Genomic DNA, 71,529 nt, shown 5'->3' with positions numbered 1-71,529 from the left:
CGAAATCCAGAATTTTCTGCTCTTCAATCTTGCCCTGGCTCAGTGGGTGATGGATTTTAATCTTTCTGCTTAAAGGGTACCAAGTGTTTGCCTGTGGGAAGGAGTCCAGAGCGGTGTCAAGGGAGAAACATAAAGTTTAATTCTTTCCAAATGATAAAATTGGGTCGATTTTTTTTCCTTCTCTACTCTCTTTTTTCCCTTTAATTTATTAAAACTTTAAGTACACATAACAAAATCAACAGTTTAAACAATAAATTTTATGATGTTTAACAAATATAACCACTGCCATAAGTAGTCTTCGTAATCCCTTGGAATAAAATATTAAATAAGCACGTTAACACCATAGGACTGGCCATTATTAGCCCAAGAATTGGTTGATTTTTTTTTTCTGCTCAGAAAGGATTATGTTACTCATTAAGACATTTTAAACATTGTGATGTTCTGTTTATACCTAAGGGAAACTTCCAGTTCCTGAATACACGGATACAAATAAACGAGATCAACACGTCCAAGGGTCAAATACAATTGGTCCTACCGACTATATACCTTTCAAGTCCTCCCCCACGTTTGTCTAGTCTGAATGATGTTTGCATGGTTTGTTTTAGAGAATCTTGATTTTATTAGTGTAGTTGAGTGGTTATTTATTTAGAACAAAATATGTGGGATCTGTTTTAGACACCATGTTTACATTCCAGCATTCAGAAAGCAACCTGTGGAAACAAAAGAGAGACAGACTCGAATGTCAAGCTTGGCGTGCACACGCGTGCGCGCGCAGACACACACACACACACACACACACACACACACACACACACACACACACACACACGGTTTCCAGACTGAACAGAGAGTAACTGCGGCATGAGATGAGGGAGAATCTATCTACAGCTTGACCTTCAAAGCCAGAGCTATAGGGAGGAAAACAGCCCTGATTAATGAAGCCTAATCTGAATGACTCTGGATGGCCAAGCAACCCTCTGCCCCAAGGCGGTTTACACAGCTTTGAGCTCAGAGCTCCAGAGAGACTCTGCTTCTAAGACTTACTTGGTTAAGAGTTTCCGTATTCCATCATTCCCTCAGCCTCTCATTTTAAATGACCCAGCTAACTGAATTCCTTCTCTGAAATGATTCTCTTGACTCTCCAGGGCTACTTAGCCGTTCCCTTGTCTATCTCTCATGTGGCCCCTGAGCTTATTACACTTTTGGAGCCATGGTCACTGAGAACATGGTGACCAGTCTGTCTTCCTTCTTGGGCTAGGATCCACCTGAGGTGGGCTGTGTCTCTTCAACCTGTACGCAGCCCTAGGGAAGAAACTACTTGTAAGTGGATGAAAAATTGATGAGTAACTATTGTCAATCAGGGCTGGGGAAGTAGTTCAGTCATAAGATGCTCACTGTGCAAGCATGAAGACCCGGGTTAGCATCCTGTGTACAAATCTAGGCACCAGCATATTCTTGGCAGCATATGTTAATAATCCTGGTGGTGTGAAGGCAAAGACAGGCAGATCATTGGAGCTCAGTAGCCAGTCTGGCCAAATGGAGTTCAGGTTCACTGAGAGACCCTGTCCCCCCAAGCAAACAAGGTGGGGAGAAGCAGAGGAAGACACCTGACATTGACCTCTGTCCTCTACACACAAATGCACACACATGCACAGACACCCACGTGCACATAAGCATGAAAACATATACTACAAACATATGCACATGCGATTGATTAGACAGTATCCCTGTTCATTCAGTTCCCTCTGTTGGTTACAGCGTGGTGTGAAGAATGCAGTAGTAAATGGAGGTGGCCTTGTCTTCCGCCTTATTCTAGTTAGTGGCTGGAGAATTCAATGATAACACACCATTGATATTTTTGAAGGATGTATTTTCCTTGATCGACAGAATCCACTTAAAATCAAGGGAGCCCATTTTCCATTGTCGCTATTTCGACATTACTGGCATTTTAAATGACTGTGAGGAAGCCACAGTTTCGATGCATTTTAATGCGTATGCACCCGTGTGCACATGCGTGCAAACGAGTCTGTATACGTGAAAGACAGAGGTGGACGTGAAGCCAGACGTTGATCTCTCCACCTTGTAGTTTAAAACCAGGCATCTCACAAAAGCTTGGCACTGACTGGCTCAACTGGACTAGATGGCCACACAACTCTGGGGAACTGCAAGGCTCCACCCAATGCTAGATTAAAGGTGCGTGCCACCACGCCTGGCTTTTACGTGGGCGCTAGGGACACAACTCAGGTCTTCATGCCTGACAGCTGAGCATTTTACCTCCTCAGCCATATCCCCAGCCTCTGGGACATTTTTATTTCTGGAGTTTTCTTATTTTAGTCACAGAGGGATGAGACCCTTAATGCTAAGCCCTTGTCTTGGGACATTTTTCCATAAATGACATTTCATTAGTCAGCTGAGTGTGACCATATAGTGGAGTCAATAAACCACATTTATAATTCTTCCTGTTCACCTTAGGACTTAAATTGTACACTTGATGATACAGTTGTGGTGTGGACTGGGCCTGGTAATGTCAGGCTTTGATCCTAGCATGTGGGAGGCAGAAGCAGGAAGATCTCTTCAAGTTCCAGACCAGCCTGGTCTACACGGTCAGGCCATTCAGCTAAATTATGAGATGTCATCTCAAAACAAGCATAAATAATAAATTAGCAGTTGGCCTGATCGATTTAACGTCCAACTTTCTCTTTAGAAACTGGGTTGATTAAATGCAAGAAAACAAAGAGAAAAAAAAAACAAAAACCAAACCTTTGACTTTCATTTACTTTCTGGTGTCTTGGTTTCCTTTACGCAGAAAGAGAGGCAGCCCGCTTATATTTTGATAACACTGTTTATCTGTGGATGGTGCAGGCAGGAGCCAGCTGTTTCCCATAAAGCTATCTTGGGAAATCACACCAGAGCTGTCCGGAGAGCACACGCTATCTGATTCCACTACTAGGGGGTAGTTCCTGCTGAAAAGCTGTAGGAGGGTTTTCTAGAGAACAGGCCAAGATGTCAAGAATGGTTAATGCTGACAGATGCCAAAGTCGATGCAAAATAAGTAAAGAAGTGGGAAACCCCTCTCTCTGAGGGAGGAAGAAGATGCTGTGGGCGCTTCAGGCTGAAGCCTTGGTCACTGGTGTTCTGAATATAACATGTTTTGTGGCAGAGGTCCTCAGACTCTGAGGTTGATGACAGGGGGGAGAAAAGAGAGACCGATGAAAGCTGTTACTTAACTAATTTCCCAATTCAAAGCATAAAGGAATTGTCCTTGAAGTCCCCAAGAGAAATAAAATGTTTTGATGATTAACATTGATAGAATCTAGACTTACCTCATGTCTGTGAGAGTCTTTCTACAATGGGTTAATTGACACGGAAGCCCTTTCTTTTTCTTTCTTTCTTTTTTTTTTCTTTTCTTTTTTCCGGAGCTGGGGATCGAACCCAGGGCCTTGCGCTTGCTAGGCAAGCGCTCACCGCTGAGCTAAATCCCCAACCCACGGAAGCCCTTTCTAAGTGTGGTGGTTCCGACCCATAGCCTGGGGTCCTGGACTGAACGTAAAGAAGAAATGGAGCTGAGAGACTGTGTTCATCTTCCTCTGCCTCCCAATAAAACTGGCCCTGCTACTGAGAAGCACACCGAACTCTCCACCCTTGAACTCTGAGGCACAATGATCCCTTCCTTCCTTAAGTTGCTTTTGTAAGGATATTTTTTAGGACAGTGAGGAGAGTGACTAATGCCTATCTCAAGCAAAGAGGCTGGATGACCCAGGGGAGAGGGTGCCCGCAGAGTGACCATGGACAGGAGAGACAGTCAAGTTTCCTGCAGCATAGGGAAGTTGATGAAAGATTTCTAGTGCTGGGGAGAAACTGTCAAACTGAGTCACACATACTCAGGACATGGGTGTTATAGACACAAGACCACTGAGACAAGGGAGAAGCTCTGAGGGACACACAAAAGGGTCAGGTCAACACCTGTCAGGTGAGAAACAGAAGCCTGTGGCTACACGCTCTCCTGTGTTGTTTCCCCTTCTCTCTGTCATGTCTGGAAGGCTCAAAATCCTGTGGGAGCAGTGTACACCTGTGGGCAGTTTTCCTGTGGCAGTCTGTGCCTGAGGGCAGTGTGTGCTTGTGGCAGTGTGTGGCTATGGTAGTATGTGCTTGAGGGCAGTGTGTGTCTATGACAGCAGTGTTTTAAATATTACAAGCTTGAAGCCAAGCCTGCTTCTTTAAGCCCCATGCCTGTTGTTTCCCCAAAAGATGGTGCAGAAAAGACACCACCACACGTTGGAAAAGACCACACGTGCTGAGTGTGTAGACAGAGTAGGAGTCCAATGCTGACTCTGAGTTTTATTCCCTCCCAAATACTTTGCTTATTCACCATCCTGGTCTTTGCTCACACCTCAGGTGAAATATCTCATATGACTGCTTCACTGGGGTCTCACAAGCTCACAGATCCACTCTGTAACCCAATGGCTCTTGCGGCATCTGAGAGAAGATCCCTCGGATAAGCACAGTGACACACGTGACAGGAGACAGGTAACTACTGTTTCCTTTGAAAGCGTATGTTCCACCTCTGAGGGCCAGTACCTCAAGGCTGGGGTCGAAGAAGAAACCAGCACAGAAACTGTTCCCCAGCTGCTCCCTCTGGCTCCCTTAGCTAGCTTTCTTAATCAGCTCAGGCCCCTGCTGAAGGGTGATTCCACCCGGTGCAAGGGGCCCATGTCCATCCACTGGCAACCAAGGAGAGCCCCATGGGTGCAGCAACGGCCCTGTCTAATCAAGGCAGCTCTTCAGTTGAAGTTTCCTCTTCCCAGGTTTTACTGCTGCGAACAGACACCATGACCAAGGCAACTCTTATAAGGACAGCATTTAATTGGGGCTGGCTTACAGGTTCAGAGGTTCAGTCCATTATCAAGGTGGGAACATGGCAGCATCCAGGCAGGCATGGTGCAGGAGAAGCTGAGAGTTCCACATCTTCATCTGAAGGCTGCTAGAATACTGGCTTCTAGGCAGCTAGGATGAAGGTCTTAAAGCCCCCATGCACAGTGACATACCCACTCCAACATGGGCACACCTTCTTATAGGGCTGAGCATACGTAAACCATCACACCAGGTGGCTCTAGGTTTGTGTCAAGTTGGCCACTGAAGCAATCAGGACACTTTACTTACTTATGCTACACATATGAGTCCAGTGTAAGGATGCTTCTAGGAATCTGGTGTTACATTGAACAGCCGGACATTACAGTCTCACCAAGTTAATATACAGAATTAATTTTCACAGTCCCACTCTCCCTCCAACAATTAGAAAACTGAAAAGGGACCAACTGTGGCTGAAGACAGCAGTCATGAAAAGGAAGATAAAGCTATTTTTTTCTAGTTTCAACTATGCCATAGTTGTACGGGGGGAGGGGCTTGTTTGTTTGTTTGTTTGTTTGTTTTCTACATGGTGAGTTCCAGGACAGCAAGGGCTGCACAGAGAAACCTTCTCTCAAAAAAGAAAAAAACCAAAAGCATATCAGATCACTGCCTTGCAGTGCTATTTATCAGGTAAACTGTATTGATGCATAAAAAGGCTTTTTTTTTTTTTTTGGTTTTGTTTTGCTTTGCTTAAATTCACTAGAAACCAAAAGCAGAACTATTACAACCTTCTCAGGCTGACATCACAACCCCCCACTCAGCATGATAAATCGTGTGTTACTGTGAAAGTCCTACATCGGGGACTCGAGGTTGATATAGAACTCTTCTCTTTATAGTTGATTGCCAGCAGAGGCCAGGGTCCAAGAGGACTAGTGGGGTAGACAACAATGGTTGAGAAATTGTTACAAGAGTTGCTTGTGACTGTGGGAGTATAAGGAGTTTGGAGTTACTGGAAATTGGGGTGAAATTGTGGGGAAAGTTTTAGAGGGTCCCCTCCCATCCTCTCAATTCAGGGTGTGGGGCTCCCTGGGGGCCACTTGGATGCTCATTTCTTTTAGTTGGCAGACAGAGTGGACCAGGGAGAGTAGGGGAAGCTGATGAGCTGCTTTGCGGTAGAGAGGGGCTAGACTTCCAGAGAGAAAGGGGCGGGGGAGACAGAGACAGAGACAGAGAAAGAGACAGAGAGACAGAGACAGAGACGGAGACAGAGAGACAGAGACAGAGACACACAGAGAGAGGTGCACATAAGTATGTGAGTGTGTAGTCAAGTATGGGCGTGGTCCTGTGAAAGCAAGCTGACTTTTAAGGCTTTATTAGTGCAGTCAGAACTCACTGCTAGACACTTCCCAGACTGTGTCCCCATCCTTCTCCTGGCTTGTCTCTTTGCTTCACATTTCCTAGCAGGAAGCCCTACACTCATGACAAAGCCCTAGCTCATCAGGGATGATTTATGAAGAATTTTAAACTGTTTACTTATTATGTGTGTGTGTGGGGGGGGAGCATGCCTACACCATGACTCATGTGTGACTGTCAGAGGTTAAGTCTGTGGGAGTCACAGTTCTCTACTTCCACCTTGTGGGTTCCAAGGATCAAACTCAGGTCCTCAGACAGCAGCAAATACCTGCTGAGCCTCAAAATCTATATTTTTATTAACTAAGGAAAGGGGAAGAAAATGGCCAACCAGTTATGAGAATTGTCACCATGGCCTGGCAGGCATGTCCAACTCTGTGACAGGAAAAGGACATCTACAAAGTTCACCCCCTGAGAATCTCACAATTGGATTTAAAAATTAAAAAAAAAATAAAACCCTCATAATGTTTTAATTGAGTTTGTGGTTTTGCGCTGGGCTGCATTTGTAGCTCTCTCTGGTCATATGATTTTAGGCTGCGAAGTGGGCACGCAGAGGAAACTTTCTAGGCGTGCTGGGGGCTGAAGAAAGGCTCAGTCTGTGTCAGGTCCGTTCACGGGAAGCTTGCTGCTGCTGTCCTCGAAAGCAAACTGCTCCAATCCACAGCAGCACGCAGAATGCCCCAGGCAGCTGGCTCTCCAAAGATGGGACAGTGGAATGGGACTTCTCAGTGCTCCTCCTAACCTCGCTGATCCCTCATATTAATTTCTATAGGGGGAAGGGTAGGCAACGAGCCAATACTGTTCAGAGAACACCAGGAGCTTCTGTCCACTTTGTCCCGTCCAGTTCTACTTTGAATAGTGAGTTACTGCAGTGGATAGGATTTCACTAGTGGAAAGCACATTTACTCTGAAACCAGAAACAGCATGGTTTGGGGGCAGGGTGAAGAAGCTGTCTGTAGGCTCCAGATACTCCCTGGAGAAATGGCTGTGGCGGTTCAGACTCTGAGCTTTAGGGCTCCACTGCTGAAGGAATCCAGGGTCTTCTTTTCACCTGGAGAAGCCCCAGCAGCACCAGAGGCAGAATGGACACGTGTGATGTCACCAGATCCCCCTCTTTAGTGAACATGGGTTGTTCCAGGGCCCAATAACACATTGTCACCCAATAGCAAATAAATGGATCCTCAGCCGAACAGAGAGTGTCCCCAGTTCAGCAAGCACCTTAGGGACAGAGCCTGGCTCTTCAGACCAGAAAGGAGACCTTCACAGCTTGGGTGGTAGGGAGGACTCACTGGCTACAATGATTCCTCCAAATCCTTAGAAAAGTTCACCTTCTAACTCCCCTCCAAGTTGTTACACTAAAACAGTTTAGGCGGTGTTTGTGGTGGGAGTGGGGTGTCTAATAATTGAGCACTAGTCTAGCATCTGGGAAGCTCTGAGCTTGAAGTCCAGCACTGAAAATAAATGTAGTATTCTTGGTTACATTTTACAGTTTTGGAGATGGGGAGGCATAGATCAAAAGTGTTTTCTGGATTAGAACTCAGTTGTAAATGCTGACTTGGCAGCCTAGATGCCTTGTGAGCAGGACTATCCAGAGGTGAAGTAGGGATGGAGGAAAACGCAGGCAGCAAGGATTACTGGCGCATGCTAAGGGCTCCCCAGATGTCAGGTGTTGATGTTATACTGACTTGGCTTTCTGATGGTTTGGGTTCTGTGAATTACTTGTTTCTTTTTGTGGTGCTGGGGATGGAATCCAGGATTTCCGGTATGCCAACCCAGCACTCTGCCTCTTGGCTTCATCCTAGCTCTTGGCCCTGCTGTTATCTCAGTAGAGACCTGCCTCTCCATTACAAGTGGATGTGGGGCCAGGCTGAGCATGCTCAGTCTGCATCTAGTCACCTGCACTTTTCTTCAAAAGAAGGAAGTTAGAAAGGGATAGAATGCTGGCATTTGGAGTTTTCCAGGGAGGGTTCCTAGCAGAGAGCTATTTTAAGGCACAAGCAGGTAGTCTTATGAAGACCAGAGGAGGTTTGTGTCTCAGAAGGGAGCCAAATCCCTGAGGATCAGCTGCTGCAGTAGAGCCCAGATAGCTTCTCAGAGATGCCAAAGCAGGGGGCCCCAACAGGCTTGATTCTATTCTCGTGACCAAAGAGAAGCCATGAGAGGACAGGGACACAGAGAGGAAAATAAGATCAGATGAGCGATTCCTGAAGCATCCAGCATCTGACAAACACTGAAGCCCCGACGATGACGTAAAGAAGTGACATTAATATTCCAAGCTAAGAGCGCAGGCACATGCTCAGGAAAATGTGTTCAACTACATTCCTGCCGAGCCTTGAGTCTGCTCAGAAGATGGTGAAGTATCATGCCCAAAGCTGGGGAGAAGGAACGGAAACTGGGAATGCTGGGGGGCAGGGGTGGGGCATGGAGTCTCTATGGGAAGGGCATGGGTATGGGGGGAGGGACATGTGGGGCAGCATGGGTGTGGGGAAGGGACAGGAGTGTGGGGGAGGGGGGCACAGAGTGGGGGAGGGTCATGGAGTAGGGGGAAAGGCGTGGGGGGCAAAGGATATTGGAGGAGGCCATGGGGTGTGGGGGAGGGCGTGGGGGCACAGGATGGGGGGGCACGGAGTATGGGGGAGGGGCATGTGGGGGGCACAAGATGTAGGGGGAGGGACACGGGGTGTGTGGGAAGGGGCGTGGGTATATGGGAGAGGGGCATGGGGTGTGTGTGGGTTGGGGGTGGTGTCCTACACTTGCTGCTTCCAGAAGTTCCTTTCACCCGGGTTGGAAGACAGAGTCTGGCAAGGGAGCCACACTCAAGGGATTTAGACAACAAAGAGTTCAAGACATTTTACCATGTAAAACCTGGACTTAAATACCTGGCCCAGGTAACTTTGTGAAGAGAATGGGTGTGATCTCTGCTTATGACAGCTAATGGACTTTCGCTATTGGATACTCACACAAGGGCACAGAGATGAGGCTGAGGTGTTGCTGCCAGGGAGCTGGTTTTTGTTTCAAAAAAACATAGACAAGGGGATTTTCACACGAGCTGCGGAGCAATCTCTCAGCTTTAAAGCCCCTCTGAGGACACCTGTCCAGGTCCTCTCCCCGCTGTAACACAAATCATGCTGCTGTGGTGCTGGCTCAGAGAACAACTCTGTCAATACAACTTACCATGCTCCCACTCTCCCTGCTGCTCAGTCTTACCAGGCTATCTCTTGGAGAGAGAAGTTGGAGAAACTTCAGAAGGCATCACCCAGAACCTGAGGCTGTCTGCCCAGTGAGCCCCCCATCATTATAGTGTAGACATCCAGGACCTGGGGCTGTCTGCCCAGTGAGCCCCATCTTTACAGTGTAGACATCTGGGACCTGAAGCTGTCTGCCCAGTGAGCCCCATCTTTACAGTGTAGACATCCGGGACCTGAGGCTGTCTGCCCAGTGAGCCCCCATCTTTACAGTGTAGACATCTGGGACCTGAAGCTGTCTGCCCAGTGAGCCCCATCTTTACAGTGTAGACATCTGGGACCTGAGGCTGTCTGCCCAGTGAGCCCCCATCTTTACAGTGTAGACATCCAGGACCTGAGGCTGTCTGCCCAGTGGGCCCCATCTTTATAGTGTAGTGTACAGCGCCTCACAGCTATGGCTCCCACTTGGGTTCTCTTCTCTTGATCCACAGGCATATCTGTGAGCTACTTTGTTTTATCCCCACTGTCCCTGTGAGGATGAGCCACCACCTAGCCAACCCTCCCTCCCCCATTTTGGAAGAAGTGGTTGCCTGGAATGTACCAAGTATAACTGTGGAAACAAAGAGCAACAAACCGTTAGGCTGTTCCTCTAGTCACTCAATGACTCAGAATTCCTACCTAAAAAACAGAAAATGAAGCTTGAGCCAGTGTCTCTGGGATTGGCCAAAATGTCTGGATATTTGGAAATACTTAGATGCTGGGTACCAAATACACCCATCCTCTCCAAACCACTGACTCAACCTTGGCAGCCAAGACATGCCAAATAGCATTTAGTCAGAGATTTCATGGGATTAAAAAGAGTCAGTGAAAGGAATTTTGCTATAAACAAAATAAGTCCAGTTGTTTGTTATGATTTTTGAACCCCCCAGGGCCAGTTAAGTTCTCAGCATGCCTTAGTTAGGTAGCCTCCCACGCCACCTGTCTGCCATTCTTTCTGAGTCTTCAGTGTAGCAGATGTGCTGGGCCCACTGAAGAGAGGAGGGCCATGGGTGAGTATGCCTGCTTTGAATTTGCATTTCCAGCAGGTGGTGAAGGCCAGGCACGGATGCACATGCTGAAGACACAGTACTGGGGCAGAGGCCGGCAGCTAACTGGCCGGCCAGCCTGGCTGCAATGCTGAGTTCTGTTTAGCTAGGAATCCTTTCTCAAGGCCAGAAGGTGGGGGAGAGATGGAGGAAGCCAACTAACATCCTGTTTTGGCCTCTGCATGCTTGTGCATGGTCATGAATGTCTACACAGACACACATACAGGCAGCACACACACACACACACACACACACACACACACACACACACACACGGGTGGGGAGACCTTGGTTCAAACCATCGTACCATCTGTAGATGAAACAAACAATAGCTTACCCCTATTAACCTGTGACATTCAACTGTGGTCACTCTAAGTTCCTAGCTCAGCTCCAAGCACACCCTGACTGAACAGTAGGTTATAGGGCAGACACCACATGGACTGGATCTCATGAGGCAGAGTCATTCAACATAAACACGTTCTGTTCTTTCTACCTCCTTGGCCACCTCAGGGTTACTAGAGCTCTGACCACCTGCTGCAGAATCCCCCTAGGCTTGATAAGACTTCTAGTTCCCTCCACAGTGACAGAAAGTTATTGGCTCTGGGTACCACTATTTCTAACACTCCTTTCTGGCCCCCACCCCACCCCCAACTGTTGAGTGTCTTAAGATTAACAGCCTCTGGACTAGAACATTAGTGAAGATTTACCACGCTCCCAGAAAGCCATTGTTTCCAGGAATTCCGTAGAGCATTTACAAAGTCTGCCAAGTGCTTCACCAAGTAGGTAGGCTTGGGTTGAGAATATGGTTTGGTGGGAGCATGCTTGTCTAGCATGTGTGAGGCTCTTGGGTTCCACTTTTGTTCGCTTGTCTGAGACAGGCTCTCACTGTGTAGTCCTGGCTGGTCTAGAACTGACTATATAGACCAGGCTGGTGGTAAAGTCACAGAGATCTGCCAGTTCCTGCCTGATGAGTGCATGCTGGTGTGGCAGGTACGCCATGTGGTACCATGCCCAGGCCTGGGTCCTTGATTAACATGTTTTTTAAAATCCTAGTTTTGTTTTAAAGATTTTTATATGGTTTGTTTTGTGTCTCGCTTGCTGTCCAACTGGGAATCTTTGTATTATTACAGTATTATATAGGTCCTGTGTGCAGTGCTTGCCTATTTCCCTGGACTATTAACAGAATTTTATTATGAACTCACCTAACTTTAATAAAAGTCCAATTACATTTGAAGGTACCTGGTCTAAAATCCAACCACTCTTAGATTTGATATGCCCAGAGGATTCATCAACCTCAGCCGTGAGGCAGGAGCTTTGGGTGGGGCAGGACTGATACTCTTGGCTACCGTGGATGCTGGGTGATACAAAGGTGAGGTCCAAGCAGCAAATGCTGGCCTATTCCTTTGGCAAGGTAGCCTGGTATTTCTGCTGAAAGGGCAAAAAAGAAGCTGGCAGAGCTTTCCGGTTCCCGGGGAGCCACTGAATTATAAGACCAGGATGTTAAGAGAACCAGTCTCACTGCCAAAGTCTGGGAGCCCCCAGGTCCTTATTAACTGGGTCCCGCAGCTGAGCAGTGATCCACAGACATTGGAGAGTGGCCACAAACGGCAATCAGATCAATCCCGTTTCATAGGAGTAAATCCTTGTAGAATTGGGCTCTTTGGAGGAGAGCAGGCAGAGCTGTGAGGTGGGAAGTGTGCTGTTTAACACAGGTTGTGATGCCTAACAGATGGGTGAGACTAAAGATCTCCAATCTACGTCCCAAAAGACGACTATACTTCAGGGAACCTGACTGTGAGGGACAGAGTTCACCTGTTCGAAGTGTAATGTTGCTTTCCCTCCCATTTAGTGGGTCCCTTACTACAGGAGCAACTACTTTATGTAGGGTTGTTGGTATGTTGGGCACTGCACTGAATGCTTTATTGTTAGCACATCACATTAACGTGACAATATGCTGTGCAATTCTATGGGGTGGTCAGGGGCATGAGCCTTTTCAGAAACAGATGAAGCCACAAGTTCCTACAGAGAGGTAACCACAGATCCCACGGGCTCAACTCTGCTTTCTCTCACTCACTGCAGCTTGCAAGAGCAGGGCTGGAGGCAACTGAGTAATTCTGTGAGTGGGGAGAGGATGAGAGATGAGACAGAGGGCTTCTGGACACTGACAAGTGTGGATCATCCAATGGCAAGTACTCTCTGGGACCAGAGAAGGTCATGTTTTCTTCTGAGTAAATAGGAAGCCATGAGAAGGGGCTCAGCAGAGAAATGTATCTTAGAGGAGGATGGAGGAGTGGGAAGAAAACAGCCACGAGGTAGTTAAATAGTCCAAATGGGAGACGATGACTTACTCCTTGTCAATAATGAGATGTGTGTGAATCACAAGCGCTACAGATAGTCCCGGGCAATCAGATACATAGTAACTCAGTCTAAGGCGGGCAATCAGATACATAGTAACTCAGTCTAAGGCGTCTAAGTAGCAAGAGGCTGGCTGGAGTTTAGACAAAGCTTATTTTAGTTTGCTCTTTGTTGTTGTTATAAAACTGTGACCAAAAGCAACTTAGGGAAACAAAGATTTGTTGCAGCATACCGGTCACCATCCATTATGAAGGAAAGTCATGGCAGAAACTCAAGGCAGGAACCTAGAGGCAGGAATTGGAGCAGAGGCCATGGAGGAACGCTGTTTACTGGCTTGGTCATCACTGCCTACAGTGCACTGGGCCCTCCCACATGAACCAGTAACTAAGGAAAAGTCCCGAACAAATTTTCCTGCAGACTAATGTAATGGAGGTAGCTTCTCAATTGAAGCTTTCTCTTCTAAAATGACAAAAACCATCACAAATACATGAAAACTAATTTTGTGATCTTCACGCTAACTCTAGTGATCTGTGGTCACTGGTAATGAGAAGAATTCCCAATATCTAAACCTGAAGGTAAAATTGTAAGAGATATCACTGTGTAAAACTTTGAACAAAAGTGGTCTGTGTGTGTGTGTGTGTGTGTGTGTGTGTGTGTGTGAGAGAGAGAGAGAGAGAGAGAGAGAGAGAGAGAGAGAGAGAGAGAGAAATATAAATGTACCATCTTTTCTCTCCAAAATTAAAAGTTCGCAGAGATTTTTTTAGGACACAGAGAAAGCAGTGAGCATTCCCATGCAAACCTCTTGGTCCTCTCTGAGGACTGACTAATGGACTAACATGAGCTGATGGCCCAACACAGGTGCCATGGGTGAAGAGAAAGGCCCCAGCCACATTAGCCAAGAGCCAGTGAGGAGGCTGCACACTGAGGCCACATTTACACAAGGAAAGCCAAGTAGAAGATTTGAGCAATTACCCCAGTAACTACAGGCTGGGGACCCAGCCAACTTGGGCAACTCGGATACAAACATGTGTGCTGGCTGCTTCCCTCGCCAGAATTACTTGATAATCACCCAACTGTCTGTTTTGCTTAGATAAAGAGAACAAGAAACAGGTCTCTGTTTGAGGCAGCAACCTCCCATGGGCCTCAGTGATGTGGGCTGAGATGATGCAGGGGTAGGTTGTCCCCAGGAGCCCACCTCCAGCTGCACAGAGGTATTAACCACAAGAAAGACAGTGGGTAGGTTCTGGGGACACTTATATGAAGGGCACTTCCCACATTTCAAAATTAAACTTGAGACAAACTAAAGAGGGGAAGCCTAAATGTGTTGTCCAGACATGGTCTTTGAGGGAATAAGGCATGCACAAGCAGCACTCGACCTGTGTGGAGCAGGGCTGGTGTGCGAGCTGGGTTTGAACAGTTGGTAAGGATATCCAGGAAAGGACAAACAGGGCAAAGAGAATAGCCTAGGGTAGGGGGACCTCTTCTTCCTCTACTGTAAGTACTAGTTTAACAAGAAATCAGAGAATCCAGTACCTATTAAGCACCAGGTACACTTCGAAGTCTTTATATACACCCTCTTGCTACATCCTGGCACATATGGAAAGAAGTATTCCTGTCATTTTTCCATTTGGATGTATAAGAACCACGGGGCAGTTTCGGGTGTGTGGCCCAGTGGTTAGACATTTGTCTAGCATGCATGAGGTCTTGGTTTCCATTCCTAGCATTATAAAGACAGGGAAAGCAGAGTGGGGAGGGAAAGAGACAAGAGGAGAGAGAAAAGGGGAGGTGGGGGAGGAGGGAAGGACACACTCAGAGTGAGAGACAGAGAAAGACAGAGAGAGACAGAAAAAGACAGAGAGGAATCTCAGGCATGTAACAGTTTACTAACTTCCCCACAGCGACAGCTTTGGGCTGTGGCAAAGCCAGGGCTTAACCTACTGATATCTGTATCTGAGCGTCTGCCACTCTCCTGGTCTCGGTTAGTCTCTAACAGAACCTCAACGAACAGCAAGACCTGGTACTTCACTAAGGCCAGAGTTGAGCTCCGAAGTCCAGCCCTAGCAGGACAAAGTCTATGACAGAGCTTTGGTACTGTGTGCTTCCATGACCTCTCACTCAGGCCAGTGCCAAGATATGTGGAAGAGGCCATGGAGCTAGCTGTGCCCTCTGGGACACATGCCCTCCACCATTGTTCACGTACAGAGCTGTTTCTTGAAAGATGAATGATGAACTGGAAGGGCTGCCCATACCCAGTCTCTCTTGGGGGAGCTTCAACCAAAGACAAAACGTGTGGTTCAGAACCATACTGGCAACAGGGCAGACCCTTTCTAGTGTGTCTGAAAGAAAGAAATGAGCTAAGAACTAACGGTGGTCCTCTAGAGACTTTACCCTGGTTCCCGGAAGTAAATATTTTGAAATTGAATTTGTAATGATGTTTCCATTTTTTTTTTTTTAAATATGGCATCACAATTCCTTTGGGCATAAGAATTTTTTTTGCAAACATTCAAAACACCCCAGTAAACTGATTAAGACTTGTTTGTTTGTTTGTTTGTTTGTTTTTTTAACCCAAATCGCAGAGGGCAGCAACACCTCCAATTGACTGAAAACTCTCTAAATTGGAGAAGCGAGTGCGTGGACAGTGAATCCATACTTTAAATTTGAACTGAGGCTGGAACAAGAGAAGGCCAAGCGTGAAGCACTCGTTGGCAGCTCATGGTCCACTGTGGGCTTAGGGACATGAAGAATAGAGCGAGCTTCGGCAGGACCAAGTGGATTGCTGATGCTCCACACTTCGTCACTGGCTTCTCCTACCACCAGCTCCACTCTCAAACTAAGGAATCAAATTTTTAAAGTCTTTTCTATTCGCTCTCTTACCGTAGCCTCATAGATGCCTTTTTGAAAAACAGCATCAAGGGAGGCTGAGTCCTCGATAACCCAGGCGTCTCACACACCTTCGAAAGGTAGACAAATATACCACAACCTGCTACATACCGCATGCGAGATACTTGCGGAAAGAAGAAGTATGGCGTGAGAATCTAAGCTCAAGCAACACCGTGCTGTCCCAGGATGTCCAAGCACCGGGCAGTGTGTGGGTTGCTTTCCCAGAATCCTCTACCAAGTGCTCACCTGGTCTGAGGGAAGGACCCGCCCCTTCCGTTCTCTGTTTCCGAACAGCCTTTCTTCTTCCTCGAATGCTGCTGCCCCTCACATGCACACGGAGAGAGACAGTCCTTCTCTCCGTTCTGCTCAGCGACCCTAACTCCCATGTTCAGTTCTATTGTTGGAGGGTGCGGTCACAATTTAGAAAGAGGAACCTCACAGCCTGCAGTCTGCCTTCCTGGGAATTTCTTATGAAATGCAAACCACTAACAATGCATGAATACATCTTCCTAAGAGCTCTGTACACCTAAGAAAACAATCTGCATAATTCTTGCATATAAAACCAAAATGTTAATAATCATGTTAATCAAAATGGGCTACATTTCCATTCCCTCATTAATTCAACAGAAAAGCATCAGAAAGATGTGGGAGCCAAGGAAGGGCTGAGGTGCAACCAGCAAAACTCACAGAATCAGGTAGCGTAGGGGGCATCAGGTAAATGAAAATCTGATTTCAAGTGAATGACTGCTCTGTGAGTCCACTCTAACCATGCATGAAGAATAACCGAGGTTTGGCGGGGGAGGGGGGCATAGAAGAGACTGCTGTGTTTAATTTTATCACCTTTGCAAGAAGCTAGTTCTCTTAAGTGCAAGTGAATAGTTCACGCTGAGTAAAGCCCATAAAATAGTTAAGAAAGTCATTTGACTGGCAGGCAAGGTCGCAGACACAGTTGATGCATTTCAAGTCTTAAAGCTCTACTTGAACACCACACCACTTCTAAATGTGATGAATGCTGTCCCCCAGAGGCTCCCGTGTTTGCACATTTGGCTCCCAGTCCGTGGACCCAGAAGTCTATAAACTTCAGAGGGGCAACCTAATGGAGAAAATGCAACAATGGAGCGTGGGGTGGGGGGATCTGGGGTTTTATGTCCTAGCCCCACTTCCTGCTTTCTCTCTACTTCCTGCATTGATGACATCATGGGATCAGCTAACTTCCTGCTCCTGCTGCTATGCTTTCCCTGTCCTGTCCTCTTTCCTCCCCACCAGGACAGACTCTATCCCTCTCAAGCTGTCAGTGAAAACAAACCCTTTCTCCCTAAAGTTGTTTTTGTTGTGGGTATTTTTAACACAGCAATCAAGGGGTAACTAATTCACTAAGGAAACATGGTGGTTACATTTTATCCATAAGAGTGTAGGTGTATCAAACCCTAGTCACAAGATGGCCTTGGTTAAACTCTGAGCTACAAAACAAAAACGAACAGTCAAGAGCTTGAAGATTTGTGGGAAGGTGGGGATTGGACAGAGACTGAAGGGAGGTGGAAGACAGGTTCTAGGTGTGAGTAGCCGGCACCCCCCTTCACGTGTGCGGACATTGTCTAAAGCAAATTTAATTAGTGAAAAGTTAGGCAAAAAGATGCCTACTACAACTGCTATTTAAAGTAGAGTAAACTGACAGCACCTGCCTAGAATGCACGAGGCCCTTAATTTGATCCTGGGCATAGAAAACGCAAAGACAAGACAGAGAGTAAAGGCAGAGAGTTAAAAGGTGGCACCCAGGGAGTAGAACTGCTTAATTCACAAGCTGCTTGCGGTTGCCCCAAGCCACAGGGGTGCAGAGTCTTCAATCTCCATGCTTATAATATAGCAGTGAGGCAAATGACCGATCTTGTGTTAACAAATGCATAGGAAGCATTCAGGGTGAGTTTCCAGGACTCAGTGTCAGATCACACTCACATCCGAATGTGAGAGGCTGTTAGCGTCTCTACACATACTGTGCTGCATGTCTCAGTACACTGGGGATGCCACAACAAAGTACAGGGTGACTTAGAAGCACCACGATGGCATTCACAGTTTGAGAGGCCAGGATGTTCAAGACCAAAACTCTAGCCCATTCAGGGTCTACCTGGGGCCCACTCTTCGTAGTTGAGCCCTACTACACATCCTCCTCTTGCAATGGCTTCCAAACCTGCGCCCCAAGGGCCTGTTTTTTGAGACAATGTTTCCTTGTGTAGCTCTGGCTGACCTGGAACTCACTCTTTAGACCAGGCTGGCCACAAACTTGGAGAACACCTCCACCCCCACCTCTGCCTCCCAAGTACTGGGATAAAAAGACGTGTACTAACATGCTCCATATCTTTTTAAATCAGCATATATATGGTGGGATGGGGAAATACCATTAATATATTTTACAATGCAACATAAATTTTAAGTATTGATTGTATGTAAAATTCTTTTTAAATATTTTGATACTGGAGATGGTTTTAGTATATAAATTTGGGAAAGATAACAGACCAGAACCTTTTATGTCTATTAAAATATTATAGATGAATATTTTACTTAAAAGACACTTATACACATTCCTTTAATAATTTGTCTCTAGATTGTGGGTAATTTAATCTTGCTACTAGAATTCAGACTTATTGGGGCATAGTCAATCCAATTGTGACACTTAGGTGGTCTGTGTAAATGCAGGAACTTAGATGCTGTTTTCATTGGTGCTGCCCTCAGTCTTGGTCAGAGAAGCTTCTTCATAACCAGCCCAAGTGCTACAAAAAGTCACTATGAAATGATCATCCCTAAATGAAACATTTGTGTCAACTGCCTCCTGGGCCAGTTAGGAAACATCTAGGGAGGCGGTGCAGAGACTGAAGGAGGTGGAGGGTGGGGAGGAAGGCTGTGAGATGCCATCTTCTGACATTGAGTGGCTAATGCACCCATGAAGTCAGTGCAGTTACAGTCGCTTGCACAAGATCAAGCCAACGTGAACAGTCAACATTCCATCAGGCAGTCCCAACTGGACTTAAAGGCTCACGAATAAGAAGAGGGGACATTGGGTTGGGGATTTAGCTCAGTGGTAGAGCGCTTTCCTAGCAAGCACAAGGCCCTGGGTTCGGTCCCCAGAACCGGAAAAAAAAAAAAAAAAAAAAAAAAAAAAAAAGAAAAAAAAAGAAGAGGGACATTAAAGGGGAGGGGACTGCTTGGTGGGGGGGGTATCCTGGGAGGAGTGGAGAGGGAAAGTTGAAGACGGGTATGATTGAGACACATTATTTACACATATTTATCAAGTGAAGGTACTCTATAAAGTAATTTTAAAAAGGCATTCTATAAAAAGGAAAAACCATGTTATATAATAGGACTTACTGTGTGTGAACATAGTACATGTTTTTTACACGTTATCCAGTGTCCCTAAACTTTGCTATTGGTTTTAGTATGTGAGTACATGTGTGTGTGTGTGTGGAGGGGACACGTGTGTAGGCAAGGACAGGGTGTCTTCTACTGTTCTCCACCTTAGGGTTTTTTTTATATTAATTCTGATTTTTGTTTGTAAGATTTATTTTATGTATATTGAGTACACTGTCATTGTCTTCAGACACACCAGAAGGTATCGGATCCCATTATAGATGGTTGAGAGCCACCACGAGGTTGCTGGGAATTGAACTCAGGGGCTTTGGAAGAACAGCCAGTGCTCTAGACTGCTGAGCTCTCTCTCCAGCCCCCACCTTAGTTTGAGACAATGTCTCCTACTGAACCTGATACTTGCTGTCTGAGCTGAGTGGAAGACCAGCAGGCTTCCAGGAGCCACATGCTTTTGCCCCTCCCGGTGCTGGAGTTATGGACTTATGTGGCCATGCCCAGCATTTACATGGTAGATAGGGATTTGAACTCAGATCTTCTTGGTTCAACAGCAACCACGCTTACCCCCTGAACCATTCCAGCTCTTTAGCCGCCGGCGACTTTGAAATTCTGCGTCCCAGTCTTCATCTCTGGAGTGACAGGGTAACAGGCATGTGCTGCCGCCCCTGGGTTTTGAACCCAGGACTTCATGCAGAGTGGACAACTCTACCAACTGAACTCGATCTCAGTTCCTGTGCCTACGCTTCCTTTAGACTCAGATTCAGATCCATTTTTCTGAAACTTTAGTTGTATAATTTCCCTTCCTTTACCTCCCGCAGTGGGCACTGTGGAGAACATTTTCTTTGCTAATATACATCCAGGAGAGTATTGCCATCGAAAAGACCCCAAACAACACAGAAGTGCTTCTTTCCCAACTGGTAAGGCCCTCGATGCCATAGCAAAATGTCTCAAGACCCCCATCTAATCTCATAATTCTACTCCAGTAATTATATACACCGTGTGCCAAGAAATGCCACAGTTATCAGCTTTCAATGCCTATAACAATTTTTTTAAAGTATGAACTATGATTCTACCTTTACAGTGTTTATTACGGGATACTCAACTACGTGTGCTTATAATTTATAATGATATGGGATTTTAAGAATGGCATTTGTGAAATGTAAGATTACTATTGTTAATGGCACCTCGTTCTACTAACAAGGCTTAAGAGCCCTGAGTCGGGCTTCCCTTGATTTGCAAGGCAAAAGTTCTTCGACCCTCCCAGCTTTGCGGTTTTAAGGGTATTAAAATGCTTTAACCGCACTGGTGTTGTATGTCTCCACCAGCAGGGTTTGAGATCTTTCTAAAACCCTTGTTTGCTCTACCTACTGGTAAAATGAATATCTTAACTCTTCTCTGCTCTCTTCATGTTACCCGGCCCCTTCCTCCCACACCAACGCTATTTCTCTGACTCCAGCTCTAACCTAGTATGTGTTATGCACACGGCTGGGCATGGCAGCTCAGACACACTTTGCTTTCAAAACTTAACCTCCTGATGACTTTTCTATGTAAAGTGCAGATGCAGCCACAGGCTCCTGTAACCCCTTATACTGTAAGTTCTTCTGTATCCATCCTCTTGTCCTTAATAATGCTTGGTGCAGGGAATATAGACCGCATCTGCTCTCAGAGCTGAAGAACTGTTGACTGCAGCTTTGAGATTTATCTTGTGTGTGTGTGTGTGTGTGTGTGTGTGTGTGTGTGGAGGGTGGGTTACAAACTCTTACAGATTCAGAGGGGAAGGGCAGTGGAGAGAAAGGCCTCACCTCTGAGCCCATCCCAGGCTAATGGCTTTGGCTGCCAATCACACACAGCTGGGGAGTTCTCTCAAGTTGCCCAGTGCTGAGCTTGGCTGATCCGCAGGAGCTCCCTTAGACATCTGGGAAAGGTAAAGCTGACATCACCGCCCTTCCCTGCCTGTGTCAGGTAGTGAGACCCAAGGAGATCAACGTCAATCTCCCAACAGCTGAGAGTGACGTTTAGCTCTGCTACTTGGACTTTGGTCAAAGGGATGGCAACCAGAACAGCAGGTTGAAGAAGGCAATCGTTCCTTGTTTCTCCCACCGGGGCTTGCAGCCTCTTGCTCAAGGCGGACTGTCCATCCAGTTACTCGGTGCCCATGTGACTGCATTCTGCCTGCATTTATGCTGAGTAGGCTGGAGCTGCAAATGCTTCCCTATTACTTCCAGTCCCCAGCCAGATGTGCATCTGCTCCGCTAAGCAAACACGCGAGCCCCAGAGTCACGCTCTCTCTACGTGGCACTGCTCACCTTTGTAATCAGAGAGGAGCATCTATTGCCTAAGCACAGGGTAAAGTCCTGAGGTTACAACTTAGAACCAAGAGTTTTGTTAGGGAGAAAGCAGTTACTTGGGAAAGCAAAACAAAAAAACAAACCCAGAGCCCTTGTTCTAGAATCTCTACTCAAACTCGAAGTCTTCTGGTTCCTTTAAAACTCTGAAGAAATATACGATTTGGCTGCATTCCACGTTTAGAGCAAGCGGGACGCTCTGACAGTCAGTCTGAAAAGCATTCTGCCTTTAAGTCCGAATTCATTTGACAAGTTAGTTTAAGAGTTATTAGCGGCCAGATGAGATGTTTTCGTGTGGGCTTGTTCTTGCTGTTAAGAATGGTCATCTACAAATAGGTTTCCCAATAAAATGTACCCATAGCCCAGGTCAAAAGAAAACAGCTTAGAAAAAAAAAAAGAAAACGGATGAAGAGCGATCTACTCGTGACGGTACACACAGAAGACAAGCGGGCTGCAGCTTTCACAAGGATGCGAAGTGTTTAATGAACTTAGGATGGTAGGCTTCGTAAACTAGAGTGTTATTTACAGCTAGAACTCCCCAAGTGCAGACACCGCCGTGGGTGTGTGCGGCATGCTACCACAGACGTGCGCTCAAGCTCGCCCGGAAAACACTGGCAAAATAAATTTCAGTTGCAAATTCACAGATACAAGCTTCAAGGTATAAAGTTGTATATGACAAAAAATACAGATAATATTTATAACAATAACTTACAGGTACAAACTAATGATAAACTACGGTTTCACAAAGGATTGTAAACGTTTTTGCACACTATCAGTCCTGCCTTTTAGGCAAAGTGCTCTTTTGATGACAAATAAGTTAATAGACACACACTGGAGCCAACTATTTCCAGACAATACAAAAAAAATTGTTTTGACTTGTTTTCTTCTTGTAAACATAAGTTTTACCAAAAAAAAAAAAAAAAACCAAAATGAAGAATTAATAAAAGTGTCTTGCAGGCCAACTCTAGGTACATACGTGGACGGCGAAAGGATGTTCGAAATGCCTTTGAGTGTTAAATAAAAAATTAACATTAATATCTTTTCAATGGTATTTTATACATAATAAATGACAGGTTTATATCCCCAATCATTTCTATCCCTGAAAGAAGGAATTAGGTATGACTTATTGGCAGTTGGGTCATTGTATGGGGTAGCAAGTGCTGGAGTCCAGGAGTTGTTGGTGAGCTACAAGACAGAAAAGAGACACAGCGGTCAGTTCCGTATGGTGACTGAGAGTGGCTTAAACACAAGAGCATGCCAAGGTCACTGCCTCAGGGTGTGGGCATCAGACTCTAGCATCGGTCACTCTCCCACCTCAATAGGGCTGCTGACCCATTCATACAGAGAGTGTACTGAGCATCCAGGGGATCCTTAAACCTCTCCATCTTTAGCAAGAGGAGGCACAAGCTTTGGGCATGGTGGTGTGCCCCATCCCTATCCCATTCATTGTCCCTCACCCTTCAGTTGAGAAAGATACATGAGCTCTATGTGAGGATGTCACCTCCTGTCTTTATGTGCAGGTATCATGGGATACACCCATGTTCCCCTTAGGAGTATTTCATTCTCCCCAAATTACAACTCATGGTCCTTCTCAACCTCAGTGTCCAAGGGTCCTGGGGTTAAAGGTGACAAACCCCAAGCTCTGCTGGCATCTAAACCCGTTTGCCTCAAATAGCACTTCAGTCTCTCAAACGACAAGCACGGTTCCAACAGCAGTGTGACCAACCATGTGGCACAATGGTATTACAAGGCTTTTAACAAAAACTTAAAACGAAATCCTGCTTTCGGCCCCGGCCGTGCTGCTTCAAATCAAAACTCCCTTTGAGAGCAACTTGGAGAGCCAGATAGGGGCTGGATTGTGAGCTGGGAAGATACCCAGGGAGTGGGAAGTTCTGAAGTCCAGTGCCAGAGAGGAGAGATGGGAAAGAGGTTTATTCCGGACAGAGATACTAACAAATGTAACTCGAGAGGAATGTCTCTCAGGCTGGGACTTTGGCAGGGCTGTGGAAAACAGAAATCAGACACACACGCGCGCGTACACACGCACACACACACACACACACACACACACACTCATTTGGGATTGCTTCACGAGGACTCTGTTTGAGGTGACTTCCTGTAGCCCAGGTTTGTGCCACAGGAAGCTACAGTCGTCTCTGGAGAAAGATCATCCATAGCCTCAGGTTATTCCTTCTCACCTAATCTCTGAAATGAAGTGCTTTTCTGTGTCTTGGTTTTTGTTTGTTTTGTTTTGGCAAGTAGTAAGATTTGGCTTGACTAAAAACAGAAGAGAAGCAACAGAGAAGAGGCAGAAAAGGCCCGGACATTGGAGCCATCAAACGTGTGAACCCCCACGTGAATGAGGGTAACCCGACTGTTCACACGAGGTCTGAGGCGTCAAGGAGATGGGTGTCAGCACGGCTGACAGTCCTCAAGCTGAGGAACACAGCAACTGAACAAGAAGCTGACGGATGAGCTGATGATCTTATAGATTCAGGGAACTTGTGAACTAGCAGATGAGCCAGACGAAAATATACTAAAAATGAAAGGTCAAAAAGCTAGAATGTAAAAAATTTTCATCGGCCTAAAATATTTTTTTTTTTGAGACAGAGTCTAACTATGTAACCTTAGCTGGCCCAGAATTCTCTACGTAGATCAGGCTACCCCTCAAACTTGGAGATCTACCTATCTATGTCCCTTCCCGAGTGGTGGGATTAAGGCCTATGCCACCACAACCAGCTAAATAATGGTTCTTTTAACGCAAGATGTCAAACAGCTTAGAAAAGCCTCTAAATGGAAGATGCTTTCAACAGGGCTGTGATCAAAGGGCTTTATGTGTAGATCACAATCAAGAGATAAAATCCGTTTTGAAAAGAGAAACCATCAGGCAAGTGGTTCAAATATATATGCAGGGATCTTCACAAGAGTTAAACAGATGTCCAAGGGGCTGGGGAAAGTTGTCTGTCATGGGGAAAAGATGCTAAACATCATGAGATGGTACTACCTGGTCACCAGACTGGCCAAGAGGAAGAAGGAACACATGCTCAGCGCTTGCGGGGACAGGAGCACCTTCAGGGCTCACATGCTGCTGGGTCAAAGGGAAAGCTGAGCTGGTGTGACCCCAGTGTGAAGCTGCTGGTCATAGGGAAAGCTGGTGTGACCCCAGTGTGAAGCTGCTGCATAGGGAAAACTGGTGTGACCCCAGTGTGAAGCTGCTGATGTGACCCCAGTGTTAAGCTGCTGGTCATAGGGAAAGCTGGTGTGACCCCAGTGTGAAGCTGCTGGTCATAGGGAAAGCTGGTGTGACCCCAGTGTGAAGCTGCTGGTGTGACCCCAGTGTGAAGCTGCTGGTGTGACCCCAGTGTGAAGCTGCTGGTCATAGAGAAAGCTGGTGTGACCACAGTGTGAAGCTGCTGGCAGAGCCTCATGAAGGGAAAGCTAGTGTGACCCCAGTGTGAAGCTGCTGGCAGAGTGTCAAGAAGCAGAGCAACTGCTCCAACTGTGCCCTCACACAAAACCCATGCATAGACCAGAGAGGTTTTAATAGGTGCCAAGGATGTACACAAGAGAATCCCCAGTAGTGTATTCCTAGAATACCAAATGGGAACACAGAAAAAGCTATCAACCATAGGATAGGCATGAAATGATCCCTCGAGTAGAGTTGTGTGTAGTAAATCAGCAAGACCGACGGCTCACACTCCAAGGAGGAAAGAGGGGGTAGAGGGAGAGAGAAAGGGGGGAGGAAGGGGGAGGGGAAGGGAGAGGAATAGGGAGATCATCAGTGTGTGGTTCACAACATGGCTCAGCTGGTAAAAGCACCGGCTGCCAAGCCAGACAGTCTGAGTTCAATCCCCAGAATCCCCAGGGGTAAAGGAGAGAACTGACACTCCTGCAAGCTGTTCTTGGAACCACCCCCCATACACACACACATGCAAACACACACACACACACACACACACACACACTCTTACACACTTGCACATACATATAAATAAATGTTAAAAAGTTTTAGAAAGAAAGAACTAAGACAACACGGCTTTTAAAGTGAAGGTGAACTTTGGCAGAAGAGAATGAAGACTGAGGGATGCATGGGGATCCAGGCTGCTGCCTCTCTCCTTCCTCTGAGCACCATTCACACAGGGTGCTCACTTTGGCAAGAGCAGCATACCTAGCATGTGTGTGTGTGTGTGTGTGTGTGTGTGTGTGTGTGCACGTGTGTGCTTTATACGTGTTAGACTTACTTCAATTAAAAAAAGAAAGCATAAATAAAAACAAGCAAGCAAACAACCCCAAGACAACACAAAGCAAAAACCTCCAGTCCAGAAAGATATCAATCTTTCTGAGCGTAGAAAAGTAAATTATTTCAACATTGATTCAGTTAAAAGCAAAGCAAAAGGGGGCTGGGGAGACGGCTCAGCAGTTAAGTGCACTGGCTGCTCTTCCAGAGGATCCAGGTTCAATCCCCAGCCCCCACATGGTGGTTCACAACCACCTGTTACTCCAGCTCCAGGAGAGATGCCCTCTTCTGGCTCCTGATGCTACTTTTATGCATGCGAGGCAGACGTACATGCAGGCAACGCCCATACACATGAAATAAAAATAAAGGAAGCCTTTTAAAAATGAAGAGAAAGAAATGAAAAATGTTGCCAGAATAAAAAAAAAACCCAATGGATGGATCTCGAGAATGCCCTCCTGAGGGAAGTAACCCAGTCCCAAAAGGACATGCACGGTATTTGTTCACTTATAAGTGGATATTAGCCATAAAATACAGGATATCCATGCTACAATCCACAGACCCAAGGAGGCTGGAGCATGGATGCTTGAGTCTAGGGGGAATGGAATGGTCATAAAAGGCATATGGACATGGACGGAGGGAACTGGGTGAGAAGGGGGAGGGGAGGGGAGTGAGAGGTCTGGGGCCAGATGTGCAGAGGGGCAGGGGTGATAGTCAGATGGCTATGATAATGGAAATCTGCAACTGACAGGAGAGGGGAGGTAGAGGGCACCTCCAGGAAGAGTCAGAGACCTGGGATAGGGGAGGCACCCAAGAATCAATGGGGGTGTCCTCAGCTGTGACTCACAGTATTGGGGATATGTAGCCTAAGGGAGCTGCCTCCTGTGGCCAGGCAGGACCCCCACCCCCACCCCACGGAGTGATAGGGACACCAACCCACCCACAAAACTTTCCACTCAAGTCTACAAGAAAAGCAGGAATGGGGGATGAAGCAGAGACTGAGGGAAATAACCCGCCTAACTTGAGACCCGTTCCCTGGACAAGCACCAATCCTTGACACTATTAATGATGGTCCGTTATGCTTGCAGACAGGAGCCTAGCATGGCTGTCCTCTGAGAGGCTGCACCCAGCAGCTGACTCAAACAGATGTAGACAACCACAGCCAGACAGTGGATGGCGCTTGGAGAGTCTTATAGAAGAATAAGAGGAAGGATTGATCGCAGGCCCCAAAGGGGATAGAAACTCCACAGGAAAACCAACAGAATCAACTAGCCTGGACCTTTGGGGGTCTCAGAGACTGAACCACCAACCAAAGAACATATACGGGCTGTACCTAGGCCTCCCCGCACATATGTAGCAGATGTGCAGCTTGGTCTTCATGTGGGGCCTGAACAATTGGAGCAGGGGCTGTCCCCAAAGCTGCTGCCTGTACGTGGGATACGTTCTTCTAGCTGGGCTGCCTTGTCTGCCTCAGTGGGAGAGGATGAAGGGGATACCCAGGAGCCCACACCCACTTAGAGGAGAAGGGGAGAGAGGGATGGGGAAGAACTGTGTGAGGGGGTAACCAGGAGGGGGCAGTGAAAGGGGGATGTAAAGTGAATAGGTAGAAAATAAAATTAAAACAAATAAAAACAAAAACCGCAAACAAACAACAACAAGCGACCTAGGCATGGTGGTACATAGTTCCAGTGCCAGTGCTGCAGAGGCAAAGATAGGCAGAAACCAAAACAAAACAAACCAAAACAAAACAAAACACCAAAGAACTGACTCATTGCTTACACACGGAGCTTTGCAGTAGGCTGTTAAACCAATAGTTGGATGTGTTTGCCGTCTGCTGTGCCTCCTTATAATGCTTTTCAGCCACTGACCAAGGCAGTCTTTGTGAATGAGGCCGATAATCAGGTTAGAGGTCACCAGCTGTGCTACCTACCGTCCATGTATGAATGCAGCGCCGTCAGCATCGTCCCGTCCTGGGGCACGTAGGCAGAATAAGCCATTTCTTCCAACATGGGTGGAGACAGCCTGGATGAGGGGACTGCTGTGACCGGGGCAGAGGAGGAGTGGTTGGGACTGACATGTTTCTTATGACGAGCCCTGCAGTTCTGAAACCACACCTGCCGGGGAGAAGAGAAGAGTGGGCGGGCAGTGAGATCGCACTGAGGCTTCTGACCAGCAGCCTGAGTCACACATCCTGAACAAGCTTCTAGAAGGCCCCAAGCCATGGGGTTGGTTCATCCATTCCCCCACCTCACAGAGACTAGGTGTGGTGGTGCTTGTCTGTAATTCAGGACCTGGGAGGAGGGGAGGGGGGAGGAGGGGGGAGAGGGAGGAGGATAGGAGAGGGAGGAGCAGGAGGAGGAGGGGGAGGGAGAGGAAGGGGAGGAGGAGGGGGCTGCTGCAGGTAGATCATAAATTCAAGGTCATTTCTGGCCCTCGCCCTGTGGAAAGCTAGAAGCCAGTCTGGGATATACACGATCTGGACTCAAAAATTTCTAAGAAGTCCACGGACTGGGATAAACATTTTAGCTCAAGTATTATTACAAGTCTCCCCCCCGCCAACTGCCGCCCAGCTAATATAGTCTCTGTTGATCTCAAGGTCTATTCTATGCTAACGAAGCATCTTTTAAAAACAGGAAAGCCCTGCGAATTCCAGAAACACATCTCCAGTTTTACTATTGGCATTCAGAAGAAGCAGAAAACAGGAAAGGTCTTTTAATCAGAACCTAAAAAGAAAGTCCTGTTGTTGTATTCTTAGACACCTGCTGGACGCCATTTCAAATCCTTGTTCACATGATTAAAGTCCCTACTGGGAACTCACAGCTTTCTACAAAATTCTTGATTGAGCCATCCCAGTCACATTTTAACCTGCTGAGTTCAAGCTCTCTTAGTAAATACACAGACTATTCCCTTAGAAGCATGCTAAGGTCAACTCTATAATAAGAACAGACTGGTCGCATTTAAGTCGCATGAACTACAAACACACCCAACTGGTAAGGCCTCACAGAAAGCAAAGTACCAACTGCTCTGTTATCCACTCTAGGGCAGAAATGAAGCCCTTCCAGACCAGTGAGGCCAGATCTGGGTACATGAGGCCTGACTGCAAGACCATATCTAAAAACTAATCTGCAGCTGAGTGAACTGTCATGAAAGGCGACCTCAGCCTACAGTTATTCTATCAAACAATGCTACCACAGGCCAGGGTGTAGCTCAAATGCAGAATGCTTGCCTGGCCTGTGCAAGACCCTGGGTATAATCCAAAACATTCACCCACACGCATGAACACACACGCATACACACACACACACATACACACACATGCATGAACACACACACATGCACACACACACGCACAAATGCATGTACACCACTTATTTGATCACCATCATTCCAAACGAGTGGTATTACAGGAGAAATGAGAAAGGAAAAGGAAATTAGAATAAGCACTTTGGCGTCTGGGTGGAACAAGCCAGGGAAAGACCTTGGGTACCATCTGGGTCCAGGTCTGGTAAGCAGGAACTCCGTGGCATGAGAGAAGAGAAAGAGGCTGCAAGGAATTTGTGAGGGGGGAAATGGTTGGCCTGATTTCAGAGACATACGCTTGTCCAGTGGGACTCCAAAAACGGAGTGCTGGCTAGCCAAGAACTCAAACCAGGGTGTTATCACTCTCAGAGGGTGTGCGAGTGACTAGGGAAAGCACAGGGGATGTTTCTAGGTGGAGACCTAGGTGTGTACCAAGGTCTCACGCTGCCTGTGATGGCAGACTCATCAGCTCTCTCACCAAAGACACCTAAAACTCCACGTGCACATTAACATTCCGATCCTAAAATACGAGCTTTAAATGCTCATCCTGGAGCTCAGGCTGACTCACGCGTGGTGACCTAAATAAATGCCCAGAGACAGCCTAGCAGATGCCTCTCTCTGGTCCTTAGTCTTTCAACGAGCAGGTATCTCTCTCAGGCCCTTATTCCTTCAGTAGGAACCACCACTCTAGAAGACCATCCCATCTCCTTTGCCAGACTCACAACAGTCATGAGTCTGAACGTCTTGCCTCCATTCCACCATGAATATACAAAGCCTGGAATTAGAAGGGATTCCCCCCCAGGCCGTGGAGTCTGAGATACCCACGGGAAACTTCACTGCCTGTGGCAGCATCAGCAGCGTGTGTGCAGCTTGACAAGAAACTCCACAGTGTGTCGGGCCAGCCCTTTCTACTCATTCTTTCACCAGGCGCGGAAGTCTGAGGATGCCGAGCCCTCACAGATTTCCCTCCTTGTCCTGACCGCCTCACTGTCATGTAGCCCTTCATGCCACACCCCTTCTAGATCTTTTAAGCACTCCATTTGGACTGACCCCTCGTTAGCTCTTTTGGTGTGAGGTGCACAGAGGACGAGAGGATGCTTCGCACGGAAACCTCTGCACATTGCAGTCACCGGAGCTTCTGGAAACCCTGTCTTTGGAGAACCTGTTAGCGTTGGTGGGAGGGAGGAAGGGGCACAAGTGCAGGGTTACTTGTTCATCTGAAACTCTTCCTGCTCCCTGGAGAGTAAGCACCTGAGGAGCAAGTGCCAAGCCTCACAAACAACACACCATGTCCTAAAAGGAAAGTGTGACCCCCCCAGTCCTAGCCAGATTTTTTTTCCTGCTGGTTATATAAATAGTGCCTTGGGTTTTTAAAAGAAACTCAGCAATTCTTTCAAATTATGTTGCACGTCTCCGGTCTCTCTATGCTGTCTTGGCTCAGGTGGTCCCCTCCTCTTTGATGCCATCCTTCTTCAGGCCCTCTGTGGTGCTGCCATGCTCCCTGCAGACACACCTCTGACCCCATACTCCCTTTTCAGACCCCTCTCCATAATTTGTACACACTACATGTTAAAGATCCACCCAATGTCAAGGAATTAGGCTTTTGGTGTGCCCCCTGTTTGTCCTTCAAGGGGTGTTCTCACAGCTATTGCCCCCACATTAGGGAGCCATCATCCCCACACTGCAGGCTAGCACAGGTAAAGGTGCCTCTGCTTCTCTGTTGCAGTCTCTAGGCTGTTTGCTTGTCTTGCTAGCAGTCAGTAGCTGCTATCATGATGCAATCAGTAAAGCCCATGTCAGGCTGTTGTTTAACAGTTTCCTCTGAGATGGAAACATATTATCTGCAGGGAAGCTCCTTAAGCGAGAAGGTAAACAATTCAAAATTGCTTCAGGAAGTCCCTGAAACTGACCAGATTCACGAGGCCCCACCTACTCCCTACCAGAGTAAACAATAAAAGCTGAGGTCACTCTCAGAAAAGCAAAGCTGCAAAGATGATTCTGAGGCCCAGAGCAGCCTGCCTGGAAGAAGCAGAAACCTGCCCACCCAGCTCCCTGCAAGGGTTTGGAACAACGAGGTACCTGGATAGGGCACTCTCCAGCCTGCTGAGCTGCCTGCAGGCTGTGCAATTTCCTCTGGGTTCCAAGCATTGTGAGCTGCCACCTGTGCTGGGCTTTGATAATGCAGCTGACTTTGAGCCATTTCTGTTCATGTAAGAAACCCCCCCAAAACTCACTGATTTCACTAAATAGGACTTGGTGGCGTCCATATGTTGTAGGCTCCTTATCTGGAGTGAGTAGACAAATGTGCTGCATCTCCCCAGGAAAAGTTTTTCCACATAAGCTTAAAACAAAAAATGACTCAGGGATTGGAGAGAAGGCTCAGTGGTTAAGAGCACTGACTGCTCTTCCAGAGGTCCTGAGTTCAATTCCCAGCAACCTACACAGTGGCTCACAACCATCTGTCATGGGATCTGATGCCCTCTTCTGGTGTGTCTGAAGACAGCGACAGTGTACTCAGGTGCATAAAACATAAATAAATAAATTTTTTAAAAACCGACTCAGGGTGAAGGTAGGAGCTGGCATCCTGAGGTTTTGTCACAAGAGAATGGCACGCACACCCAAAGCATCGGATGCAGAATTACCCATGGGGCTCTCACCTGTATGACTCGCCGGCTTAAGCCTGTCCTTTCTGCCAGTTTCTGGAGGGTCTGTGCGTCTGGGTTGTTGTCCTGAGCAAACTGTGCTTGCATAACCTGTGATTATTTTTTAAAAGACAGATGTTGGGAGAAAATAGTTAAAAGCTTGAACTTTTGCATTTTGATGGTAGAACAGATAAAGGCACACAAAGAAAATGACGCGATGTGTACTTTGGTACTTGAAAATGAATGGGGGGCTGGAGAGATGGCTCAGCGGTTAAGAACAATGGCTACTCTTCCAGAGGTCCTGAGTTCAATTCCCAGCAACCACACGATGGCTCACAACCATCTGTAAGTAATGGAATCAATCCAATGCCCTCTTCTGGTGTGCCTGAAGACAGCTACAGTGTACTCACATACATAAAATAAATAAATATGACTTAAAACAAAAAAACAAAAAGGAAAAGGAAATGAACGCAGCCAACACAGGTGGAAGAAAGGCATACTTTGTAAATTTACCCGAACTCTTCTTCCGAGAGATCTTTAAAAAACTAACCTACCAGAAGGTAAAACTGCCCCTCAGCCATGCCATTAGAGATACTACCCTTTCTCCATCCAGTCTCAGAACCCACAGACTCTGACTTTCCCTCCCTTGGCTTCCCATTTGTGAAATATCCCTGCACTGTAACTGAGCAAAATGCTCAAGCCCCACCCCAGCTATCTCTAGCCTCTGTGGGTCTGAACAACCTCAAGGGCTCTCATGTTAGTTTTTGTTGATTTACAAACAGTATTTGCTGCAGAGACGGATTACAGCGTACTGCAGTGATGTCACTGGTGTTTGTGGGGGTGGGGTGGGGCGTTTGCTCCATATGGCGCAACCTCTTGAGATCTAGAAAGGAGACCCCTCCCTTAGTCCAGGCGACAAGCAGAGTCCAGCGACTCAGAGATGACATTTTGGGTTGGTACCACTATGACAAGTGCTATGGCATGTCTACACTCATACATGGTGGGGGTAGGGGTCTTAAGCTCCTAGAAGAAAATATCGAAATGCCAATAATCATTTCTAATTAAAGGTAATACAAGTCATGGTCAAGGCTTTTGGGTTCTTGGAAGAGGGACTCCTGAGACTCATCCAGCAGTTTTGAATTTTATGACCTAAAGTCAGTCAGCTGAGGAGAGTATGAGATAAAGGTAATTGACAAAAAGTAAGGGCATTCAGGCATTCCGTAGGCTGTGCTTGTCTGTGAGCACCTGCATCCCTCACTGTGTTGGCCGCCCCACCCGTGCCCTAAGCAGTGTGAATTGGCCCTCCCTCTCCCCCAGGGAAGTGTGAACTTTGTCTTGGCCTGCTCCTGCCCATGCTGTCTTTCTGCTTCTTCTCTTGTCAGAAGAAGGCCCAACAGCTTACTTTGCAAAGTCCCTCATTCTGGAGCAGTAGAAGCTCCCAGGGGACTAGGGGAAAGCACCCTTTTGCATTACCCTCCTTGTGGGGAGGGAGACTGCATTCTCTGCTTGCCTGTAATGTGATGTGCACTTCAGAGTTGGTGACAAGGAACCCTGACAATATGAGAAAAGTCTCCAGAGCATGGAGAGAAAGACCAGAAACATTTTGAGGCTGTGAATGGCCCTTTCAGTTAAGATGCCCCTGGTTAGGTCTCTTCTAGAATCAAGTGCTCCTAGCTTCCCATCTAATGCTGCATCAATAGGTCCAGGGTAAAAGGAACATAACTTGCTCTTGTTTTAAACGTGGCAAAATGGACTCCACAAAGCCTTCTTTTTTCCCTTCTTTAATACAAGGGACTGCTTTTCTATTGAGTTGTGTTTGTGTGGGGGTGGGAGTGGGGTGTGGGAGCGACTTGGGCGTAACATTCCAAACTCAAAGACAAATGGCAAGTGAATGGGTCATGTCTTTACTTCCTCAAAAGAGGAATATTTGGGGATTCATTCCTAAGGTTCCTGATGAGCTTGTTTAAAAAGAAGAAAAGAAAAGAAAAAAAACCCTCTATATGTAAAGTTTAATCATAGAACCAACATACATTTAGTAAAGATAGTTTATTAGGGAAGGAAATGGAACTTAAGTCTACCCTGGTCATTAGGAAGTATAATATTCTGGGCTGGAGAGATGGGTCAGTGGTTAAGAGCACTGCCTGCTCTTCCAGAGGTCCTGAGTTCAATTCCCAGCAACCATATGGTGGCTCACAACCATCTGTAAGTAATGGAATCCGATGCCCTCTTGTGGTGTGCCTGAAGACAGCTACATTGTGCTCACATACATAAAAAAAATAAATCTTAAAAATAAAATATTCTAGGGAAAATAGGGCACTTTCTATTCTTTTAGTTAGTGCAAGTATGTAATCAAAGAAAGAAAGGAAGGAAAAAAGGAAGGAGAGGGAAGGAGAGAGGGACAGAAAGAGAGAAAGAGAGAAAGAGAGAAAGAAAAAAAAACAGAAAAGATGACAAAACCTTTAAATTCTATTTAGCTCCCCTACTTGGCAGATGTTTAAAGCACTGCAAATCATTCCTAGTCCTATTTGGAGCTCTTTGGGGATGATCAAGGCAAAGTTCTATGGCATCATAAAAACAAAACAAAAACAAAAATCAAAAACAAAAACAACAAAAACCCAGAAAACAAAAAACAAAAACCCAAAACAAACAAAACCCAAATCAACCAAGATTCTAAAAAGCCAGAAGTGTGTGTAGCAGCATCTGAACAATGTATCAGAAGTAGCTTCAAGGAGGAGCCAACCTTAGCATGTTTGATGCCCACATGGCTGGCTGCTGGGAGTGAACCATGGCAGGAGCAGGACTTTAAGTGTCCTCCTAATGCTTGACATACATCTGTATCCCAGTTTGACATACATCTGTATCCATGCCCCTCTGATCGGGAAACTTTTCCTCCTATGAGACTCTGAAGCGGAATTCTGGGAATTTCTTTAGTCATCCCATGTTAACACTCCTCTGTCCAAAGCAAGAACCACATGGACAGTTTTAGCTCGGTTTTCATGGGTGATTTTTCTTTATTATTATTTTGTTGAAGTCAATATTTGAATACATTCAGTTTTCTCAAAATTAAGACAATTCGACAAGGTGACTATCATACTTGTTTATCAGATGATCTGGCAAAACTACATGATTTGGGTTTTGTTTGTTTTGGGTTTCTGTTTTTTTGTTTTCTGGGTTTTTTTGTTTTCGTTTTGTTTTGTTTTTATCTGTGGCTATTCCGTCTTTCTTGTTCCTTAAAACAGCTGAGCCTTGTACCTCACTTGTTTTGACAGTCTCAGGTGTAGGATCGATGCAACTGAATGCCGACTAGATGGTGTTTTAACTTTCAGAACTCACTCTTACCAATTTTTAGTTTATGATTGGAATCATGTTCTTACGTAGCAATGCATGGTTTAAGTTTTTGTGAACATTGTAGGTTGTTATTATAAGCCTGTCTGCAAAATTCAGGATTTCTCTTCTCTGTGTTGCTGGGTTCCGATGAAGCACATGGTCTCCTGGGAGGCAAAACCACATGAAAAGCTCAGAGGTTGGGCAAGTCTGTCTGAGCCTTTTCTCTGCTATTCCTTGAGTGGCTGATTACCTCATGGGTCATTCCTGTGCCCTTGGAGAGGCTGACTACACTGAGGACTTGTTGGAATGGGTGAAGAGTTGAAGATGATATAGACAGGGCTTGGTCTGTATAAACTTCCACAAATGATCACCATACTTTTTTCTGTAATTATCTTCCCACAGGAGACTGAATAGCTAGATACCTGCCATGACTTCAAACTTCCACAGTTATAATTTTAATAAGGGATTTTCACATCCAAATTATGAAGCCTATAGTTGTCAAAGTCACGGCCAAGTCTCTGAGGAAGTTTCAGTCCGATGGTTGTCTACTAGTGATTATGTCTAACCCAGCCCACTGCTCAGACTGACTGTTGCTGCAAAGCTTGGATAAGAACTCACTTCAAACCCAGGATGTGTGTGATTTTCTCCAACACTCCAGGGAGCATCAGACCAGCAATGCTCAAGTGAAACCAAATCTCTCATTTCTCTTATTTTCCCCGTATTACTCATTAGTCAAAGACTTAATATCTAATCAATAAAAGCAATTGTGTTCTTGGAAGGCCTTTCCTTAATGGATCTAGATTTTAATACTCCGAATCTGGTCCACTGCCAAATTCTCTCAGAACATCGGTCACATCCAGGTTACCCGTCTAATCGTTCTTTAAAATACCACTCCTGAAACATTTTTACTAGAGAGGTCTGAAATGCTGGCCAGTCTCTGACTACTTAAGTGGTTTTTCCTTTATTTGTTAACAAGACACAATTGCTTTCAGTCCTGAGCCCAAGTCGATGCTAAATATAACACCACACTAAGCAGCCCCTGGAGGAGGTGCAGTAAATTATTTATCTTAACACAAAACAAATACCTCAGCCACACTGGTCTTCTAGAAAATATGATCCCCCCCCCAAAAAAAATGCCAGAAAGACACAGCATATGTCGACTTAAATCCAAAGCAGGGGGTATTTTTCTAGACAGTTTTCACAGATGAGCCAGTGCGCACACCCAGGACAGCTATGCTAAGAAGTCCCTTTACTTTCAAGGGCAGAGCCAACCTCAGCACGGAGAATGGAATTGCTGCCTCGATCCCTTTATGATTGGTGTCAACCGTGGATTCCCGTCTGTGTGGGCAGGTTCTGTTCTTCCCTAGACAAAATTTGTGCGATTCTATACATTAAACAATACATTATTTACTTAAATGACAGCACACTGGAGCCCCACAGCCCTGAGTGCTGCCTTTTTCAGCTAAGCCTCCACACAGTCATCTTCTACTGTCGTTTTATGAAACTAAAAACGTCGTCTGCCTTAGACTGATGCTCACGGAAGCCATAACAGACCAACACTGTAACCCGGTTTGACGTTAATATCAAGACCCAAAGGACACCAAACTACTGACTAGCTTCTGCACACCATGACCCTTCAAGGCAGTGAGTATACATCAACACTCATGGAGTTTGGTCTCTTAAAAATGTATAGGACAACTATTTAGGAAACAATATTCTCAGGCAGCATGGAGGTTACTTTTTAATTTTTCTTTAGGTTTGTTTTCTTTTGTGGGGAAAGGGTGTCGAAAATCACAAATGCATTGCCATGTCTACCTGGAGCTGATCGGCTGTGAAGCTGGTCCGAGCTCTTTTGGCTGGCTTTGGATGATTGACGTCTTGTTCTGTGAGAAGGGCTCCTTCCACACTAATCCCATTACCTGCATTTTGAAAACAAACCATCTAGTTGGTAACTCAGATGGGTCTATACTTCTGTACAAGCCAGCCTCCTTGCACACCTTGGCTTTTTGCAACTCATATGCCTCTTCTAAATTGGTAACTTTTTTTTCTAAAGCTTCTTGCAAATAGACTGAGAAAGACAATATTCATAGCCTTCTACACTCTGAATGAAATGCAGTAAGTTAAGAGTATATATCTAAGGCCCATCTTATGAAGGCAAACGCACAGAAAATAAAGGCTAAACCCAAACTCCAAGCTGCTGCCTCAGACTCTAGTGTGGAACTAGCACTGAGGCTACGCTTTGGCTGCAAATCAACAGCTGGAGTCCTTTACTGGCAACAATGTTAACTTTACAGCCATTGTTCCTTGTATAAAATAAAGCACTAGAATGGCGGTGAGGTGAAGTCAGTTTCGCCTCCTCTCACCATCCTGAAAGACTGAACTTGTGTTCCTCACTCACCGTTCTCCACTTCTCTCTTCAGATTGTCCAGCATGCAGTCAAAGTGCACTCTACAGAGGACCTTCTCCTCCACCAAGGCGAACTCCTCTCCCGTGGACAGTTGCCTCTTGCAAGAAAAGCAGGCAAAGCAAGCCAAGTGATACACGTTGCCCTTGGCCCTGCGGACCCAGTCAGTAGAATGGATGTGCCTCCCACAGCGGGAGCAGCGTGTCCCATACCGTCTGTACACAGGAAGGAGGCATGGTGAGGTATTTATCGGGCAGACCTCACACTAACACATCATCATGCTCTATTGGAATTTTGTAAGTAGTTACATATTTTGAAAGTGAAACAGGAATTAATTCTTCTTAATGTGAATACGGGAGGCAGCTGAGACATGCCTCGAATCTTTCTTTAAAAAGTTTTCTTCCCAGCTTTTCTTTTAAAATGCATGAAATAGTAGTTTCAATAGCCCTTTTGTTGTGTCAACTATTAAGGCATTTATAGGTTTCCTAGAGATTCCAGATGCACATTCATGCATACATATTCCAGGTTAAAAATCTCAAAGGGTAAAAATATGCTAACCCAACATAGAAACATTGGCCCGACTAAAATCCAGTTGAGGGGATGGGTCTAGCTCATGGTCAGGTGTGTACTTAATGGGGACTGGATTTAGTCCCCAGTGCCAGAAACAAAACAAACACAAAACCAAGCTGAGATGACTAGGGCTAGCAAGTAGTGTTAGCATATTTAAATATAGAATCTGTATTCCTCACCCTGAGGAAAAATTCAGAGGTTTTCCAGCCATGACAAATGGCTACTTTGCCTGCCACAGGAGGGTGGAAATGGTGCCTAAAACTTCCAGAAACATTTGTAGGCATTCTTAGCAAGATACCAGAGCAGAAGGGAATTTTTTCCACCCAGTCTTAGTGACCGGATGCCCTGTTCTCTTACCTTAGTCACTAGTGGACAAGGTTATTACGTCTGCCTGTGTCTCCCAGGGAACCATTTTAAAAAGTATTGCCAATTTAAGTGGAGCATTGAATTCTAAAATTGAATGTTAGAATAAGTTCCCCCCAAAGAAAAAAGAAAAATCGGAAAGAAAAGGATTTTTAATGACTCTAAAAAAAAAAAATAAAAAAATTCAAAAGGTGTTTATTTAAGATAAAAAAGTAAAATCAACACACTGTAAGTTGAAGAGGAAGCAATTGCTACTAATGCTAAAGAAATGGGGCAACTCTGGTGAGAACTGTACATTTTAGGTAATTTAAAGAAAAAAAAACGCTTGATTTTATAAGACAGACTGAATATTACAGAGACGCAATCTAACCTGAACACAATCGTATTCAGCGTAAATTGCTGAACGCTGGTAGAACTTTTTGAAACCCCATCGGCACTGCAGTTAGTGGACTATCTAGCAAAATTCTGACAGACAGAGTTCCACAGTGAACTTTTTCTCCCTTACGAACACAGATGAAGAGATAGGACCACATATAAAGCAATGCTTTTACGATCACTTTTAGACAACTCCCCACAAAGAACTACATCCTGGGAGACACCTGATACTTGAAAAGCCACGGGGAGATCACCGAGAGATTTGCCACATTTAGTATCTTGTACAAATACAGTCTCCTGAGCCAAAGGCAAAGAACAAGCCACAAAATCGAGGCCTGACCTCTGGCAGAGTGATTCGGTTTGTTGTATTTATGACAGTTGAATAGCTTGTTCTTTGAATAATGGCGTAGCTTGATTATAGCATCCACATGCCTGGCACCTTAGAGGTTTGTTACCAGGGATGGTTTCTCACACGATGGTTTTATTCTGCTTCACCACTGACTTTAAGCAAGAGGCACCGCTGCCCCTGAGTGTCTCATCCCTTGTTGCATATCCCAAGATTCTCTGTTTTGAATACCCCAAACTTCCATCCTCTAGTTTGGGAAAACAATCCAATATGAAGTTTTTATTTAGCCAATTCCTAAAGGACACTAACTAACACTCATTTAGTTTTTAATACAAATTACACCCCTGGCCCTCCAAATTAAAGAGTTTGATCATGGTGCTGGAAACCTCTAATCTCAGCACCTGAGCTGACCAACACGGGAGGATCACGAGTTGAGGACCAACCTCAGCTACATAGCAAGATCTGACCTAGAAAGAGATACTTTGAAATATACCATAATAACTGCCCCCGAGTAATCAAACTGTGTGCAAAAGGCCCCGTTACACAAAAGTCCCTTTAAATCACTTCTTGGGGTGTTTATTAAAAACGAGAACTTGGTGGTGTACCTGAAGTAATCGAGTTTACAGAAAATGTCTTTATCCTTAATGTAACAGCTTGTGTGCCTTCCCAGGGACGTTCTGCAGACACTGCAGGAGAGACAGCGGACATGCCAGCATAAGTCATTCACCTGCAAGGGGAAAACGAGGATGAGCGGCCAGTCCACACCACCTTCTGAGCCCCAGCCACTGATTCTGTGTGGGAGGCAAGAGAAGGGGTCAGCCCTGCCACACCACAGTGCACTCTGAATGCTTCCACCCTAGCAACACCCTTGACATGAGCATGAGTCTGGCTGTAGACTCTTCTGGGCTCCAGAAAGAAACCAGACGCCTCTAGGCCACTCACGCTTGTTTTTGTTTTTTCTAGTCTTTTGAAGGATTTGGGTTTTCTCTCATATTCTTTTTCTTTCTCCTTTCCTCTCTGAGAAAAACCTTGGGAGAGAAACGTTTATTTTAGGGGCATCTACACGGGTTCTGTTTTCGTCCTTACTCTAATCCTTTCCGTAACCTGCCAGAGTTATGGAAGTCTAGACAAACCTTTTGGCCTACAGTTTGGGCAAACAGCTATGAACTGTGTACCATCAGTAAGAACAACAGAGACAGAGGATAGATTTGCAGAACACTCACCCTAATAGAGAAGGCAGGCAATACACTTCCTGTACACATTAGAAATTCCTAAGGTAGAACCTTAAGGATGCTGCACTTCCCCACCTCCCCTAACATTCACAGCTACAAAGAACAAAGTGCCCAGGACAAGGGTGTTGGTAGCCTTAGGAATGGTGGAGCCTCTGGAGAAAGGAAGATTCCAGATTATAGGTGGTTTTAAATGCACCCAGAAAATATGTTTATTTGTACTTCAAGTAATGAGACAGGATGGTGTTTAACAAAGCAGGGCCCTCTAGATTTTAACATAGGAACAAATTACCAGCGAGGTTACCTGAAGCTTGTGCTGTCCCCCTAATGAACATGGGTGTCCAGCTGTGCTGGCCTGCTGCTGTGCAGCTCCTGAACTGTGTTGATCAGCAGACTGGGGCTAACTAGGTTTGCGCTTTCGCACTACCAGTCAGGGTGTTTTACTGATAGGGGGAAGACACAAAAGATACTCTGAAGGAAACAATGGGTTTTCTAACGAGTTATGAGCGTCTTCCCAAAGCAAAGTTTAATTTCTGATGGAAATTTAAGTTTGGGTCTTTCTTCCAAAGAACTATTTATCCACTCTATAAACATAGTTAATTGGATTAAGATAAAAATAAAAAGATATTAATCAGGTGGAATACTTCCTGGAGCAGAGAGGTCTTTTCCTTATGTTTTCCCCTAAGTTGTATCCAGTTAGTATAGAAGGTCCCCAGTTTCTACCACCTGAGAGGCCTTATTGCAACCATAGCGGGCTTGTGTTTTGTTTTCTAAAGCAAGGCTTTAAAACAGAGGCTGGGGCCTCTCTCCAACTCTACAAAAGCCAGACCTCATGCCTGGCTTGACACCTTTCCTCAAAGTTTCTTTTGAGAAAGAGAAGAGAGCTTCTTAACATTCCCAGTCCTTGCCAGGGAGTAAGGGAGGTGGAGGAGACTTGGAAAGGTTCTGGAAACCTCCCCTGAACTAGCATTAATCCAATATGGCTCTCCACACCAGGCTAGGTTAGGACAGGACTATAGAGTGGCAACACCACAGCTGACTTTTTTGTCTGAGGCTGTGTGAGCTGCCCCACCGGCTGGTGTTTTTTGTTTTTTTTTGTTTTTGTTTTGTTTTTTTTTTTCTTTTTTTTAGATTCAAAAGCTGCATCTATAGTGGATCAAATATTTGTTACCAGTGAGAAGTTTAGATTCCAACTTAGAGTAAGGAGTTAGCACTTCAACTTGGGGTAGGGATGCTGAGAATTCAAAAATGATCCTATGATGTTTTTTTTTTTGGTTCTTTTTTTTTTTCCGGAGCTGGGGACCGAACCCAGGGCCTTGCGCTTCCTAGGCAAGCGCTCTACCACTGAGCTAAATCCCCAACCCCAGATCCTATGATATTAAATTTTAGTTAACTTATAAATCCTAGTAGAATACGATTGTATGTAGAAAACTTTCCTAGGTAGACTCCTGTCCAATTACAAAAGAAAACTTTGCAGAACCACTTAGACACAATTTTTTTTTTTACTAATATAAAGACAAGCACGAGCAATTATAAAATTATACAAGGTCAATGCCAGTGTCTGTGGCTGAATTCAGACAGCACATTTTGCTGTGTAACTGTTTTCTACATCTTTGCTGTGAAATGTTAAAGTTTTCTTAAGTCGGGTTCAGAGACACTGCTCCAGATTCTGGCAGTCACTGAGAACCTCGTTCAAAACAAGAAGCTACTTTGACTGGATGGTTTTGAGCTTCATTTTCTCTGTAAGCCAAACGGGATTTTAGGAATGCAGATTTAAAGAGAAAGCCAGGTTAATTTAAAAGCTTCAAGAGTCAGATAAAAACATTAGAAAATGTTTTCACTCTTGCCTGCTTCAGTGCTTTATCTGGGCTCCAGGAAGTAATATTCCCGTTCCACCCAGAAAGCAACTTTTGAATGTTGACATTAAGTTAAAGAAACCCACTAATTCACGTTTTGATCTTTTATTCTCTGTAATTAATCCTTCTGAAAACTGAAGCTTGGGGAGGGGGTTACAGAAAGTGAACTGGTTTGCAACTAATTTGGTATATTGGAAAGCATTGTTTTACATAGTGGTTTCTTAAAAGCTATTGAAGTTGGAAATCCAATGTGTTCAGATTAAGACACAGGGGACCAAGATCCTGCCTGACATGACACGGGTAACTGCAGCTGGCCAGAATCTGAACTCCAAAATCCCTCACCCCTGTGTGAAGTATTTTAAGAGAAAGTTAAACCAAATTAAGACACTCAACTCTGAAATCACTCCGTGAAACACTTGAGCTGAGGGTTTTATATGCGCACCTAACTTTACAGCTAGATTGTTTCCCACCCAAGCCCTAGCAGGACATAACACCACTGTGCTTAGCAAGATCTGGGAGGTACCGAAATGGCTTCTAAAGCTGTATATAAACTTTTGCTTTGGGAAGGTTCCAGGTACCGGTAAATAAACCTATGACCGCGATGACGCTAACAGTCCCAAACTAAAGATCTTTAAAGGCACTTTACAGTGTTTTTTAGTTACAGAAGGAGCCGCTGCGAGGAGGAATGACACACATATGGACATGGGATTAGTCCACTTTGATAGCAGCACGGGTGTATTGGAGAGGAGGGACCAGTTTGCAGAGTAAGGGATTTTTAAGTTAAGTAAAAGTCTAGGCTTGGGAAACAAACACGAGCTAGGCATCTGCTTATGCTTCAGAACGGACGGCGCTTCCTCAAGCTCTCCCTTTGCTGCTGGTGACCAAGTCCTCCGCACACTCCAGGAGAGCCCTCATTTACATGGCAGACCCTGTCCCTAGACTGTTTCACAACAAGGAAAACCCTATATTCCTTCTCACACGTCTCGCTGCCATGGGCCTTAGAGTGGTGGACTAATATGCTAAGAGGGTCTACGGAGCCACGGTTGATACGAACTGGGACAGTTTCCCTCCCACCCCTCACGCTGACTCCGTCGGGGCTCGCCTGGCCCCCATCCTACCTTGAGGAGGTATTTGTCCACAATCTCCAGGCCGCAGCTGCTGCACACACACTTGCCTGGTGGGCACACGGAGCCCGAGGCCATGGACTGGGGCGAGGACGACGGGGAAAGCGGGGCCGAGGAGGAGCAGGAGTCCTCGTCCCCGGCTCCCTCGGGATTCACCTGCGGGAATAGCCGAGCACTGGCCTTGCACGTCCCACCTCCCCACGGGGCACCCCGAAGACTGTCCTCCGTCCCCAGCCTTCCCCATCAGCTCTGCGGGATTCCCAGACCTGTAGGACCCCTGGAACCCCGCAGCCCCGCACCCCGCCCGGCCCAGGGAGCTGAGGGGTCCCCCCTCGGACCGCCGCCCCACTCACCAGTCCTTCTTCCCCAGCGCCTTTGCGGGTCCTCCCGGCCGCCAGGGCTGCAGGCCGCCCGCACTCCTCCGACATGAGCCCGGGGCACTGCGCCGCGAGAGCGGGAAGGCAGGAAGACGCGGGTCAGGAGCCCGGGGCGAGCACGCGGCGCCCCGCAGTCCCGGCCCTAGGGGCGCTCTTGAAGGGCGCGCACGAGGGCGGCGCGTGCAACCGCGGGCACCTGAGGCCGGGCGCAGCTGGCGGGCCAGCGCGCAGCCTCCCTGGGCCGCCGCCGCCAGCGGGCGACTCGAGGACTGCGCGGCCGCCGCGCGGGGCTCGAGCCCCGCGCTCACCCCGGCGCGCCGGCCCCCGCCCCCCACCGGGGGTACCCAGCTAATAACCGGCCTCAGTGCACAAAGCGATTGCTTTCTAGACGTCAATCACCCGGGAGCAGGGAACACCCGGCTAAAGGGGGCACGGGGCGGGGGGAGAGGTGGAGTGAGAGAGAAGAAAAGATGACTGAGGAGGGGGTGGGGAGAGAAACTTGATTTCTTTAATAACCTCAATTAAAAGAGCAAGACACACACATATATTTTTAAAGGGGGGGGGCTTTTGAATAGGATAGCCCGAAAGGTGAAGAGGTTTAATCGGATACTTGAAAGCTAATTACAGTGGGATTTAAGAAGCCTGGTGTTTGTTCTGACAATTTGAATGAAAATGCTTCAGATTAAGCGGAGCCAGCAGCTCTTTGGTAAACTTGAAGCAATTAGAACCGTAAGCGATTTACACTGGTTTCTTTAAGGTGTGAATTGCCACTTAGTGCTCAGTAAGTCAACATTTTAGCTACTAAAGGATTATTTTTAACCAGTGCAAAAGCGGGACGAATAATAGAAATATCCAGCTGAATTTAATTTGTTCCATTAAAAGAAAAAAAAAAAAAACAAAAAACCAACCCTCACCCAATGCGGGTCAGAATGTTTTAGAGCATACGGACGCTCAAGTGTCCCCAAGCCCTGGCTGCACTTTCAGTTTTGTTCTGTAAACGAATCCAATCTGTCTGAGAAGTCTAGTTTGGGGCTGGTGGGTCCGCGGATTCCAGCGGCCCACACCCCTCGCGTTTCCGTCCCTTTGTCTCCTTCCCCTCTGTCTTCTGAAAGCCCCAGGTGAGCCAGCGGCCGCACGCCTGGGTACTCCCAGCGCAGCCGCTTCTGGGCCGCGTCCTCGTACACTCAAAGCATCCGGGCCGAAACTCTACCCGCCACCGTCAGGCAAACACGAAGCCAGCAGTACCCTGCCCGCGTCCAGCCGATCCCCCACCCACGCCCCCGCTCCCCAACAGTCTATGGTTCCACCATAAAATGCGAGCACCCACGGGTCTTGCCTCCGGAGTAGGTGACAGCTGGCCAGGTTCCCTCGTTAGGCTCGCCTCAAGCTGCGAAGTTTGCCCCTTTCGTATTTCCAATGAAGCTGTTCTTGTGGCCCTTTCTAAGAGCGGGCGGGCTCTGGAGGACCCAAGTCCTCAGGTCTGTCGCCGCCGGTTCTCAAGCCCCATATGTGTCTTATCCATGGCGAGAGGCAGTGTTCACTCGACACGCGACAAACGCCTAGACCCCTGATCGATCCCTGCCCCAGACTGCCGCGAACAGCGGGTCACATAGAATAAAAGCAGGACTCACATTGCCCGGTGAGCGTCTTAGGCTCCAGGCTTCGTCTCCCAAATTAGAGTGTCCATGCCTCAGGTTAAGTGAGCCCGTGGGGAGGGGACGCTGTGATTACTACCTAACGCTACTACGTAATAAAAAAAATTGTCAGGTCTGGAGATGAGGCAGTGACAGGTAGTTTCCTAACCTGGTTTAGGAGCCGGACAACTCTCTTCTCAAAGAAACTCCTATTCAACAGATCCCGCCCGGCGTAGGCTCGCTCACCTTCTCGCGGGGAACCGCCAGCTCCGGCGCGTCCTTTCCCTCCAGTTTACACACAAACATCTGATCGCTCTTCCAATACATTGCCCCGCAGGCGCTGCTCGTCACATACCAGCTCCAGAGGGTCAGAGGCTGTGGGTGTCAGCAGTGTTCCCTCCTCCGCCCCAAAACGCCAAGGAAAGCTAACAGGCAGGACAGCGATGCCACCAGTGCGTCTCGGTCCAAAGAGGACACAGTGATCGTAGCCACTGTCTGACGCACTGTTCTTAAGATTCCTCTCTCAGCCACACTGAGGCCTGTCCCTCCAGGAAAAGAGGGAAAGTTGTGTTTTCCAGAGGGAGGAACCTCACAGAGAGGAGGGGGTGCGGGGGAAAGTCTTTTCCTGGAGGGACAGCCTCACCTCCTTATGAAAAACCCGCCTTCTCTACATATTAAGATCTTTATCTGCACCAGACAACTTACTCCAAGTTCCGTGTTAAAGGTGGGGGGATTGCGGATGGCCCGTTAACTTGACTTTTTTTTTTTTTTTAAGAATATGCTTTCTGCGTCTGACTTGTCTTTAAATTCTCGCTCCCCAGCCAAAACCTAAACAAAGATTCGGGTTACATCTCTTTCAGCGGCGCACGGAGGGAAAGCGGAGGTCTCCTGGATTCCCAGGTCTTAGTTCTCCCTAAATGCGCACCACTGGTTCTTTCTCTCTCCATTTGGGACAAGTTTTCCCCGTTAAGATAATGAAGGGCCAACCGAGCGACTAGATTTGATTTGCGACTAGATTTGAAACCAAGGATACAAGAAAGACGAAAGTATGTTACGATCCGTTTTAATCTTATTGAATTCTAGACAAACGCTAGGCGTTGATAGAGGAGTTCAGGGCTCCAGCGCATTCCGGTGCTAAAGTGTGAATGCTTGAGGGTGAGTGGGGTGGAGGGGGGGGTAACTTTGATCTGGATTGGCAAGTGTGAGTTTTTTGTTTGTTTCTTTATACAGTCTCACTTCGTTTATAGAAGAAGATAAATTTTGTAAGAAGCCATTTTTTAAATGACTTTTATTTCTTATTTGTCCTTTTAGATAAGTGAAAGAAAAACGTTTGGAACTTAAGTGATATGAAAACGTCCTGGAGTCGGTTTCTCAAGCCTTGTAACAAAACCATGCTTTGTTATTTCCGTTAGACAGAAATATATGTAGTGAAACACAAACAAGGCTGTGCAATCTTACTCCCTCGTCTTATTTAGTGGAGGATTTAGAGATTTAGAGATTTAGAACGACCACGCAGACCAGCGATCAGTGGCTAGTGGAGGGGCGGGCAGCAACTACTGTGGGACGCACTTTCTCTGGCTGAAACGAGCCTGGGCCCGGTTCGGATTAAGAGTTAGGGTTTTCTTTGGTGCCCCTTTCCTCCTTAAATATCGGGGACTTTTGAACATACACCGCCTCTGATCTCCTTTTCAGCTATTATAGATACACGTTCATATGAGTACCCTCTGGCCAGCCGATGCCCATCAGGAGATCTCCGTTAAATTTGGCGTGGAATAAGAGGGGCCTTAGATTTAAGAATAGACTGTGTTCTGGCAGAGCATAGACGGGTGTAGGTTTGGACCAACTGCCCGAAAAGCTAATTAATAACGGTTGTTGTTGTTGCTGCTGCTTTTCGCCAAAAGCGAAAATCAGGAGCGGTTGAGGGAATCCACATAATAATGTATTTTCCATAAGATACTGCTCTCTCTCTCTCTCTCTCTCTCTCTCTCTCTCTCTCTGTGTGTGTGTGTGAGAGAGAGAGAGAGAATGCGAATGAGAGAGAATGAGAAAGAATGAGAGAGAAAGAGAGAGAGAGAGAGAGAGAGAGAGAGAGAGAGAGAACAGGAGAGACCGAGAAAGAACAAGAAAGAGAGAGTGAGGGAGAGACAGAGGGAAAAGGAGAGAGAATGAGAGAGAGAGAGAGAGAGAGAGAGAGAGAGAGAGAGAGAGAGAGAGAGAGAACGAACACGGAAGAGAGACCGAGAAAGAACGAGAGAGACAGAGACAGAGGAGGGAGGGAGGGGAGGGAGGAGAGAGAGAGAGAGAGAGAGAGAGAGAGAGAGAGAGAGAACGGGAGAGAGACCGAGAAAGAACAAGAAAGAGAGAATGAGAGAGAGACAGAGAGACACGGAGAGAGAATGAGAGAGAGAGACAGAGAGAGAGAGAGAGAGAGAGAAGAGAGAGAGGGAGGGAGGAGAGAGAGAGAGAGAGAGAGAGAGAGAGAGAGAGAGAGAGAGAGAGAGAGAGAGACTGGTGCGGAATGTTGGTTCCAGCAGGCCGGGTGTTGGACAGATTCCCTGGATGAGAAATCAAAACTAGAGTCTAGCTCAGAGAATTACTTACAGTCCTTTGTGCTAAGGATTGCAATGCGACTCTGAAGTTCCCTCTTCCTGCTAGCGAGAATGGTCGTTGCTGGTCATCTGGAGAGCCCAGCTCGCTAGAACTGTTTGGGGGAAATAGGGAGGGGGCGCCGTCGTGTACGCCGCTTTTCCACCCACCCTCGCCTAATCAGGCGGCTCTCAATCAGGTTTTCAACATACTAATCTTGATCTAAGAGCTCCTATTTCTGCATAAGTGGAGGGAATGATTCGTTTTAGAGGCTTCTGGGCTTAGAGAAGGAGAACGTCAGACTGGAGTCTAAAGAGCTGGTCGGGCCTGGCGTCCGTCTTGCTCCCCGGCGCCCGGAGGGACAGAGACGTTACCGGAGGTAATTGCCTGTGTCCAGCGCGCTCCCTGGGCTACCCTGTGGTAAGTGCGCTCCCTGTCCTGGGGACTGAGGCTTTAGCTTGGGGTTGGGATGGGCAGAGCGGAAAAGGAAGGCTTTCACTTGGAAAGTCAAGGCTGAGTTGCCGCCGGGTCTTGGGCCTAATGACCTTCTGACCCCGTGTACACAACTTACCTAAAAATGTTTAGTTTCTACTTGCCTGGCAGGCAAACTAGAGCTTGCTGATCCTTGGATTGGGCAGAGAAAAAGCTCGCCCTCTGCTCTTTCCACGTTAAGTGTTTGAGGTCAATTTACAAACATGTTCTTAAAAAATCAGAATGAGAGTTTTTAGCCCCCCCCCACCTATCCCAACTGTGATCAATTTTGAACGAAACACAGTAAAAATGTATGTATATATATTATCTTGCTTGTCTGTAGGTGGGAAAATAAATCGGCCGTGCCTTGCTGGTGCCTTCCCATTGGACTGAAATTTCTAGAAGCCACTGTTCATCAAATGAAAGCCAGAAAGGAAGACCCACTAGGAGGTCGGCCAACACTCTGGATTCCCTGGCTCTGTCCAAGGAATGAATGGAGTAGGAAAGAAAACTACGTCTGGTCCGGGGCTCTGCGGCTCTCATGCAAGCTCGGAGGCTCTAAGTGCGTCCCGCTAAAACCCTGGGGTGGGGTGCAGGAAAGGGTCCTGCCAGGCCTTGGTCCAGGACTGGAGAAAGAGAGCACCCGGATCTACCTGACATCCAGAGCTTCCTCCTTGGCGAAGAGCTGCCTAATTGGACGGTAAGCTGCTGCGAAATTTGCGGTCTTCTAATATCCCTTTTCCTCCTCCTTGGCAGTTCCTATCAAAGCCATAAAACCAGTATTTTCACACCCGGCTCGCACGGCAGGAGCCGTTTACGGACATCCTGCATCAAAGATGTGGAAAAGGGCTGCATCGGACAGAGGTCTCTGGAGTTCGATATTTAAAAAGCAATAGATCCGAATTAGAAAATTATTATTTTAAGTTGTGAAAAAAAAAAACCCGCCAGTTTAACTATAGAACTCTGCGCGTCTGAACTCCTTGGGCTAACTACACTTTTGAAGGAACTTATACCGGTGCTTGAGCAAAAAAGCAAGTCCTCAGCTTTGATTGTTGCCATCTCCCGGGCTGCGATCTGCCAGAAGGCTGGCAAGGACTCACAAAATCCTAGGCTAGACGTGGCTGGATCTCGGGAGAAGCCTCAGCGAAGTAGTTACAGGGGCCCGACCAAAGTCTAGCTTGGTTGCACAGCACTTTCTCCAACCTAAGACCCGAGAGATTCACTTCCCTGTACCAGGCCTTGGCACAGGCGACCCGAGGATTTTCTGCTTCGATAGGAGAATGTGTGACCTTGGCTTCCAAGAAGGAACTGTCAATGTCCCTGATGTGAACGATCAGTTATGATCACTCTGAAACTGCGCGAGACTCCTGGTTGTTGGTGGGTGTTTTTGGATCGATGCCCACCTCCTGTGTTCACCGGAGTCTGGAAAAGTGATTGGAGAAAAGAGAGTGTCCTGAGGTTTTGTTTTGTTGCTAAAAAGTGTGAGGCTAGGAACCTGCATCTGCACTCAGTGGCATAGAGCATGAAACTCGCTCACCTTGGGACTTAAACTGGATCCAGTCTCAGGGGAAAAACAGAGGCGAGAATATTCTGGAAAGTGAAGGTCACCAAGAAGGTGAATGCCTGAATTCTGGGATCTGAGATCTTCTGGTACTTGGGGCTGAGAGCCTGGGGGTGGGGTAGGTGTGAGTGACTTTCTCTAGGCACCCTGGTATGCAGAACAGCGCTGCTCTCCTGGACTCTGCCAGAAGCCTCCGGGTCTTGCTAAAGACAAACTGCGGAGATCCAAGGTGGGAGAGGCAGGTTCTGCTTAACCACCAGCATGGGAGCAGAGAGGTTCTTGGTAGAGAACCAGGAACACCCCCCCATGCCCCCGAGTGCCCACTAAATGGGCAGTGAAATGATCAGAGACAAGAACTTGGGGTGGGGTGGGGCATCGGGAGCCTGAAGTTAGTGGAGGAGGCAGCCTTTGGGACACCGTTTACACAGTGTGACATTCTCAAGTCCACAGTCTCGCCTAAAGCACGCCTGTGGTTTGAAGCCTTGGTGTTTTGTGCCTTTTGTCGTGACCAATAAACCAGGAGCCTCGGAAACTTGACTGTTGTTTCTATAGAATTCTGCCTGTGTGTGTTGGGGGTGGCGGGTGTGAGAAAAATCCAACCAATAATTGCCACCTCCCCTCGGGTTTTCTTACAGGTTCTAAGCACACCACTCTCCAAGGAGACCCAGCTTTGAGCTCTCTGTTCTGGGAAGGTGGAGCTCCAATCCTAGAGGTGCCCCCCACACACACTTACACACTCATACTTCCACCCAGGTCACCCTGAGTCCATTCCTCATGGTTCCATAATTGGAATTAAACCTCAGCCATGGTGGCAAGAAAGTCACACTCGGTCTCAAAGCAACAGCCCAGGCGCCAAAGGAGTTTCTGTAGCCTGGCCTCAGAGAGAGAGAGAGAGAGAGAGAGAGAGAGAGAGAGAGAGAGTCCCTGGTTCCCAGAATTTGATAAAGTTTGCAAGGGACCTTGGCTGCCCTGGTACCCAGCAGGACACCCACAGCTTTGGCTTCTGCAGCTCCTTGAGCAACACTCGTCTGTCACGCTCTGCCAACCTGGATCTTGTAAAACGAACACGTTTGCCATGAGGAGTGGCAGAAAAAGTCTAAACCATATATTTTTTTTGAAGTTAAGAACTTTATATGTGGACTTCAACTACAGGAGCTCTTGTAACCAAGGCAATGTTTCCCTCTAGTTCCTTGCCTCTTCCTTTCTCCTCTCTCCCTTCTTGCTTTCCTTGGGGTGGGGTGGGGATGGGACTAGGTGCTTAACAAAAGAGCTAGGCACTGTGCTGTCTATTAATTCGAGGTTTGAAGCTAATCGACTTGTAGTCGGGTATTGAGGAATTTACTTTAAGACCTCAGTTTTGTCGTCTACAAGATCTTCATCTAAGGGTACCATTAAGAAGCTGTTATGTAAATGTAAATAATGCTCGAATAAGTGTTCAACACAATAGGTACAGGGTGGATGCAATTCTCACCTTCTCTGCCTATTCTCCCATGCTTCCCTGGAGAGGCCTGGAGTAGAAGCATCACCAAAACATCCTGCCGAGAGGTAGGAAAAGGCCAGGTTCTTGACTGTCCCGTGTGAGGCATTTGGCCCTGTTATGGCTTCAGATAGATCTATTGTTTGAAGCAGGTGTGTGTCTCCAGGAACTTCTGAGGCTCTGGGAGAGAGCAGTCAGCCTGGAGCCCTGTCCACCGGGAGCTTTAGCTCCTCTCCTCCCCTCTGAGTTCCAGCTTTCCCAAACTGCCCTTTCCTCCCAGGTTTATTGAGGCTAATCATATGCATTTCAGAAGCAGGCACCTGGGGTTCTGTGAATGTGTACTAGCATCTGAGCACCATGAGCATGAACATAGATGTGGTAGATATGTTATCAACTGCCCTATCTGCTGCACATTATCCTGTTTGAACTTGCTCAACAATGCTACATCTTCAAACCTAGACACACAATGTGGAAGCTGTTTTTTAGTCTTTCAGCTCTTTTGGGTGAGTTCAGAAAGGCACATTTTGGTATATGTGTTTGTGACATGATTCTTCCTTTTATTCCTACCCTACCCGTTCCCTGACATGATTCTTCTCAGAGTTCAGGAGAATTGGTTGTGACCCCCTCCATCCCTTTCCTCCTGGAGTTCTGCCTGCATCTATGTCCCAGGTAAGCAGAGGTTCTGGTATCCAGTGGTTGAAGTATGCTCTATTCTACTTCTATTCTACTTCCACTGACACCTGACCAATTATAGCATGGAACAGATTATCAAATAAAAAGGCACACGAGGGGAAAATGGAGTCAGGTCTTAAACCCAGAAATAGGTCTTGGTCCTTTTCCCCACAGCCGATGTTTACTTTCATCAAATACTTTCATCCTGGATGAATCTAGCACTAAGTGAATCTCTATACTAAATAGTGGTGCAGAAGGTAAGCTCTCTTCTGTAACTCTCAATTGTCTCTGTAACTATAGCATATGAAGAACCAGAGCCTGGGCCAGGCTAGGTGGTAATGTGTAGGAAAGCCTTCAGAAATAGTCTCCTAACACGAACAGGCGGATCAAGATGAACCCAGCAGGTACATTCCATGGAAGCAGGAGTTGTGTGGTCCCCTGACAATCCTATTTAGTGTCTAGTGCTGGACAATACAAGTTCTGGTCAACAGCAAGCAGGCTTACTCCCTTCTCTGCTTGTTTCTTTCCAACACATCCTCTGTTGTTCTGGAATCTTCTTGTTCAGGAACTACAGTTGATTTCTTCTTCTTCTTCTTCTTCTTCTTCTTCTTCTTCTTCTTCTTCTTCTTCTTCTTCTTCTTCTTCTTCTTCTTCTTCTTCTTCTTCTTCTTCTTCTTCTTCTTCTTCTTCTTCTTCTTCTTCTTCTTCCTTCCTTCCTCCTCCCTCTTCTTCCTCTTCCTCCCTCCTCCTCCTCCTCCGCCCTCCTCCCCCTCCTCTGCCTCCTTCTTCTTCCCCAAAGAGCTTAAGCAAGGAAGAGAGTAGACAGTCTGACCAAATAATTGAGGGAACTTGGGTTCCACTCTTTCTTTATGAAAAAAAAGTAACCTTTTTAGATTTCAGTGTGTGTAATGGAGCTGGACATCTGCCTTGTTTTCCTGAGAAGCCACAGGAGGAGTAGCCTCTGAACCTGGAGATACTACAATGAATCATTTAAGGGGCACCTGGGACTATTATAGTGTATCATTATAGGGATACCTGGGGCTACTACAGTGTATCATTATAGGACACCTGGGGCTACTACAGTGTATCATTGTTGGGACACCCAGAGGTATACTACAGTATATCATTGTAGAGACACTTGGGGATACTGCAGTGTGTCTGTAGAAATTCCTGGGGCTACTACAATGTATCATTGTAGGGACACCTGAGGATACCACAATGTATCACTGCAAGGACACCTGGGGCTACCTCAGTGTATCATTTCAGGGACATCTTGGATAGAGAATATGTGTGTTCAGGGACATAGAAACCTCTTTGGTCTCTGCACACACAGAACTGGGTATATTTTCTGATGCTGACACAGGTTTTACTCCAGGAAAAGGATGTGGTCCAGAGTAGGTAGTGAGGTTTGGAGCTGAAGCCATGGGGAGCCAGGTGCGGTTGCCCACATCCACCCTGACTGAACATTTGTTCAGGACTGCCCTCCTCCAGGAAACCTGAGGTCTGGGATTCCAGTTCTTGAAAAGAGACCTCTCATCCTGTAATGAGGGCACCAGCTCTGATCATGATCAATTCACCCAGCCCTGGGGCAGGGGCCATGGTGTTGGGAAGGCTTCACCCAGTTCCTGAGTCTCACGCATGTACCAATAACACCTGCAGACTCTCTAGGAGCTGCTATGGGATTCTGCAAATGTGGTAAACCCCAGCTTTTATAGAGCAGTCAATCCCATGCATTACAACCAAAGTCTTTTCAGGAGGGACTCTAGCCCATCTACTCCCATCCCCCAAAGTGCGTGTGATTTAGGACATCAGTGGGTAAAGACACTTAAGCCTCACCTCTGGAAACAAACACATAGAAGCATAGAAAGGAGACGGAACTCCTGCTCCCGCACAGGCTAGCTGTGGCACGTGTCTTCCCACAACAAATAGAAGTAATATTTATTTTTAAATTAAGAAATGTCTTACCTTGCATCACCTGCAGAGAATATTCTGACTTAGTGTATCCATTGCTGGTTTTTTTTGTGTGTGTGTGTGTCTTGGAGTCAACAGGCAGAGGTTTCTTCTGAATTTTTAAGTATAGAAATGTATCTTTAATATGGCATGTAGTGAGTAAACTTTTCAAGGATCTTCCCTCTTCCTTCTCTTTAGAATATTTTCATCTTGCACCAGGAATTTTAAAGTTACAACGGGGTGGACGGAACTTCTTTTAATGAAATCCGAATCAGAGGCTGACAGTGCTGCTCAGTATTAGAAGGCTTGGCTAGCATGTGGGAGCTCTGAGTTCGACCTTGAGTTGGAGGGAGGTTGAATCAAGCTATGAAAATCTGTCTTTATAATGGTCAGGGTGGAGAGCGGGTTCAGGGAAAACTCCCTTGTCTTAGCTTCTTGAAATGGCCCTGTATGCAAGGTAACCACTTTCCTCAAGGACTATATGTACTTTCCTGAGGTGCCTGGGTATCGTTTTAAGAAGTCGTTGAGTGAGCACCACACAGCTTTTTCTACTGTGTCGCCTGTCCCTGGCATCTGCGATACCCACTCTATGGACCAGAATCCAAAAGCCCTGAGAGCTGCCTCACAGAAGCTGGACGTAAACACACAACAAGGTCTTAATCATTGCGTTACCCCATAACTGGCTCCCTGGAATAATAGAAGTGAAGACTTATCATCTGGTTTTGGCAGTGGAAGGTGCGAGGTTGGAGGGTACAGAGCTTCAATTTCAAGGCTTATGCGCTGTGCAAAGGAGCCCCTCCTGGCAGCAGACTGGCAAGAGATAGATAGGGTAGATGGCGTGCAGGACGCACACTTTATCACAGCCGGGGGTCGTAGATATTGTTTCATTTCCTTGGTAACATTCACACCCCAGGCTAGCAGGCCACCTCTTGCTCTGCTCCAGGCCCTTCCACTCGCTGGGCAGCCTGTGTAGCCTGGGTTGGTGCCCCCTCTGCAGGCCTCATTTGGATTGCCCTAGATCCAACACCCGACCCCCGGGGCATCCAGGCGGTGGACTGCACCCCTTCGCCCTTCGACCCAGTGGGAATGCTGACTTAGGTATGCTACAAGCATCCCAAAACTCGGGATGTCCAAGAAGGCTGCTGTGCCTGGTCATTACACCACTCCAAATCCCTGTGAAGGGACAGAGTAGGGATCCTGCTAGGCTGGTCCTGGAATGCAGGCTGCCGCCCTGCCCTTTCACCCATGGCGGTTGGCAAGTGCAGCACTCAGGTTTGGATTTCACTGTGAAATGTTCCTGCCGCATGCTTAAAACTTTTCTCTATGAGAAAGTCAGCGCCCTCCAGGAGACCGCCCCAGACCCAAGCCTTGGTTACCCCCAACCCCACTAGCTTGTAAATACTCTGGCTTTAAAAAGGCCCGGAAAGGGCTCAGAAAGCTTTGAAAATTGGAACAGAAGGCTCCAGTCAACTGCTTGGGACAAGACACTGTAGCAAGTCTGGATTAGGCCAAACCTCGGGGATATGGGGGTGGGGGCCTGAAGTTCCAGGCGCCCGCAAAATTCTCCCACCTTCCAACTCCACCCCAGGCAGCTCAGGAGGAATAATACGCTCTAAGGATGTGGGCCTGGCCATCCTTCTGGAATGGCGGCTCAGTCTCAATCTTCGGGGAGAATTTCCCTGGGGATTGCCTATTTGGCCTTAGTTCCCTTGCCAATCACAGCCGCTTGACCCTTGGTACTTTTTAAATAAAGCCATTCAATGCTGGGGCGAATGCTTGTAACTTGATTAGGCACGCGTGTAAGCCCTAAAGGGGGTGGGGTGTGTGTGTGTGTGTGTGTGTGTGTGTGTGTGTGTTCTTCTAGGCTGTTGAGAGTATGTTTCATGCCAAAGATGGACAGGGTCCTTAGGGTGCTGAATTTCTTCAGCTAAATCAGGAACTTATTTTCCCTTCGTGGGGATTATCTTTTTAATAGATTTAAAAATCATGCTCTTAATTTTGGCCACCTTGATAGAAGTTTAGTACTAACGTATGAGCAGAAGCCAAAGGGAAAATATTTGCACGCCACCTTTAATCCGCAAAAGATTTCAGTAGAGCTTGGTGTTTGACAAGGACACGCTTTGCTCATTGCTTTCTTTCCTGGCTGGCAAGGGTGTCGTTTCTAATGCATATCTCTGTTCACTGTTTCTGCTTGGTACGGTGGTCATTTGGAACACATCTGTTCCTGATCGCTTTCCTGTGTCGAGCACACACTATCGTGTTAGCAAGGTTTTGCACCATCTGTTTAAAAACATTCTTGCCAGTGCTATTTGATGCCCGGTTGAACTTTAGCCAAACTTCATTTTATACTGTTCGCTCGGTCCAGAGCATATAAAATACACTTTAATGAAATTATGCTTTTATACTTGCTGACAGGCATCAGAAACACATTTGCCCAGGTCAACAGCAGTTGTGCTAAGTGTTACAGCGGAAGGACAGCACTGAAACACTACAGTAGTAAAGATGCTGGAGAGAGAGAAAGATTTGGAAACAAAGCTATAAAATTAGGACGGAATCATCACCCAACTAAATGGAGCACATATGTGATGTGAGGGTGAAAGGGAGGGGGAGGGGGGAATATTAGGGGACAGACTATTTGGACCTGTATTGGGAGCTAGTGCATATTTCTGACTATTTATGTATTTCTTCATTAAATGCACTAAATTTAGGAATTTTATTTTTTGACATTGTTCCAAGGCTGCAATAACTGGTTCACAGAATAATAAAGTGCAATGACTCTGTAATGTGATTACGTTAAATTTATTTCGAACGCAATGTGAAGACTATCGATATTATCTAAGCAGGTATTTATCTTTTATCTTGAGGTCACTCACAAAGGTCTGAGCGCTTCAACGCAGACCTAATGTGACATTTCATGACCTATCCAGACATGTATTGTTTGAGTGTTGAGTATTATGTCTGGTAAGGGAATAATTGCAAGGCTGTAAGAGGCTGGAGAGTGTGGATGTAGGCAGGATGTTTTCAAATGGCTTTTCTAGAATGCAGCGGCCCCGTGCTTTGCCGGGTCTGTTTACAGCAGGGCAAAGCCTTAAAATGATAACTTCTGACGGCGTCCCACTTATGGCTCAGACAGCAGTCCTGAGAACCAAACGAGTAACGTTTGACCCTCGTGTCTGAGATCAGTGTTCTCCTGACAGAATCCTTTCCTTGGTGTAAGTCTGCTGAGTACAGGTTGCATGGCTTCCTTGTCACCTGGACAACAGATCGCTGTGACTTAAAGGTGTCCACAAAATACTCATTTGGGATGTAAACTCGCTCAATTTGTTACTCATGAAAATTTTTTCCTTAATGTACATAATTTCTAAAGTACAATGTATCTGTGATAATGTAGGTGGCTGGTATCATTTATACAAGGCATTTGGAGTTGAGTACACTGTTACTGTGAGATGGATTTGGTTATAAAAGGAAAGAAGTCTTATAACATCCCTGCCTAGGTGGACTTTTAAAAATTATTAATCAAGATCTCCATTTTCATTAAACAGTTAGTTTGGATGTGTTGAAATGTAACTTACAGATTCTTTTTTGTAAAATAACCAATGTTAGTGAAATGCAAATCCTACGAATCTTCACATGTCTGGTTCCAATTAATCTGCTTAGACTATTTAATGGATAAAATAACAAACCTGACTTAGCCAATCTGGAGTTCTGCACCAATTTTCCATGGGCCTCTTTAGGGTTTAATGCCTTTTCTTACACTCATTAATTCACCGCTCTATTCTTAGAGCACCAGGATTGGTAAAGTAACTAACTATTTGCATTGTATCTCAAAACATCTTTGGCCTTTACATCAGTTGGAGGGAGAGCCCAGAGACAACTATCAGTGATGATGCATAGAGTGAAGGAGAGCTGTACACGTATTTATATTTGGGTTCAATTCATTGACTTTGTTTGAGTGTCTACAAGGTACCAGGTGGTCCAGATACAAAAGTAACACATGGGTGGTCTTTGTGCTCTGAAAATTCCCTATCCAGAGGGACACCAGACAAAGATATAATTTGTTGATTCTTTCAATTCTATAGTGTTTCAATCTATACCTTAGTTCTTAATGAATAAAAATTTCCGATGACCTCATGTAATTTTTATATACATACATACATACATACATACATACATATATATCCACATACTGTGAAGGCTATATTTAGTGTGAATGAAAAAACAAAACAAAACAAACTCTCCCCACAAGCCACAGGTCATTACTACAAGGCCTTGGAGATAACCTGTAGGGTCTGAACCTTCCATGGTAAGGAAGCCAGCAGAGGCTTCCTGAAATACCTACAATTATATTCATTCTTGTGTCTCTACTTGTGTCTTCTACTGTAGGGTCTGAGCCACAGTCAGGGCTGTGGGCTACTGTAGGGTCTGAGAAGTGGCTGAGTGCAGACTTGTGTTTTTGACAGAGTCTCACTGTGTCTCCCTGGCTGGCTTGTAACTTGCTATGTAGACCCTTGAATTCCAGGGAATCGATAACTAAAGCCAACTTTAGGGTTGGCTTATAGGGTTTTTCGTCCTGTGTGTATTGATCCAGGTAACTAATTGTTCCCCAAACTGAACGGTTGAGTTTATTTCCCTCTCCTCAGCCTTCACACAAACAAGCTGAGGATAAACTACTTAGCAGAATACATTGCTTTTTTTTTTAGTAGAAAGTTTTGGGTGGGAAAAAAATCACAGTAAAATTTTAGCTGTAAACTTTTGTCTTAGCACTCACAAAGAGTACAGCCGTTACATTTATTTACTGTTTCTAATAATTCTGGAGATCAAAGTGTGGTTTTCTTTTCTTTCTATCTTTCTTCCTTTTTTTTTTTTTTTTTTTTTTTTTCCATGGCGGAAAAAACACAGGGGATAAAAGTGTAATCATGTGATTGAATTAATTGGAGCTGTTCACTCTGGAGCAAAATGCTTTCTAACTGTCCTCTGTATAACCTCAGTGGCTAAGGGCAATCAGCATTGTGGGTGTTGTATTTATTTGATGGGACAGAATCATTGATGTGTGTATGTTTCTACTGGACACTGTCAACACACTCGTCCCCACCCACCACCACACGGAGTGTCCTGTAGCTCAGGATACCCGAATAGCTGAAGGTGACATTGAATTTTTGATCATCTGGGATTTCAGGTCTGTGCTAACACACCACACTGATACAGCCTTTCTCGAATATCTCTGTTGCCCTCAACTCAGGGTTGGTAGGGACCCAGAGTACTCAGATGGAGATGCCTAGAGATGGAGGCCTCTGGTGTACGCTCTGCCTTCAGCCTCTCAGATTTTAGCAGTGTGGTGATTTTGGGGGGAATCACTGTGCTTTCTGAACCCCAGTTGTTGCATCTCTTGGGGGGGGGAAAGAGAGTAGTCAGACTAGGATTGAAGGAGCTGAAGGGAATAGCAACCCCATAGAAAGACCAACAGTGTCAACTGACCCGGACCCTGCAGAGCTCCCAGAGACTAAGCCACCAACCAGAGAGCATATCGGGGCTCATCTAAGTCCTCTCCCTCCTTCCATCCCACATATATGAAGAAGAAGACTGCCTTGTCTGGCCTTAGTGGGAGAGGATGTACCTGGATAGGGGGGACACTGTCTCAGAGGCAAAGGGGAGGAGGATGGGGGAAAGAACTCTGTGAGAAGGAACCAGGAGGAGGGCAACATTTGGCATGTTAATTAATTAATCAATCAATTAATAAAAAATATTGTGACTGTGTGTGTGTGTGGGTGGAATTTCTCAGATTATCTGCCTGTACTATCCTGTTGGCTGAAATTAAATTGAACTTGAACTCTAGTCTTTGAGCTACGGTATTCTTCCTCTTCTTGTTCTTCTTTTTCTTATTCCTCCTCTTTTCCTCCTCCTCTTCTTCCTCTTCCTCCTCTTCCTTCTCCACCTTTTCCTCCTACTCCTCTTTCTTTTCCTTCTATTTTTCTCCCTATTTCTTTGTCTCTGACTCTGTGTCTCTATCTCTCTCCCTGTATTTATCTCTGTATCTCTGTATCTCTCTCTCTCCATCCCCCCTTTGTCTCTCTTTCTCCCCACCCCACACCCTCAAGCTTTACAGAATCCTTTATTTGAAATTTACGTTTAGTTCAAGTGAGTACTTAACACCCAGCATTTTCTTGCTGAAATAATTCTACTATAAAATTAACCGTGTTTTCCTTTTTCTCCTCATGAAACATAAAAGCTACGAAGAGGAACCTAGATAGAAAGCTTTAAAAGTTCACACAACTTTTTCTTCTATGGATCCTTAGGTAGTTATGACGGAATCACTTCTATTTTTTATTTTGTATTTTGGGTCCAAAGTCTTATGGATTTCTGTAAGACTGGCTCCCTCCACTGTTACCACATTTGCTGCTTTGTGGCTTGCATTACAGTAGGGTTTATGTGAAGGGTACCTCCTTTTCACACAAGGGAGGCCCTTCTTCTTGTATGCCAAGGAAATTGTGTAATTGTTACATCTTGAGTAAAGATGTGTTTTGTCCTCCATCCTGTCACAAGAAATGCAGTTATTACCATAATGATTGCTTCCACTAGAAGAGAGTGGGATTCTGCGTGTGGAACATTGGCCCAGGTAATGTTCTTCTCAATACTTCTGTAGTAAGCTCCATTTGGATGTTCTGAACCATCTCTGTTCCAACCCTGTCTAACTCTATCACTATAACCTTGATGGACAGTCATCACATAGACCGGGATAAAGAATCACAGTACAATCTTTTGTGGTAGTGTATAATCTCTTATATCATAAGAAATTGATTGATCTCTCATTGAATAGCTATTGTTAGTAGACCGTCATCATCTGGCAATAAACAAACCTCTCTATAATATGGTGGGTTATTTCTTTAAAACTCATTCTGGCTTGGGCTCAGGGTGGGAAGCCAGGTCCACCACAGTGGGAAATTTAACCAATGCTGGTCTTCAAAGTTTGAAGAAGAAAGAGCTATGGACTTCATCACCCAAACCAGGACAGTCCCACAGACTCACTAAAATGACAAAGATTGAATGTTTTTCTTTAAACTCATAATTCTGAAGTTTTCATTTTTTTATAGTTGTCTAATTACCACTGTTGATAACTGGCATTTTCCATCCAATCAAAATATTTATAAAATCTAAACAAGCTTTCTTTATTCGTATAAAGTGCACATGGCCTTTGATTTCAAGAGTGCAGTTTAAGTGCTGCCCTTTTCTTGAGCATTCTCACTACGTTCTTTTTTATCGTTTTTTAAAACGATACATTTTATTTTTTCTATGACAAGTTTATACCATTATGCAATGTATCTCGATCACATCCAGTCAGAATCTTCTTTCCTACCCTCCTCTTATGCCCCCAGAAAATTTCCCTCTCACCTTCATTGCCTCCCCTCCCATTCCCTCCCTCTCTTCTTTTCTCTTTCTCTGTCTCTTCTTTGTCTTCTTCCCTCCTTCTCCTCCCTCCCCCCTCTCCTCCCCTCCCTCCCTCTCTCCCTCATCCCCTTTCTTTCTTCTTTCTTTCTTTCTTTCTTTCTTTCTTTCTTTCTTCCTTCCTTCCTTCCTTCCTTCCTTCCTTCCTTCCTTCCTTTCTTTTCTTTCTTCCTTCCTTCCTTTCTTTCTTTCTTTCTTTCTTTCTTTCTTTCTTTCTTTCTTTCTTTCTTTCTTTCTTTCTTTCTTTCTTTCTTTCTTTCTTTCATAACACACTGTTGCCTAAGTTTCCTCCAAGATTGAAACATCCCATCCTGCAAGGACGCTCTGTGAGAAGGAATGTAAACAACTCAAAGAGCTTCAGGAAGTCCCTGAGACTGACCAGATTCACTTAGCACCTCACTTCCCAAGCATGCAATGAAAGCTGACAGAACCAAGATGAGTTGGATAGGAGTGAGTACATGGTCCTAGCTATGAGTTGCAAGGCAAGCCACTGTGGCTGAAAAGACTGAGGGAGAAGTTGAGAGAGAAATTCAACTCACCTCCTGTTAACCTGCACTTCTATATTACTCCTTGGTGGAAGGGCCAGATAATCCATTGAAAATTTGTTATTTTTTAACATGTGAGTGCAAATGCCCAGAGGCCAGAAGAGGGTGTCCACTCCTCTGAAACTACAAGTGGTTGTGACCAGCACCAATGTTAGTGCTGGAAACTGAACTCTGGTCCTCCGTAAGAGCTCTTAACCACCCAACCATCTCTCCAGGCCTTGAAGTGTTATATTTTAAAATATGCATTTATTTGTTTATTGATTGATTGGTTGATGGTTGTGTAACAGTTTCTTCCAAGATTGAAACATTCCTGCAAGGAAGTTCTGTAAGCAGGAAGGTGAACTACTTAAAATAGCACATACATGTAACTGTGGTGTATGCTCAGGTAGCTGTATGTGCAGTCATGCACAACTGTACAGACAGGAGGAAGACAGAGGAAGGCCCCAAGTGTCCTCTTCTGCCCTTCTCCATTTTAGTAAGTTGAGACAGGGTTTCTTCTTGAACCCAGAGCTTGGGTTTTTTCCAGCTAGGCTGAAGGTCACCATCTCTAGCAATCCTGTCTGTGCCCTCCTCAGTGCTGGGGTTACAGGCAGGCACAAGAGCATGCCTTTATTGTCTCAGGGTCCCCGTGCCTGAGCAGCGAACACTCTTAACAACCAAGCTGTCTCTGGAACCACAGTATGTTGTTTTAAGGTGAATGTCGATTTTGCGACTTTCAATTTCTCTGAGTGTATACTAAGAGCACGCATATTTAGAACACAGTGATATATGCTTGATGCTAAGCATAGCAATTGAAATGGCCAGAATCTACAGACAACACAGAACTTATGTTTTTTTGTTGATTAGAAATAAGCTAACTTTTTTTTTGTCTAAAAATTTCTTAAGGGACTGGAGAGATGGGCCAGCAGTTAAGTAAGTATTCATATGGTTCTTGCAGAGGATCTAATAATACCTAGGTGCGGTGACTCACAACCACCTGTTACAGGGTAACTTAAGTCTTTGGAAGAATTGTAGCTTTGTATTCTCTCCCCAGACATCATGTCTTAAACACAAATCTGTAAAGAACTGATTTCAGAGGTAAATCTGCAGCTGTAATTCCATCTGATGTACTGTGAACAGGGACCTAGTATTTAAACTTCACAAGCCGCATGGTGCCGTGCATGCCACTTGAAAACCAAACGGAGAAAGACAAGAAAGACAGGTCTTCCGAGTACTGCCTCCCGCCCATTGGCCTGGGGCTTGCCTTTTCGTCTGCCTTCTTGCAGTCTAGGTGGCATTTTCTCATTTCTTTGCCAGCCTCAGCACCCCTGGAGAGCAGAAAGTGTGTTTTATGGAACTTGAGATTCGTAGTGCCTCTGATAGGGGATATGTCATGATTGGTGAGCTGACAGATGGACTGACAGATGAGTGGCGGCGTTTTGGTCTGATGGGCAGAGATGGAAGGAAGGGAGCTACAGGTCTGTGCACACCTTGCTTACGCACACTGAGGTTAATGTCTACAGGACCAGGTACCCGATCAATGTATTAGTTCATTGCTGCAGAAACCAGAGAGCAGGGAATGAGAGACAAAGACAGGAGATAGAGGATGAGGGAGAACATGAACTGAACAGAACTAGGGAGAAGGGGAAAGTCCACAACAAAACCCCCATTCTTCTTAGAGTTGAAAGAGGCTGTGCTACCATTTACAAGTTCGGTGACTTTGTTTTTTTTGCTTTTTTTTTTTCTTTGAAAAAATGTAGGCACTAAGAACTTGTCCTTATTCCTGTTTTGTTTTTAAAATTGGGAAATAGGGATAGTGTGATGTCAAGTCAGGTAGTATCTCAGGTGCATGTGTTTTCTAGGTTTGAGTTCTAGGTCTTGTCTACAGAAAGATTCTTTTTTCTTACTTCCTTTTTCCTCCTTTTCTCCCTTCCTCCCTCCCTCCCTCCTCCCTCCTCCCTCCCTCCCTCCCCCTCCCCTCCCTCCTCTTTCTTGCTCTGAGGGCTTTTTTCTTTGTTTGTTTGTTTGTTTGTTTGTTTTGTTTTTTTTTGATACCAAGTTTCACTGTGCATCCCTGACTGACTGGCCTGGGACATGCTACCTAGACTGGGCTGGCTTCCTCCTCGCAGAGATCAGCCTGGGGCTCTCTGAGCCTGGTGCAGCCTGATCTCCGTGTGCTGTCTGAGTGTTGACCCACAAGGCCTCCTCCAAGATGATATTTTCAAACGCAAGAGAATAACCTAAGGTAGGTGGCCATGGTCTCAGCGCAAAGGAGATGTGTTTGCTCCAGAGGGACAGAGGGCAGGGAATAAGAGACAAAGACAGGAGATGGAGGACGAGGGAGAACATGAACTGAATAGAACAAGGGAGAGGGGGAAGGTCCGTCTGCTGCTCTGGATGCAGGAGGACTGCCTATGGATAGAGAGGAGACAGACAGGGCAAATGAGTAAATGTCAGTTACAAAGGCAAACATGAAACCCCACGTTAGGATGAGGTGCTTAATTTTAATTGGGCATGTTAATTAGGTGAGCCAAAGGGGGCCTTTGTAGTCAGCCCCAGAAAGAGAGATTGGCCAAATAAGAGACTGGATCTCTCGGGCCGGCTAGAAGCGTTTTGGTAGGTAATCTATAAATTTCTGGAGCCTGAATTGGGAGCTAACCTCAGTTCTACAAGCCATCAAACAATAGCTTATTAGTATTTAGTGGCAGGGGAGGAACCTGGTCACGGTTTCTATCCTAACTCTTAGCTAAATCCAAGCAGCACGATTTGCGAAGTGGAATCTGAGGAGTACAGCTTAGCCCTGTAAAGGGATGAGGCAAAATACTTTCTAGGCCCAGACACCATGGGACGTCCTGGCAGAGGTCAGGTGGGGTGGGAAACTCTTGAATAAACAAGTTCATGGAACTTCAGAGGTGAACGATGATCCTCGTGATAATTTTGTGCAGGCAGCTTCCCAAGCCAGCCCTTAGCTGTGGGGGCCTTTTCTCCAGAGAGAGGAAGTATATAGAGATCCAGGTTTTTAACCGAGATGCGAGCTGAGTAGGGAGGACCCTTCCTTCCAGCAGTAAGAGAACAGAAGGGACAGCTTGTAGATGGCCGTTAACACTTGTCTTGTGACAGCTGCTTCAGGGCCCCAGGTGAACATAACACACACTGCCCCACCCTTCTGTTCCCGGACACTTGCAGGACACGGGGAGCAGAGGCACAGAAAACAGATTACTCTAAACTGAGTTTCCCGGCAGATGGGACCAGAGGGCCACGAAGCAGAGTAATGGATGAGGGCTCTCGTGTGGGGAAGTATGATTTTTCTGAACTTTTCTTTCCGAATTAACTTCTTATATTTTCAAAAATCTTCGAAATAATGCTGCTTCCTTAACATCACCACTAAGTTTGATGGTTCAGGGTTGCAGAGTTGAACACAGCTCTGAAAACAGGCATAAATAAAGTTTCCAACACAGCAGAGTAAAGAAATCCAATAATTATAAAGCAAAAGAAATGACAGAAATTTGGTATGATAGCATTTCAAACTAGCCCTCTTTTGGACTTCTAAATTTAAGTTTACTGACTTTTATTAATAGATATATACATATACACATACAGAAATATTATCATCTTACCTTTTTCTCGAGACAGTCATCCCAGGTTGGTTTCAAATGTATGACCTCATTCTTTTGCCACAGAGTCCTGATAAGGCAAGTCTGGGCCACAATACTCTGCTTTAAACATATTTTCTTCCTGTTTTTCTTTTTGTTCTTATCTTGTTGTAGAGGTCAACAAATATTTGCTACACAGAAGGAGAAGTTAATTGTCAGACCCTGAAGGGTATGAAAATAAAGTGGGACAGGAAAAGTGTCTTATTTTGATTATGTGTGTGTCTATATGTGTATGATCATGTGTGCATGTCTGTCTCTGTGTGTGTCTGTGTGTCTGTATGTCTGTGTATCTTCATGTGGGAGTGGGTGTGGGTGTCTGTGTGTGGGTACCTGTGTGTGTGTGTGTATGTGTGTCTTCGTGTAGGTGTCTATGTGTGGGTATCTCTGTGTGTATGTGTTTGTACATGTGTGATCATGTACATGTGTGTGCATGTCTGTCTCTCTCTCTGTGTGCATGTGTCTGTGTGTCTGTGTGTCTGTGTATCTTCATGTGGGTGTGGGTGTCTGTGTATGGGTATGTGTGTGTGTGTGTGTGAGTGTGTGTATCTTCATGTGGGTGTCTATGTGTGGTTATCTCTGTGCGTATGTGTTTGCACATGTATGATTATATACATGTGTGTGCTTGCCTCTCTCTCTCTATGTATGTGTCTGTTGTCTGTGTGTCTGTGTATCTTCATAGGGGTGTGGGTATCTGTGTGTGAGTGTCTATGTGTGGATATCTCTGTGTGTATGTGTTTGTACGTGTGTGATCTGTGTTTGGGTGTCTGTATGTGCACATGTATTGCTGGTGCTTGCAGAGGCCAGAGGTGCTGGATCCCTCTGGAACCGATGTTACAGGTGGTCGTGAACGGCTTCTACCTGGGTGCTGGAAGCAGAACTCATCCTCCAGAGAAGCCTCTTACCCTCTTAACTGCTAAGCCGCCTCTTTCCATCCCGGGTTACTGCTTTCTTGAATGTTTCCTTTAATACTTTCAGATACACTGTAGCAATAGGCAGAGAAAGCGAAACCACAGATAAAGGGGAAACTACCTTATTTATAAAACTGCCTTTTAAAGACCCGTGCACATCTGTCATTTAGGTCCTGCTCCTACTAACCAACCTGACAGTTTAGGACAGACTGAAAAACAAATCATCACATGGACTAGCTGGTCAGCAGGAACCAGTGCTTCCAGTAAGTTACTTCGCACTCCCAGGTAGCCACTGAGTTCCTGGCTCCGCCATACTTCAGAAATACTTTGGGGATGTTACCTATGCAGCGGAGTCCTCAATTCAAAGTGTTCCAGCTTTATCCTTTTTAACCAGACTGTAAAGTGTCTGCTAAGTGATCCTGAGAATTTGCTTTGGGATCTGCCTTTGTTGCTCTGTATGAAGTTGCTGTTTCCGTGTATTTTGCTTATTTTTGACAGCATCTCACTCTAGAGCCTGGCCTGGAACTCACAGTCCTCCTGCCTCAGTGTCTCCAGTGCTGGAGTGACAGGCCTGTTCCACACATTCAGTGGCTCCCGTTTCCCCAGCGACAGAGACACCTCATGTTTACATTTCCCCTGGTTCCTAAGAAATGAATGTTTTGAAATAACTTGACGTGCTAGCAAGTTCTGATACTGTTAAGAGAGCAGAGTCATGGAAATTTGTAGTGAAAAATAGAGGTGGCTGTCACTCTTGAGAGCTTTAAAGTGTTCATCTGTCCTGGAGCTGAGAGCAGGACTTCCAGCCTGGGCCTGGAGAGATGGTTCAGTGGCTAAGAGCACTCGTTGCTCTGCTAGAGGATTTCTGTTTCAAGCAGCTGAATGGGGTGGCACATGACCACCAGCTCCTGGGGATCTAATGCCCCCTTTTGTTTCCACAAATCCCCACGCATGTGTGGGACATTCACACACTTATAAATAAAAATCCAATCTTTAAAACAAAGACTTCAACTTGAGTCTCAAGCCTCGGTTCAGGCCAGGGGTTGGGGACATTACTGATATTTGCCAGCCAGTAGTTACACTGGGCGGGAGTCTGTCCTGCAGGTCGTGCAGTTTTAAAGACCTTACAATGAGTCTGCTTCGTGAGCTCTAGGGTAGCCGGTTAGAGTGCACTCGGCCTTTTCTAGTTTGCTTATGTAAGGTGTGCTAGCTCGCAAGCTCTCTGATCAGAGGGGTTGGCTGGCAGTGGGCACTTGACCAGAGGCAAATGTGTTCTAGTCATGTGGAGGCTTTTCAGAATACAGGGGGCGGGGCCGGGTGGGGTCCTGGCCAGTCACAGAGGCTTGTTGGTCCTTGCAGAGTAGACCCTGTCTCAAAGTATGCCTTTCTCCTCTCCAAGAACGATAAGTGTAAGTGTAGGAAAATACTTTACGTTATTTTCTGTTTAGATATTTTTACTTGCCATTTCTGCGTATGTAAGTGTGTGTCTGTGTAAGTGTATTCCACATGCGTGTAGGTACACATGGAGGTCAGAAGAGGCTGTCATATCATTTGGAGATGGAGTTGGGGTTATAAACCCTGCAGTATGGGTGGTAGGAGCTGAAATCAGGCACTCTGGAAGAGCAGCCAACATACTTGGGATCATCTCTCCTCTCCTCTCAATGCATCATTTTAAGTCAAGCAATTTAAATGGGTGCATACATGTATGTCAATGTGTGGGCAGGTACATGTGTGAGGGTAATCCCTATGCCTCTGTGTGTGTGTGTGTGTGTGTGTGTGTAAGAAGTCAGGTCAACTGTCATTTTTCATGGGTAATCGTCTGTATTTTAATCAGGCTTTCTCTTTCTTTGAATTTTTTTTGAGGGGGCAAGACTTCTCTGTGTAGCCTTGGCTGACCTGGAACTCAGTCTATACAGCAGGCTGGCCTCAGACTCAGAGATCCACATGCCTCTGCCTCCTGAGTGCTGGGATTGAAGGTGTGCACTACAGTCACCTGGCTAAATCAAGCAATTTAAAAGTAAACATTGTACCCTGAATGTGGCCAACATGTAGCCATGACTTCTCTTTCAGTTCTAGTCATCTCTCCTGTTAGAGGCAGCCACCTCACAATTTAATCCATACTTTGCCTTTGGAAGGGTTTCGAGAGATCCGAGAAGGCAAACAGAGTAAAAAGGCACTCACTACCTGTGTATCATATTTTGGCCGCTTGCCGTTTTTTAGTTTGTTTGTTTGTTTGTTTGTTTGTTTGTTTTTTGAGACTGGGTTTCTCTGTGTAACCCTAGCTGTCTCAGAACTCCCTCTATAAACCTCAAACTCAGAGATCTGCCTGCCTCTGTCACCAGAGGGATCAAAGTTGTGGGCCACCACACTCAGCTGTTACGTTTAAGGAGGGTAATTTTTAAAACAGGAACACCATGTCATAGGCAAGAGTGGTAGCATATGCCTCTATTCCTAGCACTAGGTAAATGGGGGTAGGAGGATCATGAGTTCTATGCCTGGCTGTCTTAAAAGGGGGGGGGAGTGGAAAACTGGCCAGATAGTTCAGTGGTTAAGAACAAAAGGGCCACATGCTGACTCACTACTGTCCATAACTTCAATCAAGGGGATTCAACACCCTTTTCTGACCTCTAAGGGCACCAGTCATACACATAGTGTAGGGACACAAGCAAGCAAGAGATTCATATACACAAAGAAAAATAAATTTAAAAAGGAATGGCAGTGATGAAGTTTCAGCTGTAGTTATAGGAATGGAACACAGCGTCAGAATACAGGCTTGGCACTGGGCAGCGTGAGCTCTAGTCCAGCACAGGGGGAAAGAAAGATTTAAATTATAGGTGAAGCATCTTTAACTTTAGGATACATGTTTTCCACTTTTCTCCTTGCAAAATAAAGAGTTGTTTAAAATAATGCTGTGGTAAAATATTCTGAATTATCCAATACTGTGAGGCTTGTAGATGAGTAAAAATTTTTTTTTAAAAAAATAGAGTTTCCTTAACGTTCTACAAATGAAGGTTGATAATGATCACATTTGGGATTTTATTTTTCAAATAATCGTGTTAGGCTGGGCTTGTGCCACAGGTCTACAATCCAGCTACTCAGGAGCTGAGGCAGGAGAGATGGCAGTGTCAAGGTCGATCTGGGCAACCTTTGAGAACCTGTCTTAAAATAAAAAGCAAACTGAAGGCCAGGGATGCAGCTCGGGTGGGGGTGGGGGCTGTGTGACAGTCATGAAGCCCTGGGTTCAGTCCCTGAAACTACAGAAGAGAAGAAAGAAAACAGAAAAATGGTTGCATGAAATAGGACTGTACTTTATAATGTAGTAATAATGTATCCAAAATGGGCTACCCGTGTGTGTCTGAAAATGATTTCTCAGAGTTACAGCACAAGGTGCACTGTAGTAGATTCTGTTTCCAGTACATTTTACCTCTGGTTTTGCTAAAAGATTTGTTAAGTGTAATTTTGGTCAAGGTAGGCTGGCAAACAACCCCAATACTTCCTGTTGTTCTGTTAACATCCTGATTTTTTTGTTACAAACAGTGGATATGGTAGAGGTGAATGAACTACTAAAGCTGTGAAGACTGACTTCTATCACCAAGGTAACAAAGTATCATCCTGGAAAAAAGAGTAATTAATCAACCACTTTTAAAAAGATGTGATGTCGCCTATAACCCTAGCACATCTGGAGGTAGATGCAGGAAGTTCAAGCATTTAAAGTTACCCTCAGTTATATATTTCAAATTTGAGGTCAGCCTGGGGCACAGGAGACTGCCTCAAAAAGAAAAGAAAGGAGTAAAGGAGCGAAAAACAGAGAGGGAGGGAGGGATGGAGTGACAGAGGGAGGGCAACTTGCTGTGGTGAGCTTGGGTTTTAGAACAGTCCCTATCAGGAACTGTTGGGGTAGTTTCCTAGGTACTAAGGAGATTTTAGGAAACTTGGGATTTTATTTGGCCACTTAACAGCCTGACAGTTTCAGGGTGAGTATGCACTAAATAACAGCCATTCATTATCTAGATAGTTATTTCAGGGGTACTCCTGAAGCTCAGGATGATGGACTATTCAGAGATTCCCCTGCACTAGAACTGCCCTGGAACTGTCTGTAAGGGTGAGGAAACAGTCCATCTTTTCCTCAGTTGTGGTGCAAATGACAAAGTGTGAAATACCAGGAGAGTTTAAATGTTTTAACCACATTAATATTGAGTTGATAAAGCTGTCTATATGATGATGGATATAAGATCCCTTGTAAGCATTTAAAACTAAATAGTAGAGCAGAAAATCTATCTATCTCAGTGAGAGAGCACTTGCCTAGCCTAGCATACCGGAGGTTATGGGTTCCATTTCCAATGCCACAAAAGAACCAAGAAGTTGAAGAGATGGCTCGGCAGTTAGGAGATCTTGCTGCTTTTACAGTGGACACAATAGGTCCCCAGCACCCAGAAAAGGCAGCTCACAATAGCCCTTAGCTAGAGCTCAGGAGGATGCTATGCCCTCTTCTGGTGACTGAGAGCATTTGCGTACATGTGGACATACACATAAACACAGACATAACTTTTTAACACTGTTTTAAAAGACAAACAAGAATAGAGTTTATGTGTACCTATATGTGCAAAATTATCCACAGGTCCAATTCACACCATATTTAACATAGAATGTCTATCTGAAAATGGAGGGAGGAGCAAGGAGAGCAGGATGGCGGGATATTGAACATACTTGTAAAGTTTTATGTAAAAGAAAATAAATGTTAAACAATTATGTAAAAAAAAAAAAAAGATGTGATGTGTGGCCTGGGCTGCATGAATCAGACTTGGGCTCAAGCCTTAGAACTTAGCCTTAGAACTTTTTAAAGATAAATAAACAACAAAGAAGTTGCCAAGTCATGCAGGGTTGCTGTGGTTCCTGCCCCTGGAGCAGAGCCAGCAGGGCATGGCCTCCATGGGTGCTGGTGGTTGCCATGACTGTGGGGTTTGTTTCTAGAATAATGTATATTCCTTTATGTTTCTCCTTTGAGAATGCTCTCCCTGCTAAGGTTAATGACTCTAAGATAATTAGG

General features: G+C 45.8%; 1 protein-coding gene across 2 annotated transcripts; it reads right to left on the bottom strand.

The window, feature by feature from the left end:
* Positions 1–21,920: 21,920 nt before the first annotated feature.
* Lhx8 (LIM homeobox 8) lies at positions 21,921–43,731 on the bottom strand. Of its 2 annotated transcripts, none has more exons than XM_032896594.1 (8): positions 43,586–43,731; positions 43,227–43,388; positions 39,629–39,750; positions 37,364–37,584; positions 36,781–36,884; positions 31,654–31,749; positions 27,627–27,810; positions 21,921–22,647 (listed from the first exon to the last, which is right to left on the bottom strand). In XM_032896594.1, the coding sequence occupies exons 1-8, from the start codon at positions 43,658–43,660 to the stop codon at positions 22,601–22,603; spliced, it is 1,011 nt and encodes a 336-aa protein (XP_032752485.1). In that variant the 5' UTR covers positions 43,661–43,731; the 3' UTR covers positions 21,921–22,600. The 2 variants fall into 2 exon arrangements, with proteins under 2 accessions (XP_032752485.1, XP_032752486.1); XM_032896595.1 differs by having other exon boundaries at positions 27,623–27,810; positions 43,586–43,672.
* Positions 43,732–71,529: the final 27,798 nt, after the last annotated feature.

This window comes from Rattus rattus, chromosome 3, assembly GCF_011064425.1.
Source record: "Rattus rattus isolate New Zealand chromosome 3, Rrattus_CSIRO_v1, whole genome shotgun sequence".
Taxonomy (NCBI): Eukaryota; Metazoa; Chordata; class Mammalia; order Rodentia; family Muridae; genus Rattus; species Rattus rattus.
The sequence above is the reverse complement of the archived record's forward strand: the minus strand, read 5'-3'. Positions and strand labels throughout refer to the sequence as shown.

Bases quoted from the DNA above. Each gene is read 5' to 3' on its own strand.
- Lhx8 (XM_032896595.1), bottom strand. From the start codon at position 43,660: ATGTCGGAGGAGTGCGGGCGGCCTGCAGCCCTGGCGGCCGGGAGGACC. The intron at 43,389-43,585 runs GTGAGTGGGGCG...CTATTCCCGCAG, and splicing joins GCGCTGGGGAAGAAGGACTG to GTGAATCCCGAGGGAGCCGG. The intron at 31,750-36,780 runs GTAGACATGGCA...AAATAATCACAG, and splicing joins TCACAGCCGATCAGCTCCAG to GTTATGCAAGCACAGTTTGC.